This window comes from Ipomoea nil, unplaced genomic scaffold, assembly GCF_001879475.1.
Source record: "Ipomoea nil cultivar Tokyo-kokei standard unplaced genomic scaffold, Asagao_1.1 scaffold2868, whole genome shotgun sequence".
Lineage (NCBI taxonomy): Eukaryota > Viridiplantae > Streptophyta > Magnoliopsida > Solanales > Convolvulaceae > Ipomoea > Ipomoea nil.
Genome location: NW_017619296.1, coordinates 802949 through 875037, shown reverse-complemented (window position 1 = coordinate 875037; position 72089 = coordinate 802949). Strand labels below are relative to the sequence as shown.

At 38.7% G+C, this 72089-nt stretch overlaps 1 protein-coding gene, 1 long non-coding RNA gene and 1 pseudogene across 2 annotated transcripts; 2 read left to right on the top strand and 1 right to left on the bottom strand.

The window, feature by feature from the left end:
• The first annotated feature begins 15929 nt into the window (after positions 1-15929).
• On the top strand, positions 15930-51040 carry LOC109160660 (annotated as a pseudogene).
• A 1296-nt stretch (positions 51041-52336) lies between these two features.
• On the bottom strand, positions 52337-54662 carry LOC109160662. The gene is made up of 5 exons (XR_002050794.1): positions 54405-54662; positions 53662-53852; positions 53259-53353; positions 52997-53074; positions 52337-52586 (listed from the first exon to the last, which is right to left on the bottom strand). It is a non-coding gene; the product is annotated as an uncharacterized LOC109160662 (long non-coding RNA).
• Positions 54663-59907: 5245 nt separating this feature from the next.
• Positions 59908-62278, top strand: LOC109160659. Its single transcript, XM_019308941.1, has 3 exons — positions 59908-60026; positions 61800-62066; positions 62159-62278. Exons 1-3 carry the CDS (start codon positions 59925-59927, stop codon positions 62276-62278), a joined length of 489 nt encoding a protein of 162 aa, XP_019164486.1. The 5' UTR covers positions 59908-59924.
• The last annotated feature ends 9811 nt before the right edge of the window (positions 62279-72089 follow it).

Sequence of the window (72089 nt, the reverse complement as noted above, 5' to 3'; positions counted from 1 at the left end):
CCCCCCACCCACCGGCTACCCGCTGGAATTTCCCCCACCTTGGGTTCCCGGCTTCCCCGTTTGATGTTCCCCTGTTCCCCGTGGTGTCCCAACGGACTCCGTTTATCGTGCCTATGTCTAGTTTGATGTTTCGGGTACCGTTCTTAGGTTTATGAGTCTATTATATTGCATGCTAGTTGAATTGGTATCCCGTTGACCTAGGTGGAAGAAGTATGAACCCCTTAGGACTTTTCTTAGTATGTGATGGATCACGCATAGGTTTTGTTATGCGCTTTCTCCCCCTTCCCAATGTGTAATATGGGTTGCGTGTGCTTGCTATGTGTTATGTGTATGTGTTACCCCAATTCGGTTGCGATCGGATTGGTTATCCTGAGCTGCGGTTCAGAAGCTGGCTGCGGTCAGATTGATACTCTTGGGCTGCGGTCCACCGTTTGGTTGCGATCAAACGTTTCTATACGAGCTGCGGTTCGTCCTCTTTCCTGGCTGCGGTCAGATGACATTCTCTTGGGCTGCGGTCCACCGTTTGGTTGCGATCAAACACTATGATGAGCTGCGGTTCATCGGTCGGTTGCGATCGACCTCTCCGTGTTGCGATACGGGGCAGGGTGCTGCGAGGCCGTGTCAGAGCTATATGCGCTGACCCTCATGTATGGGCATGCGATTGGTCCTGTGGCGCCAACAAAGTGTGTTATGTGTTGTGACATGGACGAGTTGTGATTACGAGTGTCTTGGGGGATGTGACCATGGGATTTATATTGGGGATTGTTCATGTTGGGTTATGATTATTGTTTATGCTTTGCCTTATCTGCCTTATCTGTTGTGAACTGTATATGCTCGTTATAACTGTCGCTTGTGTCGGGCCTTATCTGTCGAGTCATTCCCGGTTTTAAAGCTAGAGTTCGTAAGATATATCTTCATGCTCAAAGTGGTTTTCGTATATCTATATATATCTCTATATGTATTGTATTTCAACGCGTTGGAGTGGGTTACCAGCATCTCTCGCTGAACAGATATATTTGACTTTCAGGCACAGAAGAATAAGTCACTGGAGCGCGCTAGAACTTGGAACGTAGAAGTAGATAGTTTCCCTTTTCGGCCTGCGTGCCATGCTTATGCCTTTACATTATTGAGGATATTAGTTAGTTAGCCTGTGCACCTGAGTTCTCTAGCTCAGGTGTGGCATAGCACCCCGTACGCTTGTATTTATTTTTGGGATTTAATGGGTTTTCACCTTTATTTTATAAGCTTTAAATGTCTTGAAAATCTAGGGTGTTACAGTTGGTATCAGAGCTTAAGTTTGACCCTAGGATAAGACCGGACTTTAGGACATTAGGCTTGAACTCTAGGTACTTAGGAACATACGTCTTAGGAATCTTAGGACGCACGGTGAGATTGAGAAACCTACACATCACCTCCCCTCACTTCAAGGTGAAAACACAAAATAATATCAACCTTTAACCACTAGGATGGCACCCAAGAAGAAACAGACAGGAACACCGAGACGCCCTACTCAGGAATTCCTGACTCAGAATCTACAACGCCTGGCCCAAATCGCCCAGGCACTAAGTACTGTCATTCCCCAACCTCTACCAACGAACGAGAACTTGGAAATCCACCACCAAGTCTCGGCACACCAACCACCCACCTTCTCGGGAGACGAAGACCCCACGACCCTCGAAGAATGGATTGAGACCTTCGACAGGGTATTCAGGGCAACCCAATGCCCCGAACACCACCAAGTCGGGATAGCCTCCTTCTACTTCAGACACGAGGCCGACATCTGGTGGGCCCGTGAGGGACCTACGTACGAACAAGACCCCGGATTCAACTGGGAAGGCCTAAAAACACGGTTACGAGAACAGTTCTACCCCAACCACCTGAAAGCCGCCACATGCGAGGAATTCCTCCATCTAAGACAAGGGGCAGCCCCAGTCTCAGAATACTACCAACGATTCTGCCAACTGGCTCGCCTCACCCCCGAACTAGTATCCACCGAGGGGATCAAAGTCAGGAAATTCTTAGCAGGCCTTCACCCCGAACACCAGAGGGCCTTGGCCGCTCAAGAACCAAAGACCCTCGGAGAAGCCTACGCCAAGGCATGTCAACTACAACAGGTAACGAACCCGCCCCAAGGGACGCAACTGGGGTATAAAGGAAGCCCGAAAAAAGTCATCCAATTCCCACCAAAGAGCCTAAGAACCCCAAAACCACGTCACTTGACCAGGCCATCACGCCGACTGCCCGAGGAAGGATCCTTACCCTAAGCAAGGCCAGGATCGGAGATAGCAACATAGTCTCCGGAACCTTCCTAGTGCACGCCACCCCAGCCACCATACTATTTGACTCAGGGGCTACCAACTCGTTTATAGCAACCGAGTTCGCCGCCCAGCTCGGCCTTAACGCCAGCACCAAGGTCCGACTCCAAGTCAAGGTGGCCTCGGGCGAGATCATAAAATGTGATCGCATGTACGAGCATGTAATGATCACCATTCAAGGAGTGGAATTTCCCAGCAACCTAATCCAGTTCCAACTGGATGGGATGCAAGTAATCTTGGGCATGGACTGGCTAGGGAAATTCCAAGCGCAAATCCTGTGCGGAGAGCAGAAAGTGGTCTTACGAGGACCAAACGATAAGAGGGTGTCGTACCGCGGTACCCGCCAGGATCTGGGGACCAATCTTGTAAACATGATGAAAATTAAGAAGTATCTCGGCCAAGGAAACGAGGCCTTCTTATGCTCAGTCGAAGACCTCAACGCCAAAATACTCGAACCACGAGCCATCCCAGTGGTAAACGAGTTCACCGACGTCTTCCCAGACGAAATTCCCGGGGCACCCCCGGCCAGAGAGGTCGAGTTCACCATAGACGTCATACCGGGCGCCGCCCCGATCTCTAAACCACCCTACAGACTAGCACCAAAGGAAATGAAGGAACTGAAAACACAACTCCAAGAACTGCTAGATAAGGGTTACATCCGACCTAGCACCTCCCCATGGGGAGCACCGGTACTATTCGTTAAGAAAAAGGATGGAAGCATGCGCCTGTGCATCGACTACAGGGAACTCAACCAAGTTACAATAAAGAATAGGTACCCCCTTCCCCGAATAGATGACTTATTCGACCAACTTAAAGGGGCAGGGGTATTCTCAAAGATCGACCTAAGATCCGGGTATCATCAAATCCAAGTGGCCAAACCGGACATCCAGAAAACGGCCTTCTGGACACGTTACGGCCACTACGAGTTTACCTAATGCCCTTCGGCCTCACTAACGCGCCCGCCATATTCATGGACCTCATGAATCGAGTATTCCGACCTCACTTGGATGACTTCGTCATTGTGTTCATTGACGACATCCTAGTCTACTCCCGAAATAAAGAAGAACATGAGAAGCACCTTCGCATATCACTGCAAACCCTCAGAGAAAACCAACTTTACGCTAAATTCTCCAAGTGCGAATTCTGGCAAGACAGCGTAGCCTTCTTGGGCCACGTGATAACCAAAGAGGGGATCAGGGTGGACCCCGCTAAGATTCGTGCCGTTAGAGAATGGACCACGCCGAGCTCACTCTCGGAAGTCCGAAGCTTCCTGGGCCTGGCTGGTTACTACAGGAGGTTTGTACCCGACTTCACCAAGATAGCCCAACCCCTCATTAAGCTCATGAAAAAGGAAACCCCCTTCCGATGGGACAACGACTGCATCTCAGCCTTCCAAGAATTAAAGGACAAGCTAACCACGGCACCCGTGCTAGCCATCCCCTCCGGAACGGAAGGATTCGAGGTCTACAGCGACGCATCCAAGAAAGGGTTGGGATGCGTGCTGATGCAAAAGGGCAAGGTAATAGCATACGCATCCAGGCAACTCAAAACCCACGAAGAGAAGTACCCCACCCATGACCTCGAACTAGCCGCTATCGTATTCGCACTAAAAATCTGGAGGCACTACCTGTATGGGGTACAATGCAAAATCTACACCGACCATAAGAGCTTAAAGTACATCTTCACCCAAAAGGACCTAAACATGAGACAACGAAGGTGGCTAGAACTCATAAAAGACTACGACCTAGACATCCAATACCACGAGGGAAAAGCCAACGTCGTTGCGGACGCCCTAAGCCGAAAGACGAACCATTCCCTCAACACCACGTGGGTCCTACCGGACCAACTGTACAGGGACTTCCAAAAACTACACTTAGAAATAATAGAGCAAGGACAAAGCCGCCCCAATGCCTATGTAACACCCCGTGTTACGGCCTTCAATCCCGGATTAATTATTAAATTAATCCCGTTAATAATAATTAAATATGATTTAATTCGGTTAGGTTTCCTTTAATTAATTAATAAAGGTCCACCATGAACCGTGGACCCTTGCCTAAAGTAGAGTCCTAAGCCTATTAGGAATAAAGAAAGTAAACCCTTTACCATTCAGATTCTAATTAGGAATCCTAGACCTAGTTATCTATTAGGAATAAAGGAAGTAGGCCTTTTACTATTCAGACTACGATTAGGATTCCCTTTAATTAATTAATATGGTCCACTATGGACCATGGACCCTTATCCCTAAACCCAATCCTTAGTTCCAAAAGGAATAGAATTAGCAAGCCTATAATATTAGTTCCTAACCAGGACTCCTAAATATATAAATAGGGGACTTAAGAGGCACCTAGAACCCCCCACCACAATAAACGTTCCACCACCCCAAAGTGCTCCAAGAATCCCCTTAGAAGAAATCAAGAAAGCAAGAAAGCTTAAAGAAAGACCCTTCATAGCCAAGGAATTAATTAAGGCTAAGAGGTAACCCATGTCTCAACAAAACCTATTTTCATAGCTATGATTCCCCCTTAGGGTTTCCCCCATATTATTGTGATTGGCGAGATATGATGATAATTATTGATGTTTGATGTGATGATCCCATGAGGGATCTTGATAATCTTGATATTGGGAGATTCTTGATGATTATGGAATTCTTGATGATTATATAGAGTTCTTGATGATTATGTGTTGTTCTTGATAATTGTGTGATGCTCTTGATGTTTATGTGTTATTATTAACGAATCTTGTAATTAGAAGACGAACCGTATACTTGTTGATATAAAAGTGATTAGAACCCTAGGTTGTATCGTATGATCTTATCCTTGGATTATCGGGTGAGGAAATCGCATGTTTGGGTGTTGATTATATTAGAAAAGCATGATAGGTTATGTGTCATCGTTTCTCGTATTTGATCCGTTAATTGTCTACGTGTTAATTATTAGTTGCGTTGTAAAGTGTCTAAGCATGGTTTCGGGTTCCACAAAGGTTCCCGGGATGTTATTGTGTGAAAAGAGTCAGTGGGGGGTAGGTGGGGGGGTAGGGGACCCGCCACCTACCCACGGCCGAGAAAACACCGCCCGGCAGCGGGTAGCCGGCGACCCGCTGCCCGGAACAGTACACTCCGGCGGGCAGCCGGCGGGTGGCCCCCACCCACCGGCTACCCGCTGGAAATTCATAGGTTTTGTTATACGTTTTCTCCCCCTTCCTAATGTGTAATGTGGGTTGCATGTGCTTGCTATGTGTTATGTGTGTGTTACCCCAATTCGGTTGCGATCGGATTGGTTATCCTGAGCTGCGGTTCAGAAGCTGGCTGCGGTCAGATTGATACTCTTGGGCTGCGGTCCACCGTTTGGTTGCGATCAAACGTTTCTATACGAGCTGCGGTTCGTCCTTTTTCCTGGCTGCGGTCAGATGACATTCTCTTGGGCTGCGGTCCACTGTTTGGTTGCGATCAAACACTATGATGAGCTGCGGTTCATCGGTCGATTGCGATCGACCCCTCCGTGTTGCGATACGGGGCAGGGTGCTGCGGGGCCGTGTCAGAGCTATATGCGCTGACCCTCATGTATGGGCATGCGATTGGTCCTGTGGCGCCAACAAAGTGTGTTATGTGTTGTTACATGGACGAGTTGTGATTACGAGTGTCTTGGGGAATATGACTATGGGATTTATATTGGGGATTGTTCATGTTGGGTTATGATCATTGTTTATGCTTTGCCTTATCTGCCTTATCAGTTGTGAACTGCATATGCTCGTTATAACTGTTGCTTGTGTCTGGCCTTACCTGTCGAGTCATTCCCGGTTTTAAAGCTAGAGTTCGTAGGATATATCTTCATGCTCAAAATGGTTTTCGTATATCTATATATATATATATATATATATATATATATATATATATATATATATCTATATGTATTGTATTTCAACGCGTTGGAGTGGGTTACCAGCATCTCTCGCTGAACAGATATATTTGGCTTTCAGGCACAGAGGACTAGAGCACTGGAGCGCGCTAGAACTGGAGCGTAGAAGTAGAGTAGTTTCCCTTTCGGCCTGCGTGCTATATTATGCATTGTGTTTCAATGGATATTAGTTAGACAGCCTGTGCACCTGGGTTCTCTAGCCCAGGTGTGGTATAGCACCCCGTACACTTATGATATACTTTGGGATGTAATGAGGTATTACCTTTATTATATAAGCTTAAAATGTCTTGAAAATCTGGGGTGTTACAGTTGGTATCAGAGCCTAAGTTTGACCCTAGGAAAAGACTCTTAAGACCGGACTTTAGGACGTTAGGCTTGAACTCTAGGTACCTAGGAACATAGGACTCAGGAATCTTAGGACGCGCGGTGAGATTGTGAAACCTACACATAACTTCTCTACACGTTACCCTTCCCCACTCATCACTTCACAAGAAGTGCATCAGACTCTAACTTAACATTCTTATAAACACTGACCAGAAAGACGATAGCATGGCGCCAAACAGAAGGCAATCCAGAACTCCAGAGCCCGCCACCGACGACCCCTTGACCCAAACCCTGCAGCAACTAACACAAGTCGCACAGGCACTAAGTGACGCGGCCCTTCGCAACAATAGGCCCCCACCGCCTCCATCAAACGCAAACTCAGACGTCGCCCGACAAGTCTCAAATCACCGACCACCCACGTTTTCGGGAGAAGAGGATCCCGCGGTCCTAGAAGAATGGATCCGGACGCTTGATAAGATTTTTGGAGTAGTGGAATGCCCAGAGGAACGCCGCGTAGAGATAGCCTCGTTCTACTTCGGGCACGAGGCCGATCTCTGGTGGATCCACGAGGGACCCACCTATCAAAAAGAACCGGGGTTCAATTGGGAGAACCTCAAGACACGACTACGAGAGAGGTTCTATCCAACCCACGTAAAAGCATCCATGTACGAAGAGTTCCTTCATCTAAAACAAGGAACGGCCACCGTCATAGAATACCATAGACGATTCCTCGAACTGGCGCGCTTCGCACCAGAGCTAGTCCCCACCGAGGTAACCAAGATAGAGAGGTTCGTGTCAGGCCTCAACTTCGAAGCTCGGAAAGCGCTAGTGGTAAGCAGACCCCGGACCCTCAACGAGGCTTATTCCAGTGCCGCGAACCTCTATCGTATCCAACTACTCCAACGCGGGGTTCAGGAACAAATACGAAGAAGAAACACCGGAAGTGGGGCACCGCCAGTGAAAAGAACGAGGAACAACACCGGCACGAGGCCGAACAACCCGACCAACCCAAGGCCACCCCTGGGAAACAATGAAGCTAATCCAAGAAGCTTCCCTTGCCCGAGGTGTAACAAAAGCCACAGAGGCAAGGATTGCGCGGGTAACCCCTGGCGATGCTTCAACTGCGGAGAGGAGGGGCACAAGGCCTTCCAGTGCACTCGACCCCAAAGACCACGCCCCGCCACCGTGGGTCAACACGGGGGCACCAGTCACCAAGGGGGTTACGGCGCTCCCGGAAAAGTATTCGTTATGAGTCACACGCAACCCAAACTCGGAAACGAAGAAGACCTAGAAGGGGAAAACCCAATCCCGGAAGACGAGGACCAAACGGATCCCACCGAGGAAAACCCAGAAAACGAATTCTGTCTAGGATAAACCATCACACCCCTTGTAACCACCCCTTGTATCGTATGGACCACCTATTTAGCTTAAATACTTCATGTCTATTTAGCTTAGCTACTTCGAAAGTATTATGAATAAGGATCTTTGGTCAAACTTCAATTTCCACTACGAAGATAAAGCACAAGTTATATCATCAACCCAACCCTTCCCCCACTAAAGGACAAAATAAGGAAAAAGACAAAGGAGGACCACACCACTTGTAACCACCCCTTGTATCGTATGGACCACCTATTTAGCTTAGCTACTTCATGTCTATTTAGCTTAGCTACATCGAAAGTATTATGAATAAGGATCTTTGGTCAAACTTCAATTTCCACTACGAAGATAAAGCACAAGTTATATCATCAACCCAACCCTTCCCCCACTAAAGGACAAAATAAGGAAAAAGACAAAAGAGGACCACACCACCAAAAAATGCCAAATATCACCATTAAGAATTGAACTCTAGACCTCACATTTACAAGTCCAAGTCCCAACCACTAAGCCATGAGTGTTTCTTGAAACCTTAAGGGGATAACCCCTTATTAAATCTCTCCAAGTCCCTAAAACCCACAAAACCCCCAAATCAAAAACCCTTCTTCTTCTTCCTCCCCTTCTTCTTCCCCACTCTTTCCCTTCCCCACCTCACACACCTCGCCGCCCCACCCCAGCAGAACCGACGACCACGCACCACCGTCGCCGGCCGAACGCCACTGCTAAGCGCCACACCGCCGCGCCGCCATCCCAGCCGACCTCGCCCACCGCCCGGAGAGCACCCAGCGGCGACCCGCTGCCTCCCTACCCGAGCGACGCCACCCGCCATCCACCCAAGCTTCGCCCGCTGCCACCAACGCCCACGCGACCGTAGGCCTCCACCGCCCCGCCGGAAAATTGCCGAGCTCCGCCCCACCATCGCCACCTTGTAGCGGCTTGAACCACCGCCGGAAAAGAGGCCGCCGGAAACTTCGCCGGAGACCCGCCGGAAAGCTGCCCGGAATTTCTACTGGAATTCCTCACCGCTAAAAGAAAAATTCAAGATGCCGAAAAAGCCCCTCAGAATCCGCACCCCGGAGTAGAGCAACGCCGATTACACCGTAATCGGAGGTAAAGCACTTGAACCCGACCAATTCTCTCCAGAATTGGTTGACATGCTCAAACACCAAGGGCTTTTAGATACTTACCTTGCCATTAAAGGGGACACATACCCCGAATTGGTGAAAGAATTCTACCAACACCTTGTGGCCACCAAACGGGGTGACAAAGTAGAAATTACCACCAAGGTCCGTGCCAAGGAAATTGTGCTTTCCGAAGGCCGGTTGGCCAAGCTCTTGAAATTGACCACCACGGGTGTGTCTGACTATGACCGAAAGGGGTGGATTGATACCCAAACTACGGGATACAAGGACTATCTTGGGTACTTACTGGGGAAAGAGGACGGGTTCACCTCGGCCACTCGACCAAATCGAAAGTGGCTATCGGCGGAGCAAAAGATATTGGTTATGATTGTAACCGATAGCCTCTTGCCCACCAATAACAAGAGCAAGGATGTGGGGAGCTTGGAGTGCACCTTTGCGTATCTCCTAAAACATAAAATCAAGTTCAACCTGCCGGCACTCATGCTAAAGCACATAGAGTTCTGCAAGACAAACAACCGGCTTAGCCTACCCTACGGGATGATCCTAAGTTGGATCATGGAGAAAAAGGGGGTAGACCTAAGCCACACCGAGGTCAAAACCGCCAACGGCATGGTTTTCAATGCCCAAAACCTCCGCCGCAACGACATCTACTACACCGAGAGAGGACACTATCTCACCCTCGAAGAAATTTGCCAAAAACCCGAGGAGGAACGTAGGGAATTGGTTGATCGATTGGACATCTCCAACAAAAAGCTCAAGCGAGCCATGCAAGATTGCGGAGGTACGGAGGGAAATGAGGGACAAGAGGAGGAAGACGGGCCTAACCCGTCAGTGCACCCACAGCCAGGAGGGAACCCGAGGGGACAAAACGAGGGTTCGGTCAACGAACGCATACTCGCTCAGCTCGACCGGCAGAATCAAATCATGGAAGAGGGGTTCTCATCCTTGATTCGCACCACACGCGCGCTCGATCAAAGGGTAGCAGCGATCGAGGCCACCTTGGGCACTCGCGGTGCATCCAGTTCCAGCGCAGGAAACCGAGGTACAACCGAAAAATTCTCTATCACAACACCATCAAAAGTTCAGCCTACCCCAAGCCAAGACAAACGTAAGGCCGCAACCCTAATCAGGAGGCCGAGCTACGAGGTGTCTAGGGGTGAAAGGATGGACTATAACACCGGGCTTCGGGGACGAAGCCCCTTGTAAGGGGGGGAGAGTGTAACAGCCCGTGTTACGGCCCCTAAAACCATTTAATTAATTAATCAATAGCCCAAGAGAAAGAATAAATCATAATGATTAATTAGGGAAAAAGGCCCACCATAGTCTGTGGGCCCTCATATATAAACCCAACCCCTAAACCCAATCCTTAGTTCCAAAAGGAATAGAATTAGCGAGCCTATAATATTAGTTCCTAATTAGGACTCCTAAATATATAAATAGGGGACTTAGGAAGCACCTAGAACTTCCCACAAAAATAACGCCCCACCACCCCAAAAGAGCTCCAAGAATCCCCTTATGAGAAATCAAGAAAGCAAGGAAGCTTAAAGAAAGATCCTTCATATCCAAGGAATTAATTACGGCTAAGAGGTAACCCATGTCTCAACAAAACCTATTTTCATAGTTATAATTCCCCCTTAGGGTTTCCCCATATTATTGTATATTGACGAGTTATAATGATTATTATTGGTAATTGATGTGATGATCCCATGGGGGATCTTGATGATCTTGATATTGGGAGATTCTTGATAATTATGGTATTCTTGATAATTATATGGAGTTCTTGATGATTATGTGTTGTTCTTGATAATGGTGTGATGTTCTTGATGTTTATGTGTTATTCTTACCGAATCTTGCAATTAGAAGACGAACCGTATTCTTGTTGATATAAAAGTGATTAGAACCCTAGGTTGTATCGTATGATCTTATTCTTGGATTATCGGGTGGGGAAATCGCATGTTTGGGTGTTGATTATATTTAGAAAAGCATGATAGGTTATGTGCCGTTCGTTTCTTGTATTTGATTCGTTAATTGTCTACGTGTTGTCGTTAATTGCGTTGTAAAGTGTCTAAGCATGGTTTCGGGTTCCACAACGGTTCCCGAGGCGTAAAGTGTGTGAAAAGAGTCAGTGGGGGGTAGGTGGGGGGTAGGGGACCCGCCACCTACCCACGGCCGTGAAACACCGCCCGGCAGCGGGTGGCCGGCGGGCGGCAGCTGCCCGCCGGCGACCCGCTGCCCGGAACAGTATTCTCCGGCGGGCAGCCGGCGGGTAGCCCCCACCCACCGGCTACCCGCTGGAAATTCATCCCACCCGGGATCCCGGCTTCCCCGTCTGATGTTCCCCGTTCCCCGTGGTGTCCCAACGGACTCCGTTTATCGTGCCTATGTCTAGTTTGATGTTTCGGGTACCGTTCGTAGGTTTATGAGTCTATTATATTGCATGCTAGTTGAATTGGTATCCCGTTGACCTAGGTGGAAGAAGTATGAACCCCTTAGGACTATTCTTAGTAAGTGATGGATCACGCATAGGTTTTGTTATACGTTTTCTCCCCCTTCCTAATGTGTAATGTGGGTTGCATGTGCTTGCTATGTGTTATGTGTGTGTTACCCCAATTCGGTTGCGATCGGATTGGTTATCCTGAGCTGCGGTTCAGAAGCTGGCTGCGGTCAGATTGATACTCTTGGGCTGCGGTCCACCGTTTGGTTGCGATCAAACGTTTCTATACGAGCTGCGGTTCGTCCTTTTTCCTGGCTGCGGTCAGATGACATTCTCTTGGGCTGCGGTCCACTGTTTGGTTGCGATCAAACACTATGATGAGCTGCGGTTCATCGGTCGGTTGCGATCGACCCCTCCGTGTTGCGATACGGGGCAGGGTGCTGCGGGGCCGTGTCAGAGCTATATGCGCTGACCCTCATGTATGGGCATGCGATTGGTCCTGTGGCGCCAACAAAGTGTGTTATGTGTTGTTACATGGACGAGTTTTGATTACGAGTGTCTTGGGGAATATGACTATGGGATTTATATTGGGGATTGTTCATGTTGGGTTATGATCATTGTTTATGCTTTGCCTTATCTGCCTTATCTGTTGTGAACTGCATATGCTCGTTATAACTGTTGCTTGTGTCTGGCCTTACCTGTCGAGTCATTCCCGGTTTTAAAGCTAGAGTTCGTAGGATATATCTTCATGCTCAAAATGGTTTTCGTATATATATATATATATATATATATATATATATATATATATATATATATATATATATATATATATATATATATATATTGTATTTCAACGCGTTGGAGTGGGTTACCAGCATCTCTCGCTGAACAGATATATTTGGCTTTCAGGCACAGAGGACTAGAGCACTGGAGCGCGCTAGAACTGGAGCGTAGAAGTAGAGTAGTTTCCCTTTCGGCCTGCGTGCCATATTATGCATTGTGTTTCAATGGATATTAGTTAAACAGCCTGTGCACCTGGGTTCTCTAGCCCAGGTGTGGCATAGCACCCCGTACACTTATGATATACGTTGGGATGTAATGAGGTATTACCTTTATTATATAAGCTTAAAATGTCTTGAAAATCTGGGGTGTTACATAAGTGGTCTACCCCAAGACTTTGGTGAGTCGGATGTCTCCTAGCACGGCCTCGTACTCTGCTTCTAGTGTGATTAGCATGACTCCGCCTCCACAATGTTGGCTACTCGCCGCCCGGTCGGCATGCAGCTCCTACCATTCTCCTGAATCTTCCTCCGGGGTTGGGATTCCGTCGACTTCTCCCATTGTATACTCGACCAAGAAATCAGCCAACGCCTGCCCCTTGATCGAAAGGCGGGGTTGGTACTCGATCCCATATTGGGTCAGCTCTACAGCCCATTTGATGAGTCGTCCTGAGGACGTGGGGTTCCTCAGCACGCTCCCCAGGCGTAGGTCCGTTAGGACTCGGACGGTATGTGCTTGAAAGTACGGCGCCAGCTTTCGTACCGTAACCACCAATGCATATACCCCTTTCTCTATAGGTGTGTAGCAAGTCTCGACGAACTTCAGGGATCGGCTCACACAATAAACGGAATGCTGGACCCGTTCTTCCTCTCGGACGAGCACCGAACTAACAGCCTTGGGAGATGCTGCCGGGTACAGGTACAAAGGTTCGCCAACCTGAGGAGTGGATAACACAGGAGGTGTAGAAAGATACATTTTCAACTCCTCGAAGGATTCTTGGCACTCGGTAGTCCACGCGAAGCCTTCTTTCTACTTCATGGAACCGGCTCAGAGCGGCCAGCCGTTCGGTCAGCCTTTGTAGGTCTTTGATGGTACTGGGGGATTGCATGTCCATGATAGCTTCGACCTTCTCGGGATTCGGCTCGATACCCCTATTTGTCACCATGTATCTCAAAAAATTTCCTCCTTGCACAGCGAAGGCGCACCGTTTGGGATTAAGCCGCAAGTTGTATTTAAGCATCACTTGAAAGCACTCGGCCAAGTTTCGAGCGTGACTTGATTCTTCCGGACTCTTGACCAGAATTTCATCAACGTACGCCGCCATGGATTTTCCCAACAGACCCTGGAACAGCCGAGCGACCATTCGGGTGTAGGTAGCGCCCGCGTTCTTGAGCCCGAAGAGCATAACCTGGTAGCAGTATACTCCGTCAGGGGTGATGAAGGTTGTCTTCTCCTCGTCGGCTATGTGCATGTATATCTGGTGATAGCCTCGGAAGGTGTCCATAAAACTGAACAGGGCCGACCCCGCGGTCTCGTCGACCAACTAGTAGATTATGGGTAGGGGAAAGGGATCCTTCGGACAGGCCTGATTGAGGTCGGTGTAATCCACGCACATCCTCCAGGCCGGCGGCTTTGGCACCAGCACCACATTGGCCAACCAATTTGGATACTTTACTTCTCGGATGTGGCCGGCATCCAAGAGCGTGCCGACTTCCTTTTTCACGAATTTTCTTCGGTCGTGAGCTAGGTACCGCTTTTTCTTGATCACGGGTCGGTGGCTGGGTTCCGCTGCGAGTCAGTGAGAGATGATGGAGCGATCCACCCCTGGCATGTCTTCCGGCCCCCAGACGAAGACTAAACGATTTTCTCGGAGCACGTGTATAACTTATGTTCGTAACTCCTCCCTGAGGCCGACTCTGATCTTCACCCGCCTTTCCGGTCGGACCGGATCGATTTTGATTTCTTCTAATTCCACGGCCGGTTCCGGACGGGGCGGCATTGTTTTCTTCGTGGTCCGCTCGGTGATTTCATGCACCCTTATTTCTCGCTTTCCCATTCCTCGGCAGGCCTGCAAATAACATTCGCGGGCGACTCTTTGGTCACAACGTACTATGCCCACTCCAATCGGCGTGCGAAACTTCATACACAAGTGCTCGATGGAGATCAACGCCCCCAAGTCCTCCAAGCCGGGTCGTCCAAGAATGGCGTTGTGGAAGTAGGATAAACAACCACGATAAACTTCATATCCAACTTTTGTACGTTAGGATAACTGCCGACCTCGAGTAGAAGGTAATGGACCCTTCGGCCTCTGTGGAGTCTCCCGTGAAGCCAGCCAGGGGCGTCTTTACTGGGGACAGCCGCTCCCGTGCTAGGCCCATCTTGGTGAAGGTCTCCAGGTATAAGATGTTGACACTACTCCCGGTGTTTACCAGGATTCGTCGAATGACCACCCCATTCACATCCACCGCAATTACCAGGGCGTCGCGGTGTGGTGTCTGGCCAGTCGGTAAATCCTTATCGGTGAAGGTTATAGGCTCCCGGCATGCTTTCTACGGGCTACCTTCATGCCCATAGACTGCCCCCACATACAATTGCCCGGCCCAGGTCTTGCGAGTGTTAGAGGAGTTTCCTCCTTCAAGTCCGCCCACTATCATGTTAATGACCGGTTTCTGTCTCCATTGAGCTTTGTCTTCCTCGGAAGCCGGCTGCTTGCCGCGACTCACCTCAGCCGACCCAGAGGAGTCGCCGTCTTCCTTGGCCTGAGACGTAGATCTTCGGCGCCACTGGTTAGGGGTCGATTTACCTTGCTGGATGATCCCCTCCATAATCTTCTTTAGGTAGTAGCAATCTTCTGTATTGTGGATGTAGGTCTTGTGATAGCGACAGTACTTCGCCGGCTTACCCGGGTCAGCAGTCGCCGTATGCTCGCTAGCGGAGGCGGAGGCGGCGGGGGCGGCGCTACCGCTTGTACCTCATGCACTGGGTGTTGGGGGTTCGGCCGTTGAGTACTGGCTCTGTCGTACACGTGTCGGTACTCCTGTCACCTGGGCGGATTCTGATGTCTTTCCTTTGCATCCGCTCTGGTTCGTTTTCCTCCGGAGGATCCTCCGACCTCACGTTGTCGCTTGTACTTCATTACTTGCTCGGTGTTGGCTCGGTTATTGGCCATGTGAATGGCCTCCGCGTATGTGGCTGGCCTGTTATCCCGCAAATCTCGATACAACTGACCGGATCGGAGTGACTCGATGAAAAATGTTATAGCGGTCTGATCCTCAACCTCATCAATGGACTGTATTTCCTTCTGCCACCGTGCTAGGTATGTTTTGAGGGACTCACCCTCGTCTTGGTGGATGTCGCCCAAGTGTGTAAGGTCTTTTTTAGGCTTTATGTTGGCAGCATAATGGCTCATAAAGCGGTCGGCCAACTCCTCAAAGCTGGGGATCGATCTTGGGGGTAAGGCCACAAGCCATCTCTTGGCCGACCCCTTCAGAGTCGGCAAGAAGGCGCGGCACATGACTGGGTCCTTGACCCCTAGAACTTGCACTGGTAGCTCAGGAGGTGCTCGCCTGACCCGTCGAAAGTGGCTTGCTCTGGAAACTTGAAGTCACAGGGTATCCTGTACGCCATAATTTCAGCTGAGAAGGGCATGGCGGTGAGTAGTGCCCAACCTGGGGACTTGGTTTTGCCTTCCACTTGCTCCTTCAAATTGCGCAACTCCTGAGCCAGGTGAGCCACTTCGCCAGTATTCCTTGAAAGATTTCCCGTGGATTCGGAACTCTCCCCGACTTGCGACTCAGCTTGCCGTTCCTCGTTGCGAGTGGGCCTCTCGGTCTGTCGTGCCCGAGTCCTGGTTCTTCTGGTATGAGTTCTTTCTCGGATGGCCTCACGATTCTATTCTCCTCCTCCAGTCGTTCTCTCGCCGATCGACGCGTTACATTTAGGCCTAGTCTTGAATGAACCAACCGTGACGGCGGATCCTCTGCTCTTCGATCCTCTCGCCCGCCTCTATACGACCTTTGGGGCAGTTGCTGGTCTTGCGGCTGTGGATTGGGCGGTCGGGAGACCGTCGATTCTCTCATTTCTCGAGTTTCCGCAGCTACGGCACGAGTAATGGCCTGGATCTGTTCGGGAGTGAGGGGTATCATCGATGCCGGTCGGTTTAGAGGCGCCGAGTTATCTCCCTGACTCTGAAAATTCCGTTGGTTCAACTGATCTCTTAGGTCTGCTTCCGGCACGCCGTTACGACCAGAGGCGTGACTTCGTCCCTCAAACATTTCGTAAGATTCCTTGCTTCTATCTGCTCGTCTCTCTTTTCTGTCTCCGATTCTCCTCTGGATGCACAAGAACGGCCGTAACCTTTCGTTACGTCCCCACAGACGGCGCCAGTGTTGGTTTTAGGGTTTTTGGGCCCAGGGAGGTCCAACACAACCGTGGTTGGTGGATTCACCTTTCAAAAATGGAAGGGAATAAGAATTCTTTTGTGAATGTGGGTCTCTATTCTCTTGGCATGGACTTGCCCTTTTTTACAGCTTTTGTGGAGCCTTTTATAGTAGGTCTCCTTTGGATTGGACTTTAAAACATACATTTAAGGTCATAATTGGCCCATTAATCACTACTTATCTCTAAAGGCCGTTGGGCTGCCGTTACTGGGCTTCCCAACGGCTCTTTGACGGGGTCTCTTAAACACCCTCTTAAATGCTCAAATGGTTTCTTGTCACTCGCGCCGATCTTGGGGTCGAGCCGACTCCTTGGCTCAGTCCATACCTCTCTTGGGTCTTCCTTCTTTTGGGTCTGGCCCCTTCCTCCCTTCGGGCCACTCTTTACTTTTGGGCTTCTTCTCTCTCTTCCAGGCTTTGGGCCCGGGGTCCACACCCCATCAATAATCAACTTAATTAATAGTTTGTAATTCTTAATGGCCAAAATAACAGTTAAATCCTTAATGTCTCAAAACAGGCCAAGACAATAATTATAGCCCTTAATCACTCAAATTAGGCTCATAAACCTCAATGGCCCATGTAAATTAGAACATGGATGGAAAATGGTCTAATAGTGAAGTAGACCCAAAACTTAATATTATTACCAACGATGAATACCAAAATATGGTAGTTAATAATAATTAAAACTATTACCAACGATGAATACCAAAATATGGTAGTTAGTAATAATTTTTTTTTTGGAAGGGGAATAAGAATAACTTCTACTATACTAATAAGAGCCCAAGAGAGTTAGGCCTATAGTGGGTAGAAAAAATGGCGGTCACAGATTTTAAACAAATGAATGGCTCAGATTAATTAAAAGATTGATAAGATTTAAATTTTACACTAAAATTTCTTAAAATACCCACACACCGTTACTAATTCCGTTAAAATTTTAAGAATTGCCATTAGTTCACCGTTAACTTACTCATTGATTTCAATAAAATAAAATTAAAAAAAAAAAAAAAAAAAGGTCTTAGGTTCGAACCTTATCCCAATCAAAGTTGGCATAATTAGTACTCTATTTTACTCTTATTAAATTACTAGTTTTTTACGCGCATTGCGCGATTGGGATAATGCCCAATATATATTTTTTAAATAAGTACTTTAAAGTATATTAAGACAAGATTATATTGGATTGTTCATACATAGATAATTGAATATTAAATTTGAATATTTAAATAGGTAATTCTAAGTTTACAAATGCAAGTTAATATAGTCAAGATTGATTATAATTGTCAATAAAATAATTGCATAGGTATACTTGAAACCAAATACGGGACATAAGGGAGAGCAAATAAAAATTTGGGCATAAAATATTAAATATATACTAATATTGAAGAGCTAACTGCTGATTGTCAAACAAGGACATTGCGAGATATTTTCTCACTTCAATTTGTTGTGTGATTTGAATACTCTTTTGTCAATAAATCCCCAAGTAGTTAATATGATTGGCTTAATTTTTTTAATTTTTTTTAAATTATTATTATTATTATTATTATTATTATTATTATTATTATTATTATTATTATTATTATTATTATTATTGTTGTTGTTGTTGTTGTTGTTGTTGTTGTTGTTGTTGTTATTATTATCTATACCCTTAGGTCATTTTACATGTTAATATAAACAGCTATTTTTTTCAAATATTTGTTTACCAACCGTTGATATAATTCGCTGGTCAAATTCGCTAATATAATCCGCTAACACTAACCGCTAACTGTTGATTGTCAAACAAGGACATTGCGAGGTAATTCTCATTTCAAATTGTTGTGTGATTTGAATATTCTCTTTGTCAACAAATCACTCAAGTAGTTAATATGATTGACTTTATTAATTATATTTTTTTAAATGTTTTCATGGTATTAATAAAATTCTTGGTAAATAAATATATAGCATTATTTTGTATTATAACTTTGATATTTAATTAAAAAATAGTGCACAAAAAAGATAATAGACAATGTAGTGAATATAATCAATTGATGAATTTGAATGTATAGAATTTTTTACATTGGAGAAATATAAAGACCATATAACTAATAAAATTATTTCTCTTAATTAATTTATTGATAATGTGAATAATTTTTTTTAATAAAGGCATTGTAGGGACAATGTAGCAAATATAATCAATTGATGAATTTGAATGTAAAGAATTTTTATATTGGAGAAAAATAAATACAATATAACTAATGGAATTATTTCTCTTATTTAATTTCTTGATAATAATAATTTGTTTTGAATAAAGACATTGTAGACACATAATTCTAAATTTAAGAAATGCATATGTATTATTTTTTGTTATAGCTACTAAATTATTATTTATTTATAATTTAATAAGAGTAAAATAGAGTACTAATTATGCCAACTTTGATTGGGATGAGGTTCGAACCTAAGACCTTTCTTATCGAAATCAATGAGTAAGTTAACGGTGAACTAACATAAATTAACGGAAAAGATAATATTTAACGGAAAAGTTAACGGAAAATCATATTCATTAAGGATAAATTAGGAAATTTTAAGAAAAAAATAAAATCTGATCGATCTGAGCCATTCATTTGATTAAAAAACATGACCGCCATTTTTTCTACCCATTATAGGCCTAACTCTCTTGGGCTCTTATTAGTATATATATATAGTAGATATAGTAGATATAAATAATAATTTAGTAGCTACAACAAAAAATTATAGATATGCATTTCTTTAATTTAGAATTATGTGTCCACAATGCCTTTATTCAAAAAAAAATTATTCATTATGAATAAATTAAAAAAGAGAAATAATTGTATTAGTTATATTGTCTTTATTTTTCTACAATATAAAAATTCTTTACATTCAAATTTATTAATTGATTATATTCGCTACATTGTCCTTACAATGTCTTAATTCAATGAAAAAAAATTATTCATTATCAATAAATTAATTAAGAGAAATATTTTCATTAGTTATATTGTCTTTATCTTTCTCAAATGTAAAAATTTTTACATTCAAATTCATCAATTGATTATATTCACTACATTGTCTATTATCTTTTTTTGTGCACTATTTTTCTAATTAAATATCAAAGTTATAATACAAAATAATGCTATATATTTATTTACCAAGTATTTTATTAATACCATGAAAAAATTAAAAAAATATATAATTAATAAAGCCAACCATATTAACTACTTGAGAGATTTTGTGACAAAGAGAGTATTCAAATCACACAACAAATTGAAGTGAGAACTACCTTGCAATGTCCTTGTTTGACAATCCGTAGTTAGTGGATTATATTAGCAGATTTGACCAACGAATTTATTTAATTATTAACATTGGGTAGAAAAAATGACCGCCAAATTATTAAATCAAATGAATGGTTCAAATTGTTCAGGTTTTAATTTTTTTTAAAGTTTTTCTAATTTATCCTTAATTATATGATTATCCATTTAATTTTTCTGTTAAATACCGTTAATTCGCCGTTAGTCTATTAATATAGAATTATAATTACACCATTAATCTAATTCTAATATTAAAGTCTTAATAGAACTTAACCACAAATCATAATGTCGAAATCTCCTCAAACAATATTAGTATATATTTAATATTTTATGCCCTAATTTTTATTTGTTCTCCCTTATGTCCCGTATTTGGTTTCAACCATACCTATACAATTATTTTATTGACAATTATAATCAATCTTGACTATACTATCTTGCATTTATAAACTTAGAATTACCTATTTAACCCGCACGGGCTTAGCTCAATGGTTTAGTGGGCAGTATTTGGGAGAAGAGACCAAGGTTTGAACCTCGGCGGCGGCAGTGCGGGAATTATGTCCAAAGTGGGCAGATTCCTTGTTCGCACCGGCATTTGTTTCTATCTGCTGAACCACTGAGTCACCGTGATTTACAACTTCCCACAATGCTCTGTCGGGTCGGAGTGTGGGGGGCCCTTGGGGTTGGGGACTCAACCTTTGGGGTAAGAATTACCTATTTAAATACGCAAATTCTTAATATACTTTAAAATACTTATTTAAAAAAAAAACATTGGGAATTATCCCAATCGTGCAATGCGCGTAAAAAACTAGTTATTAAAATAAGTGCTCAATACAAAAAGGAATCACTGATAACCAGCACAACTTAATAAACATGTTATAATCTTAAAAGGAGCTACAATTATTATTTAAATATCAATCAAAATGATGGGATCCATACTTTAATGACCCAAGATAGGTCCCAAATAGCTTGTTCAAAATAGGTTCTAAAGTCCCAGAAACACATAAAACTAAAATGTGCTCAAAATTAACGGAAAACCAAAACAAGCTACTTTAACAGGCCATAATACCTAAAATTGACCTAAGGATCTAAAAATGAATGATATTCTAATAATGAATTTATGAGTTAATAATATGCTAAATCCAACCTTAATATATATGCTTTTCTAAATGTATAATTATAATAAAATATTTTATGAATATACAAAGCATGCTTGGATTTTTGCATATTAATATATTATTATTAACTCATAAATTCTTAATAAATTGCAACAATTGAGGCAATTTAATGTGCACCTTAACATTAAATTAAAATTCAAATAGCAAATTAAAACTTAATATTTGCTCCAAATAGAATGATAATTTAATAATTATTTAAGGAGGAATTAATTGAACAATTAACTAGAAGAAGTTTACATATGATGATGAAAACTGAAGCAGACCCAAACAAACTATATAGGCCCAAGATTTATTTTTTTTTTAGTATTGGACCAGGTCTGCCCCAATGGGCCTGACCCGGCCCAACCCTCATAACCCATCATCATCTTCTTCACGTTAATCAGCCCTAGCTGCCTTCTTGAACAAAGACCGGACTAACAACAACAAATATGGTCGCCGGCGTGCCTGAAAGAGAGGAAGGCAGCAGCGACATCACCGGGAAATCCCAGTTCCGCCTCCACCGCCTAGTCTCGTCACAGCGCCACCGCCTCCGCCGTTCGTCTGCCGCGATGCAACCAGCCAGGCAACAATTTGCAGAGCTCGACGTTCCTTCGCGTCGTGCATTCGTCACCGTCGGACTACTATCATCAGCCAAAACCAACGCCATCGCTCGATGCCAACTGCCCTCAACCCGCCGTCGTCCCTAAGAGCAGTACGGAGATGGAGTAGCAGCGGCCGGTAGCCGGCGTCGCCTGACGTAGAAGAACAAGCAAAGGACGTCACCGGGAAAACCCAGCCCCGCCTCCACCTTTCCTCCCGATGCAACGCTAGCTTCGTCGCAATGCCAATTCTCCTTCCGCTGTGGACACCGAGCTTAATGACGTAACAACTGTGGCTGCAAGAGGAAAAACAACGCTCAACATCTCGCCGGCGACTGGTTCTCGAAAATAAAATACAGTTGCTCACCAAAACATTGTGCGATGGGCAGTAGGTAAAACTTTAAGGCTGAAATTCAATCATCAGCTCACAAATCATCTAAAATTAATTCTTGCCACCCTAAATCAATTACAAATGATCCATCCAAATTCCAAAATATACATGATCAATTTGCTCAATTATATCAAACAATATTTGCTCTTTATATGCATATTTTGAATAATTAAAGAATTGCAATTAAAAACTAGATAGATGAACATATACAAAAGCTCAATGTATATGGAAAAACTTAATGTTGATTTTAGGCAATACAATCAACCAGGCGGAGATTATAAAGGCTCTGAAACTAAATGTTAGATCTAAATAGTCTAAATATAATAAACTACAGTATACGACAAACCTGACCTCGTATGAGAGCGAAAACGTAGCCGTGTTGATCTCCAGCCATGGTTGATATTCCTGTTGTGTTGCCTATCTAAATAGTCTAACTATAATAAACTATAGTGTACGAGACACCTGACCTCATATGAGAACGGAAGCGTAGCCGTGTTGATCTCCAGCCATGGTTGATATTCCTGTTGTGTTGCCTCAACGGTAGACCGTTAGCCATTATTTGCCTCATACCTGAATCAGAACCATAGATGGTGTATTGATGTCTACTGAGCAGTATGAGTACTGTAACTGAATATGCTAATATCAGTCATCCTGTATTGTGACACCCCGTAATCCAAAATCGATTAAGGGATTAATTAAGTAATTAATCCTAATTCAATTGGTATCTTAATTCCTAAACATCCTGAAAATTCAATAGTCGGGGACTAGTAATTGACTAGTCAACCCCAAAGTCAAGGTTGTACCTTAAGCTTTGTGGGGAGTTCCCTTATTCCCTTACACCTCTTTATGTTAGTAAGGGTATTCATGACTTTTCACCCACTGTTAGTAATGCAAGCTAATCTAGTAGACACTCCTCATTTTCTCTCCTTACACTTTCCAAACTTTAGCTCTACCTTCTATCTAAAAAGGTAGATAGCTTTTCTTCCAAGCCAAGTTGAAGCTTTGTCAAATCTTCAAGAGTTGTCTCCAAGATTATACCTTTCATACATTTGGGCAACTAGGAGGGTAAGATCTATGTTCATCTTGTGTTTTTAGTGTTTTCTAAGGTGTCTTTTCTTAAAGATAGAATCTTTATGATCTTTTGGTGTGTTCTTGAAGTGGGTTTGGAAGATGAGCCTTATTAGGAGCTTGGTGAAGTGTTAATTGAAGGTTTTTGTCTACAAGAGGTAACCCATGCTCTACAAAATCTATTTTGCTTGCCTATGTGATGATTTCTTGGTTTCTACATGTGATTTTGCTATGAAATGTGAGTGTTTATGCATTGTCTTGTGAAAATGCATATCTAGAGCTTGTGTTTAGGGTTCTTGTATGCCATTGCTTGGCTATTCCTTTGATTCAAGTCATTTTGTTTTATTTGGTGAGATTTGGCATGTTTTGGACTTGAATGTGAGCTTGGTGTTGAAAATCCCCGAAGGGATTATTTGGTGTACAGGTACGTACCCGCGGGCGGAACAGCGGGTAGGCGTCCACCCGCGGGGTACAAGTTGATCGTGGGTGTTGTACCCGCGGGGAACAATATGTGGTTGTTGGGGGATTTGTTCCCTGTGATTCTTTTGACTCGCTATTTGGTGTTTTGACTTCCCGATGTTCTTTTGTGGAACTATTTGAGCGTCTTCTTGATGTTTCGTATGTCTAGAACTATATGGTAGGAATCCATGTAGGATTTGGTGTATCTAATCGTGCTAAGTGTTCAACATTGTGTTTCGATGAACCATGATGAGTCTTGTGTGTTCTACGGAACTACGTTTGTTTTACCCGTTTGATAAGCATGCTAGTTCGGTGTTTAAATTCTAGCGTGTGTGTTGTTTGTACCTTCCTATCGTTGATGATGACTTGTGTTATTCATCGTTGTTGTTGTTGGACTGTGATCCACTCCTTGATTGAGTATGGTTTCATATCTTCGTTGTGATCCGTTGATTGATTCCTGTTGTGGTGTGATGTGTGTGTGGCTGTACCTGGATTGCACGATTAATGGTATGGGACACTAGTCACCAAGGTACGGCAGTGGTCCTCGTGGTGGCCATGACGTGATTATGGAGTTTATGACCTTTGTGTAAGGTTCACGTATTTCTTGGGTGGCATGTGTTGCCGTGTGTGTGATCGGTCCCCTCGTGTACTATGAAATCGGTGGTTCTGTTGGAGATCTGTCAGAGAGGGGACGACGGTCTTCGGAGGGAAAAGGTTGGACTTGGAGTACAGGGGTCCTGGAGGTAAAGGTTGGAACTAAACATAAGGTTGGGGGTAGCCATAAGGTTGGAACCGGGCATAAGTAAGGCATATCAATTCGTGATGGGTAATGTCACGAAGGCTTGTGTAGCCGTTGTTGTGAGTTCTCTTCTTGTGACGTGTGTTTTCACAAAGGCATGTGTTGCCTAGGCATGTGTTGCCATTGGTCGTGTCCTTATTCTCTTGTGTTATGCATGTCGGGTGTTAATCTATTGTGTGATGATAGATTATACCTTGAGCCGTTCTTGTGAGTCATTGTTGTTCTTCGTAGTCTTGGGATGTGTTCCCTAATCTTGTTGTGAGTGCTTTGAGTCTTGTGTTGACCTTTGCTCTTGATTTTGAACTTTTATATATATATATATATATATATATATATATATATATATATATATATATATATATATATATATATATATATATATATATATGTATGTATGTATGTATTCCGTTTCGCAAATGACTTTACAAACGTATATCTTATCTATGTATGATATTTCACATGTATTGGTGGGTTACCTGCATTATTCGCTGACCGGGCGTCGTCCCATCTCTTGTGTGTTTCTTTCAGGTGATGTTTAGACGAGAGCGCGGTTTAGTGCCAGCTAGTGTAGCTCCTTTCTTGTGTTTTGTGGCCTGTGAGCCAAGTATAGCTACTTAGTACTTTGAACATGTACGGTTTTAAATGTTGAACTATGCAGATGTTAGCCTATGCGTTCACCTTTGGGTGAGCGTGACATAGCACCCCTTTTACTTCCGGTTTATATATTCCTCTTTCAATCTTTCGCTGTGTCTGATGTTTTGTTTAGATATCTGCATATTTAAGGCTTTAAATAGCTTGGAAAATCAGGGGGTGTTACATGTATCCCATCAATCCAGGATTATATTAGGCACAGAGTTTGGTGGACTAACAACTTCTAGTTATTCAGTCAAACCAGACCACTTAATAAGCCTAGTCCACTTACACAACTTAATTAAGGCCCTAATATATAACATATAATATATAATATATATTATTAGGGAAAATCTTACATACAGTAGATATTGTTATAATGATATATATAGTAAAAATTAAATTAAGTTACAAATTTCTTTTGAAGTTTTCATGCATTGATAATATTATATGTAAACTTGTTAAATTGGAGCCAGTAAGATGACAACATTGTCAGTTCTTTGGATAATGGTCATACCGTTTTAGAATCCATGTGTAATTGTATTTTTGATCAATAACTTTGTAGTTAGGTTGCGCAGGTCTCACAATGATGTAAGAACAATTTTGTCCGATAAAAAAATAATAGTATAATATTTGTAAAATAATGTACAATTGTACCATTATAAAAATATATACAAAAAATATTAATATTATAATGACCTAAATCACTCCAATAATGGAAAAACATAACTGAAATATTAATTTTTGTTCCAAATAATCAAAAGAAGGTTTAATTAAACGAAAAAAAAAAAAAAAAAAAAAAAAAAAAAAAAACTTAACCTAAATTTATTTTTAAAGAAAAATGCCAAAAAAAAAAAAATCAAATGAATTTTAAAGTTCCTGATTTATAATCTTTTATGCTCAACTTTGAATGCTATGTATTTCGTCGGCCTAATTATTTGACCAAAGTTTATGTTAAATTTTATATTATATTATATTATATTATATTATATTATATTATATATATATTATATATATATATATATATATATATATATATATATATATATATATATATATATATATATATATTAATACATTTTATCATATTCGTAGTATATGTTTAACAATTATTCCAACTCTAATTGGAATGGGGTTAAAACCTAAGACCTTTTATAGAAATTAATGAGTAAGTAAGAATAATAAATAGTTAACGCGATATTCCGTTTCTAAAGTTTATACTAACGAAATTTTGGGTTATTTAAGGGAAGAAAATAATATAATAGAGGGTAAAAAAGGAAAATCATTAAAAAATACTAAAATCAAAATAATATGAACCAATCTTTTTAAGAAACAGTAATTATAGTGACATTTTTTTTGTTCCAGTTAAGGGCCTAACATTATTGGCTCTTATTAGATTTGTAGATATCTAGTGCTAACTTACATCCATTTTTCAATGTGGGAGTGTGTGACAGTGGCACAAAAAAAAAATACTTAAAGTCCTTCCAACTTATTTTTTCCAAACATAAGTGGGTATACTTTAAGAATCAATTTATAATTCACTTAATTATTATCTATTTTGAGTGTATAATATATCAAATTAAACCCCTGACTTTAGAGAATCCAAATCAAATTTGACCTGTTCGAAATCTGAAGTGAACCCCACTAAAAATTATAACACAAAATGATCATTTTACATGTCAATTTTAGTTAATTTTTCCAACATTAATTTCTTGAGATACCAATTAGGGATGTCAATTGGACCAGTCTGTTCAGTTTTGGACTAGCCTTATCGGGCTGTCGTGTTTATCGGCTTATGCTAATCACTTTTTTGTAGAGTTCAAAATTCTTGGATTAACCCTAAAACCTCGAGCTATCGGGCTTAACTAAAACTTTTAGATTTTGAAATTAACATTATAAACTTTCAATTTTAATAAGTTAGTGCATTTATAGTAAATAATTAATATACGTACATTATAATATATTATTTATAGCAATTAATTTCCAAATTCTAATTAAAAATAATTAATATACTTACATTATAATATATTATTTATAGTCAGTTTTTAATTTTTCATTATTTATTTTCATAAGAAGATTTTATTTTGTAATATATTTATGAAATTTTTATTTAAAAATTTAATACAAAATATAAAAAATGAGTTTACATATAAACTTTATGTATATTTTATTCAACATCACTTCTGTAACAAAGAATAACCTTAATTGGCTCGGGCTATCAGGCTAGCTCACTAAATTTTGGTCTAGCACATTCGGACCACTTGACTTATCGAGTTAAAATATTTTTATCATAATCTTAAATTTTTTTGAATTAGTCAGGTCAACCCATAGATTTAAGGTTAAAATTGACATCCCTAGTTACAATTTGTTAAAGAATTTCTATTTCATGTTCAAAATGCGTAGCAAAAATAAATAATATAATTAGGGTATGTTTGGCATGACCCATATCCTCATCATGAACAATGATTCTCTTCCACACCCCATTCTATCCATTCACATCACTCTACCCTAGTAGGCTAGGACTAAGTCTATATCTACAATAAAAGCCCTAGCTAATTCTATACATCCTCCCTTTACGCAATTGAACTCATAATAATATGAAGCATCTATAACACAAGAGAAAGCTCAATACAAATTCCATAGAAAATCTAGTTATTCACTATTTTACTCACAAATTAAAAGCACAATGAAATTCCATATTTGAAACCACAAATGAAATTGAAGGAATTGAAATTTAGGTAATGAAAATTTAGGTTTGGTCCAATGTAGATTGAAGATACAAGCTTGAATTGAAGTAGTAATTGAATTGCAATCTTGAGTTGAAATATAATCTGACCCTATTCTAAGTGAAGAGAAGCTAGAGAGAAGTTATAGAGTAAAAATATCCAAATTCCACTTAAAAGTAACCTCTAATTTACTTTTATAGCAACTGGAGTTGCGTATTTTTGCAAAATACTAGGCCCGATCATGATCGACATCACATCATGGCGCCGGTCGTGATGATGACCATACTATGCACAATAATTCTTGTTTCTAAGCTATTTTGCACCATGTAGATATTCGAATTAGACTTTGTGATCTTCATAAAAATTGTAAATCTTTGATTTATCTTTTCAATGCCTTTGAAGTCACTTGATTTAGACATTCCAAGGTCGAGATATAATTAAAATGTCAAGACATTGCCTAGCAGAGCAGAGTTTGTACTGTCATGGCCGTGACCGTTTGTGTGACGTTTGGTCATTAATTACTCTAAAATGAACTCTTATTTATTTCTTTATTGCTCCTTTGGATCCTTGGGTTATGCCATGACACTTGCAACTTGCTCTTTTTCACTTTATTAACCTCTCATGACTCTCCGAATACGACTTTGTGCCAATAGGACTCAAAATACATCTAATTGAGCTTGAATTTACAAGATTTTACAATTAGTACCTTCCAATCATCTAAATGACACAAATGAATCAAATAAGGTACCACAAAATCATACGAATTTGATGTTACATATGCACATATAAATATAGTAAGAATCAATACTGATCAATATCATAGTTATTTGTGTTACTAGTAACGTATCGTTACCATTTTAGGGATGGGATGACATTCGATTTATGGAGGTGGTTTTATTAGAACCAAACAAAAGTGTTGTTGCACTAGCAGATGCATACTTCTTCACACCTCACCAAGGACCACAAATCATGAATAAGCTTCCTCCACGGCAACCTAAGCTCACCCTTTACAATAAGAGAAGAATGAGACAAGTATATGGATTGTTGAGCTAGCCAAAGTGCATGAGCTGGAGAAACATGACAAGGGAAAAGTGATTTCATCCGAAGTCATTCCAAATGTTCAACCACCCATAGTATGTTTTCTGTCCTTGTACGAGTGGAGTACAGATTATTGTATATGATAATGTTTAGATTTCAATTGTTTGTTCTTTATTGTGGGATGCTCAAGAGTTTGTTGATTGTGAAGCTTTGTTGAAAAGTTATCCTCCTTTTATAGAGGCAATGATGAGAAGGGGCATTGATGAGAAGGGGAATGATGAGAAAAGGCAGCCCAGTGGGTCTGTTCTTTTTTTTTTTTAATTTTAATATTTTTAATTTAAAAAAAAAAACAATTAATAATCTTTGACCATATTTAATGTTGGTGGTGTAAATAACAAATTTGTATTTACACCACCTATAAAGCTATTTGACCTACTAAATAGGTGGTGCAAATAGCAAAATAGATGGTGTAAATAGAATTTCTCTTTAATTATTTGGGCAATCACAGTCAAATTGTTTAGACAATTAATTTGGTAATCATAAAGTTACAAGTTCAGCTCTCAATAATAATTGTCTACTGACTTTCTTATAGGGATGACAATTCTACCCTGCACCCTATGGGTTCCTCGGCCCTACGAGTTTTAAAATACGCGCACAATTTGGATAATAGGTGCGGGGATGAGGAGAATTTTGTATTATATATATATATATATATATATATATATATATATATATATATATATATATATATATATATATATATATATATATATATATATATATATAGGGATGCACTCAGGTGCGAATAAGTGCCCAGGAAGGAAATGCGAACGAATCAGCGCGCGACACGTGTCCAGATCTAATAACTTTAAAAAAAAAAGGTGGCATTTTCGTAAATAATCGAACATCGAAGTGCAAGTAAAATCACTTACAAGTGCACCTACTTTCACCTATAAGTGCATATAATTTTGCCTTGTTAGCATTCACTTTCCGCAAACATTCATGCACCTGGGTGTGCTTATAACTATATGTGCAACTATTTATAACTATAGGTGCAACTACTTATAACTATAGGTGTACCTACTTTCACCTATAAGTGCATGTAATTTTGCCTTGTTAACATTCATTGATCTGAGTTCAGCGGGTAGTAATACCCCTAAAAACCACTCGCAAACATTCGTACACCTATATGCAACTACTTATAACTATGTGTGCAACTACTTAGAACTATTGGTGCAACTACTTAGAACTATAGATGCAACTAAGTATTGATGCTCAGTGTAAATTTTTACTTGCACCTATAATACATTTTACATGCACTTGTAATACATTTTACTTGCACTTCGATGTTCAATTATTTACGAAAATGCCACCGCGTTTTTTAAAAAAATCAGTGTTTCTCATCCATTAGATCTGGACACGTGGACGAACAGAATCCATTCCTATTTCGCGCCTGGGCAATGCATTCGCACCTGAGTGCGATTCTATATATATATATATATATATATATATATATATATATATATATATATATATATATATATATATCTTGTGTTATTAGTATTCATTTATTATATAAGTTTATTTATCTTTTATAACTAAAAATGAATAATGAATTAAACTTCTTTATGAGCTAGTGCCTCAGGGATTTAATTGAATTATCATCTCATTATCTTTGTTTTTTTTTTTTATGAAAATTGGCAAGGAACAACACAAATAATATAATGAGCAAACACTTGATTTAATTTATACCACCACCACAATTTTTGTTCCAATTAAGGACTAACATCATTGGCTCTTATTAAATGTTAGATTTATGATCAAACTTATTAAAAGAATCCATGCGATATTTAGAATTGTCGAATACAATTTTATTAGATTTAGTTAAGTGTAATATTAATAATTAGAGTTGCGGGTTGGGTATTACCCGCACTCGCAAAATTCCCTCGGAGGCGGAGATGGGCTAGAAATTTCATTACCCGCACGCGTGCGGGTGCGAGGGCGGGGGATATGTCCTCCTCACCCGCCCTACCCGATTGACATTCCTACTTTCTTCGTTTGAGCTGATCAGTTATGGACAACTTAAGTTAGTTTATCTCAATGGGTCTGGGCTTCAATTGGCTTAGACCGGGCTTAACCCAAACCTAATTAAACCGACTTATAGAGGGCTGATTCAGATCTTATAATAAAATAGCTCGGAGCCCAACTCGAAACTTGCCCAAGCCCAGGTCCCTAACTTGCCCAGGCATAGCACAACCAGAAATTATATCGTGGATCGCGGTGCACGTGCACCGCGGTAAAAAACGGCGTCATTTCTTTAAGTAAAGAAACGGCACGCTGTTACAGTTAACGGAGCGTGCATGTTTGGTGTATTAATTATCAACTGAAACTACAGTGTATCTAAACTGACACTGCCTCACGTATTATTTTTATATTATCAAGTGAAACTGCAATTGAAATGAAATGAAACTGTATTTGTGTTGAAATGAAACTGCAATGTATACAAAATGAAACTAAATAACAATTTCACATATTTGAGTGTATATTACCCAGTGAAACTGTAGTTATATCAAAATGATATTGTAGTTGTGTTGAAATGAAACTGCAGTGTATATAAAATGAAACTGAATAACATTTCACATATTTGAGTGTATGTTGTGCAATGAAGCTGTAGTTATATCGAAATGATCATGCAGTTTTGTTTTAATTAAACTATAATGTATATAAAATAAAATTAAATAACATTTTCACATATTTGAGTGTATAAATATTGAATGAAACTGTAGTTATATTGAAATGAAAGTATGAAACTGTAGTTGTGTTACTGAAATTGCAGTGTATACAAAATGAAACTGAATAACAAAGTTACTTTTTGCAGAATGGCACGGAACAGCACGAAACGGGTACCGGTTCTTTTCATTAAACAAAACGACGTCGTTTTGAAGCTCCGTGCACGATATAATTTGCCTCGCACAACCCCGAGTCTAGGCCTAGGCAAAATCTAGCATAAACTATATAAATAATAATACACATTATAATTTATAATATCTAGAAGTTATTATCAAAGAATATTACAAGTCTTATAAATATTTTTAATAATACAAATTCAAATGTTATTAAAATCTTATAAAGATTTAATTTTGTAGAAAATCATATTAATTTTTTATTTTGAGATTAATTGTTAAAATATTATTTTAAAAGAAAATATTAACATTGAAAAAGTGTGTCAGTAAGTGTGTGTGTGTATATATATATATATATATATATATATATATATATATATTAACATTATTATATCAAAAGGTTGAAGTAGTTTAAGAACATTCATTGTTAAACATAGGTCAATGGTTTAAATTTCATTCAAAAAAATAATTTATAAATATTTTATACAAAAATAAATAAATAAATAAATTATGGGCCTATCCCGAGATCGGCCCACAAGAGGCCCGGGTCCAGGCCTAGGACCAGACCGAAATCGGGCCGGCACGGGATCAGGTCAGGTTATCCTAGGTCGGTTTTGATCAATGCTAACCTAGGTTCAAGTCTGGGATTTGGCCAGCTCTATCCGAGGATACAGTCATCAGAGGCTATGAACATTATTATTTATATTTTCCATAAAAGTGTGTGTGCATGTGTGTATATATATATAATTCAGTTCCCGTACGGTTGGATGTGTCCCGTGCATTTGTGTGGTTAAATCTGAGCCATTAATCTTGCCTAAATCAACATCCAGGATTAACAATGATTAAAAAGAAATGCGCTGGCAATTTGGTCTTTTTGCATCTAGGTCACATTTAAGGTGCGTGGTTTTTCTTCTTAAGGTGCGTGATTTTCCTTCTTAAGTGCGTGGTTTTTGTGCTTAAGGTGCGTGATTTTTGTACTGTGTGGCTTTAAGGTGCGTGGTTTTTGTATTGTGTGGCTTAAGGCGCGTCAGTTGTTGAAAATTTAAGTGCGTCGATTTAAAGCTTTAGGTGCGTGGTTTTCCTTGTTAAGGTGCGTGGTTTGTGTGCTTAAGGTGCATCAGTTGTTGAAACTTGTGCATCCGCCTAAAGCTTTAGGTACGTAGTTTTCCTTCTTAAGGTGCGTGATTTGTATGTTTAAGGTGCGTCAGTTGTTGAAACTTAAGGTGTGTCATTTTAAAACTTTAGGTGCATGATTTGTGTTCTTAAGATGCTTTGTTTGTATGCTTAAGGTGCGTCGTTTGTGTATTTCAGGTGCGTATGAGTTGTGTTCTTAACGTGTGTCATTTTGATGTTTAAGGTGCGTCTATTTTGTGTTAACCACACAACCACACGAGAAGTTATCTTTGCACCTCATCCACTCCCTATATATATATATATATATATATATATATATATATATATATATATATATATATATATATATATATATATATATATATATATATATATATATATATATATAGAACCTGTGACTTTTCTTGAGGAAAGATCATAGGATAGAACTTTGGTGATGGTCTATTTACTCCAATAGTCTAATAGAGTCAATAGTACTCTCAGTCACTCTCTCTCTCTCTCTCTCTCTCTCTCTCTCTATATATATATATATATATATATATATATATATATATATATATATATATATATATATATATAGTAAAAGACATTTTTGGTTCTAAACTTATAGTAGCACAGACAATTTTAGTCCTCTATAAAAAATTTGGACAATTTGTGGACACACTTATTGTGACAAGGACAATTTTAGTCCTCCGTCTACATTTCCGTTAGATGACCACTTGAGATGAGGGTATTTGATTCATTTCATGATATCTGCTCCTTTTTATTCCATCTCTACGTTTTTGTTCTTCATTGCAGAAAGGAGGGTATTGCTACACACCCACTTTGCAGAAGCTGATAAGCATAAATCCACTTGGTCCCCCGGCAGCCTTATACGTCAGCTATCTCCCTCTCTTTTTCTCCCACGACTGTCTCTCTCTCTCTAAGGTTTTAGAAGAACCGCCAAACGCCCTTTTCCCCTAAAACCCAGACCCGCTACTACACCAATGCCTTCCATGGCCACTCTCCAGCGTCTGCGCCACTCTTCTCTTCCTTACTCTGCCGCGGGAAATCCTTTCTTAGGCGCTGGCCCCAAAGTAGTAGCCAAAACCATCACTTCCCTGCGAGGTAGTTTCCATTTTTTCCAGTGTTCTCTCGAGAGCAGGGCCCCCGTAAGGGCTTGGGTCGTTCTCAAGCAGGAGAATGCGCGAAGGGCCCATGCCGCGTGGTTCGCTACGGTTGCGGTGGGGGATTTGGAGAGCGTTGTACATGCGCCAGTGTGACAATCGAAAATTTTATTTTATAAATTCAGTTTTAAGAAATTTCAAAATAGCCATTTTTCACTCTATAAAATTTTTTGCGATGAAATCGGTGTTTGAATAAATTATTTTGAACCACTTTTAAATAAATTCAACACCGGGACTTATTTTAAATCTAAAATCCTAAATTCTCGGGCACATTGCGTACCTAGTTTTTGATCCGAAAGTCAATCTGAGTGAAATCGGGAAAAATCTGAGAAACCTAAACTAAGTGGTTGTCCAGAAAGTGTTTTTGGAAAAATGTATTTTTGACCCCAAACTATTTAAAATCTCATTCCTAGACTATGGTCCATGTTGTAAGATAGACCACAAGCTTGCTTGATATTTTGTAGAACTCAACCAAATTACTATTTTGCCATCAACCAAACATTGGTGATCTACCTAGGGTTTTGCACCCATATAAATAAAACCATCTCATCTTGTTTCTCCTGATCCTCTTCATTTGCGTTTCCATTTTCTGAGCTCTGTAGAAGAAAGAAAGCAAAGGCAGTAAGATTTCATATCATCCTTTCATCTCTTTTTCCTTAAGATTTCCATCCTAGCTTTCAATCTCTGAGATCTTTTCTTAGGCTATGTGTTGTTTGTTTTGGTTTGAGGTGTTTAAGAGGTGAAGGAAGTGGTGTTTGAGTAGAGTGGGGGCTGAGATCCACACAAGAAAAAGAAAAAGAAGAGGAAACAACAAAGGTATAACCCCATTGATTCCCAATCTCTTTTTTACTCTGTGAAGTCACTGTTATGCAGATAGAAATGTGTAGAAATGCTAGTATATTGTGTGTTTGATCTATTAGATGACTTGTTGACGTTGTATGATGATTTGGAAGTGGAAAATTGTCTGAAAATGCTATACAGGTGAAGAAGCCTCTGGTGTACAACTCAGTCACGGGCCTAGCCAACGGCCCACGAGGGGAGCCGCTGGCTAGAGCCGTGATGGGACGGCCCTAGACAAGGGCCGTGGCCCTAGGCCGCCGCCGGGCGGTCCCAGGCGGCGGGGCTCCTCTAGCCCCGCCGCAAGCTCCATTTGGTTTTGTCTGTGTAGTGGCCGGGCCCTTGTGGCTCAGCTACGTGTCATTTCGGACCGAGAGTCGCGGACCCTTGTGGCTCGGTACCTTGGGGTCGTCATGACGCACGTTTGGACTTTGATTTCGTTGAATTTGGTTTAGAAATGAGCATTTTATGATAAAATTTGTGAAGCAAATATGTCACAGTAATGTTCCAGTGTTTTGAAAATGAGAAGTATCAGACTTGGTTTTGCCTATGTGAGCAGCTTGATACTATTTGATTATTAAATTGAGAACCATGATCATTAATTGAATAAGTCTTGTTAGAAAAACATGCCTAAGGTGTATGTTGTGATTCATAGAGATTATTTGTCAAATTCCAAGTATTGAAGTGTACAGAGCATGTTAGTCTTGAATGTTATTATCCAGAGAATGAGTTTAAATTGAGCAATTTGAGTTCCAAATGCATGAGAATTATTTGCTAGTATTTGTCAAATTATGAATTTCAAACATGATTATGTGTCCTTTAAGAGTTCACAGTAATATATAGAATTGAAGTATGTTGTCCAGTAAATTGTATTCCAAGCATATCATGTTTTAAAAGGGATAAGTGGCCAACGTGAGCCTAAGTATTATTTTCCAAAACTCATAAGCATGTGGAAAGTGATTATCTTGTTGCATTGAGAATTTGTTGAGAAGTAACGTGCATAAGTTGGTATAAGTAGATGAGTTGCAAGAGATATATATGTTATCTATATAAGTGAGGTTTTGGATGACCCGTTGGGACTATGTCCTTTCGGAGTAAAAGAGAAAGTAACAGACATTGCGATCCGACAGATTTATCATGTAACGCGGTGTATTCCCACGTTACGAGGTTGGAGATTGCCCGCCAGGCTTGGAATCCTGGTTAGGGGGTGTGCACACTAAAAGTACGATACTTGATTCCACAGAGAAAGCAAGCAAGAAAGAAAAATAAAGAACCAAGAGAGTGGTTCTGTAGGCGAGTTGAGTGTGTGGCCGGCTAGATTGTCGAGCCGGTTAGGTCCATTCACGATTCGTGAAGACCTACCTCCCCACGAGTTAGAGGTTCTGTAGCTACGGATGTGGCGGATGCACGAGATTGCACCGTACGCTAGGGCTTCGCTGCTGCGGAGTCCTGCCTCAAGAGAAACAAGCAGTATGAGAAAGTTTGAGCAAGAAAGAAATCGAGTCAAGAGACTCAAGAGAAAGAAAGTGAGTCATTACGACTCTAAGAAAGAAAGAGCAAGCGAGTCCTTGTGGCTCTAAGAAACCTCCACAGAAAAGTATTCTATTTACAAACGAGTGTATATGTATATCTATCTATACTTATCCTATAGCATCTTATTGCATTTGAGTATGGTTGCACTAGATTGCATATTGAGAATGATTGCACGAGATTGCATAATGAGAATGTTTGCACTAGATTGCATATTGAGAATGATTACCCGAGATTGTATATTGAGTATGATTGCCTTAGTTTGCATATTGACGTATGATAATTCCTAATTGCATGATGAGAACTTGATAGCATGAGATTGTTTGTTAAGTTTATGTGTTAGCATGAGATTGTTTTTGAGTTGTTATACAGGGTGGAGTTTTGCTATGTTAAGTATGCGATGGTATAGCATGTTGTTAGGTTTGATATCGTTGAAGTATGCCTATTTGATAATATAGGTTGTGAGCATATAGAAAGTTTTGTAGTTTATAATAAGGTTTTGTCTAAGTGATTGAGATTGCTTAATTTGGGAATGTGAATCAAATGTTTTTTCCAAAGTATATACTGTAGTATTTTACAGGGTTGAGTGGAGTTATACTTAGCTTCGTGCTAACGGGTGTTCTCTATTTGTCTATTTGTAAAACCCCTTTCAGGTGGGTCCAGCTCTTGAGAGTGCTCGAGTTAGACTAGTGTAGTTAGTTGCTATTAGTCTAAACTCTTTTGATCTATTATTGATGTTTTTGAGATTTTGATGTAGACACCTGTTGTTTTGTTGGTGATAGACACCGGGGTATTTTTTTCCCCAAGTTACTTTAATGTAGTAAGTTTCGGATAGTTAGTACCTTTTTAGCCTGTGCAGTCACCGAGTACGGTGATTGTGGCCGTGACATCCCTTTGTTTTGATGCTTAGTAAATTAATATGATTGATTAGTTGCGTTATTTAAGTTAAGTGTGTAATTATAAGGTTTTAGAAATTTGGGGTGTTACAGCCGGAATGTGAGGCTGAGGGGTTGAATAGCTTGTAGCAAGAGGACGAGAGTCACGTGACTGGTGATGAGAGCAGCAAGGATTTGAAAGAGCGGCAGGCAATGAGGTCTCAGCGGAGGCAGAGGAGTGGGAGCTCCGGCGCCGGGACATTACAACTTGGGAGTCCAGATTTTGCTGACAATACCCGGTGTCGGTCTGAGGAATTTCAAGAAGTTGGTAGAGAAGGGCTTTGAGGGTGTTGCCCGGCTATACATGGATAATGTATAGTGATATGTGCTCTTTAAATTCACAATAAAGTAACTGCATACATGTGCTTTAAATGTATAGTGAAGCATTTTCACTCTTTCTTTATTAAGACGCAAAGTGGGTGTGTAGCAATACCCTCCTCTGTACAATGAAGAACAAAACAGAAGTGATGGAATAAAGAGGAGGAGATATAATGAAATGACGCAAATACCCTCATCTCAAACGGCCATCTAATGGAAATGTAGACGGGGGACTAAAATTATCCTCGTCACAATAAGTGTGTCCATAAATTGTCTAAATTTTTTATGGAGGACTAAAATTGTCCGTGCCACTATAAGTCTAGGACAAAAAATGTCTTATATATATATATATATAGGGTCCGGATCAGGTGAGGACCTAATCTTAGGTGAGGACGTGAGGACTAATCTAGACCATTAAATCAGAATGATGTATGATTGAGATTAAAAGAAACAAATCACACGGATTAAGAAAACAAATCCCTTTAAAATATTAAAATATATAAATTTAGGGTAAATCAGTCTTATTAAAATATGTGCATTCCCATACAAAATGTTGTGCATTCCTATACTGAGTGTTGTGCATCAATAACTTCATTGTTGTGCATTCAAACCCCGCCAAAAAATCATACAGTGAACATCCAATGTTCTACGATGCATTGAACTATGTGCTATAATGCACAACTCCCTAGCCTATAGTGCACAACTTACAACACTAGGTTGCAAAATCAGCACACACGAATGCACAATCGTACTACCCAGGCATTTATACATATACACGACAATCCAAATATAGACAATATTATACTCAAAAGAACAAGCGAAAAAAAATAAAAAATACTGATTAGTTTGCATGGGCGAACACTCAATCAATGATGAAGAAATCGCGGCTCCAAATTGCAACGGTGATGATCCAAGAAAATAGGAAACCAATTTGGCCAAGGATTATACATGCATTCACACTTTAAAAAAAATAGAAAAAGACACTATTATCCCACTTTAACAACAAAGATCAATCCATGTCATCTCAAGAACTCAAATTTGGACCATCCAAATAAAAAAACAAACGCACAAGATTAGTCATCACGTCCTCACCTAAGATTAGGTCCTCACCTGATCTGGATTATATATATATATATATATATATATATATATATATATATATATATATATATATATATATATATATATATATATATATATATATATATATATATATATATGGGCGCGAAATAGGAATGGATTCTGTCCGTCCACGTGTCCAGATCTAATGGATGAGAAACCCTGATTCTTTTAAAAAAGCGCGGTGGCATTTTCGTAAATAATTGAACATCGAAGTGCAAGTAAAATGTATTACAAGTGCATGTAAAATGAATTATAGGTGCAAGTAAAAATTTATACTGAGCATCAATACCAAGTGCACCAATAGTTATAAGTAGTTGCACATATAGTTTTAAGTAGTTGCACATATAGTTATAAGTAGTTGCTACCCGCTGAACTCAGATCAATGAATGTTAACAAGGCAAAATTACATGCACTTTAGGTGAAAATAGGTGCACCTATAGTTATAAGTAGTTGCACCTATAGTTATAAATAGTTGCACCTATAGTTATAAGTAGGTGCACCTAGGTGCATGAATATTTGCGGGAAGTAAATGTTAACAAGACAAAATTACATGCACTTATAGGTGAAAGTAGGTGCACACGTAAGTGATTTTACTTGCACTTCGATGTTCAATTATTTACGAAAATGCTACCGCGTTTTTTAAGCTATTAGATCTGGACACGTGTCACGTGCTGATTCGTTTGCATATTCTTTCCTGGGCACTTATTCGCACCTGAGTGCATCCCTATATATATATATATATATATATATATATATATATATATATATATATATATATATATATATATATATATATATATATATATATATATATATATATATATATATATATAGGGAAGGGTTCAAGTGCAGGTATAGCTTCCCGTGCGGTTGTGCGGTTAGATCTGAGTCGTTCATCAAATCTAAATCAACGGCTCAAATCAATGAAAATTAAAAAAAAAAAAAAAAAACGCGTGTTTGGAAGAAAGCCACGCACCTTAACTGTTAGATCTTAAGCACAAACTCACGCATATTAAGTACAAAACCCACACACATTAAGTACAAACTCACGCACATTAAGTACAAAATCCACGCACATTGTTGGACAAGAAGACGCACTTTTGGTATACGCTTTTGGTTTTGGTAGACGCTTTTGGTTTTGGTAGACGCTTTTGTTCATTTAGACGTGCTGCATGCTTCTTCATCCAACACACATTAAGCACAATCTCACGCACATTAAGCACAAAACCCACCACTTTAAATATTAACTCACAGACTTTAAGTTTCAACAACTCTGACATTAAGCACAAACTCACGCACATTAAGTATAAAACTCACGCACATTAAGCACAACCTCACGCACATTAAGCACAAAACTCACGCACTTTAAGTATTAACTCACAGACTTTAAGTTTTAACAACTACTCACGTTAAGCACAACCCCACGCACATTAAGCACAAACCTCACGTACCTTACGCACAAAACTCACGCATCTTATATACAAAACTCACGCACATTAATCATAGATCCGCTCACCTTAATTTTGACCTAGATGCAAAAATTACAAAATTGCCACCGCATCTTTTTTTAAAATTTTAGTAATCCTGGACGTTGATTTAAACGAGATGAATGACCCAAATTAAACCGCACAACCGCACCTGGGCACCCTAACCGCACCAGAACCTAATTCTATATATATATATATATATATATATATATATATATATATATATATTTATTTATTTATTTATTTATTTATTGTTATTGTTTTTTTTTTTTGATTCAAACTATCAAAAAAAAAAAATCCATACAGGTGTGGTGGTTATTATGGTGAGGCAGATTCTCCTCGTCGGAGGCTTGGTAAACCACTAGTGTTTTGCAAAACAAAGAGCAACTGCCCAAAGGAAAATGGATATGCTAGGGCAGTAGAAGGAGTATATGTGCTTGTAGATTTGCAGAAAATGGAGATTATTGAGTTTGAAGACCGAAAACTTGTTCCCTTATCGCTGGTTGATCCATTGAGGAATTACACCGTCGGTGAAACACGAGGAGGGGTTGATCGTAGTGACGTTAAACCCCTACACATTATGTTAGATATGATATGTGGCTCAAATTGTGTGGCTCAAAATCATGAAGACCACTCACCATGAAACTAGCATCTATGTTTCACATCTTCACCTAATTTCTTGGGTCTTCTTACAATCACCACATTTGTCTCTAGTTTGAAATGTATAAATAGGCTAGAATTCCTTTGTAATCAGGCATCAATTTTAATTCATTCAATTCTTTATCTTCTCTCACGTAGAGTATATATTTAATATATATATTTTCTTTGTATTCTCTATTTAGAGATTAATATATATATTTTATAATCTCCCAAATTAGCAATTGCCTTATTCTGTCATTTATATTATTTTCCCTATTATTTAACTTCTATAATTCTCAATTTTCGATTCTTCGCTTCCGCATTATTCCGCTATATTCCTAACAAGTGGTATCAGAGCGGTTTATTTGAGAATTATTTTCAAAGATGTCGACTGTCACTAAGTTCGATATCGAGAAGTTCGACGGGAAAATTAGCTTTTCTATCTGGAAGGTTCAGATGGAAGCCGTTCTAACCCAGAACGGTTTGAAGAAAGCGCTAGCTGGGAAGAAGAAGAAACCGGCTACAATGACAGATGTAGATTGGGAAGATTTGGATGACAAGGCACGTTCAACCATTCTTTTGTGCCTGTCTAAAGAGGTTCTACGTGAGGTGTTAAGTGAGACGACTGCGTCAGATTTATGGTCCAAGCTGGATACGCTTTACATGGCCAAAACTCTGGCGAACACGCTACGCCTGAAGGAGCGTCTGTACACAATCCGTATGACGGAAGGTACTTCTATTAAATCTCACTTGGATGAATTCAATTCTATTTTATTGGACTTGGAAAATATTGATGTTATAATTGAAGATGAGGATCGCGCTGTTTTATTGCTTGTCTCTCTCCCTAGATCATACACGCATTTCAAAGAAATTATGCTGTATGGTAATAGTAGTGATACCCTTACTTTCGACAGTGTTAAGTCAAACCTATTGTCCAAAGAAAAGTTTGACTTTGAAATTAAGTCTGAGGACAAAGGTGAAGGCTTGACTGTAAGGGGTCGTTCACTTGAATCAGGGAGTAGCAATAAAAATTCTAGATCCAAGTCCAAAGGACATAAGTCCAACAAATCCTGTAAGTACTGCAAGAAGCATGGTCATGATGTGACTGAATGCTTCAAGCTGAAAAACAAGCAAGAGAGAGAAAAGAAGTCCGCTGAAGCTAGTGTTGTTGAAAGTGATTCAGATGGTGATGTGTTGTTATCTGTTAGCTCCGGTGAGAAACGGAGTGAAACCGAGTGGATTTTGGACTCTGGTTGTACATTCCACATGTGTCCCCACAAAGATTGGTTCATCTCTCTGGAACCGGTTGATGGTGGAGTTGTCTTGCTGGGTAATGATACCCAATGCAAGGTTAGTGGAATTGGAAGTGTTCAGATTAAAACTCATGATAACGTTGTCAGGACTCTTACCAATGTTCGGTATATTCCTGATTTGAAACGCAATCTGATATCGTTGGGCACCTTGGAATCTCTGGGGTACAAGTACATAGCTGAAGGTGGAGTTTTGAAGGTCATAAAAGGCTCTGTTGTTCTCATGAAAGCTTCTCGTTCTGGAAGCGTGTACGTCTTGCATGGCAGTACTGTGACGGGTTCAGTAGCGGTATCCTCATCGATGTCCGATGCAGATCTCACTCAATTATGGCATATGCGTCTGGGGCATATGAGTGAGAAAGGCATGCATCTCCTGAGCAAAAAAGGCTTCCTTGGTGGTTCAGGTACGGGTAAATTACAATTTTGTGAGCAATGTATTTTTGGGAAACAAAAGAGGGTTAGTTTCTCTACTGCTACACACCGTACCAAAGATGTATTGGAATATATATATTCCGATTTATGGGGACCGACTAAATTCCAGTCTATGGGAGGCTGTAGATATTTTATGTCTATTATTGATGACTTTTCTCGTAAAGTCTGGGTCTATTTCCTGAAACATAAAAATCAAGCATTTTCTATTTTCAAGAAATGGAAAATACTTATTGAGACTCAGACAGGTAAAAAAGTCAAGAAGCTCAGGACAGACAATGGCTTGGAGTTCTGTGAGTCAGATTTCAATGACTTTTGTGCGGCAAATGGAATTGCCAGGCACAAGACCTTGCCTGGTAAACCCCAGCAGAATGGTGTTGCCGAACGTTTGAACAGGACTCTATTGGAAAGAGCTCGTTGTATGCTCTCTAATGCTGGGTTATGGAAACGGCGTGATTTTTGGGCTGAGGCCGTTTTTACTGCTTGCTATTTGGTAAATAGATCTCCACATTCATCCCTTGATTTCAAAATTCCAGAGGAAGTTTGGTCAGGTAATCCTGTTGACTACTCTATCTTAAGAGTTTTTGGATGTCCTGCTTATGCTCATTCCAGTACGGGTAAATTGAACCCGAGAGCTGTCAAATGCATTTTCCTTGGTTATGCCTCTGAGTCAAAAGGGTATCGTCTATGGTCTCCTGATTCTCGGAAAATCATTCTGAGTCGAGATATCACTTTTGATGAAAATGCACTACGTTCTTCTGGAAAAGTTCCCAGTACAGATGAGACGCAAAGTACTGGTAAGAAGGTGGAGTTTGAGTTCAGGCCTATTGATAGTGTTACTACTGCTGATGGTAATACTAAAGATGATGCATCTACTAGCACCGCACCTCTCGTCGAGCCACAACGAGAGTATTCCATTGCTATGGATCGTCCTAGGAGGACAATTAAAAAACCTGCTAGGTATGCTAGTGATGATGAAACCAACTTGGTTGCTTATGCTCTTTCAGTCGCACAGGAGGTTGATGATGATCCATCCTGCTATTATGAGGCTCTTTCTGTTGCTAAGTTCAAGTAGTGCTTGAGTTTAGTCGGCTGTTCCAATTGTTAATTCTCACAATGAATTTGATCCAAGGTGGAGATTGTTAGATATAATATGTGGCTCAAATTGTGTGGCTCAAAATCATGAAGACCACTCACCATGAAACTAGCATCCATGTTTCACATCTTCACCTAATTTCTTGGGTCTTCTTACAATCACCACATTTGTCTCTAGTTTGAAATGTATAAATAGGCTAGAATTCCTTTGTAATCAGGCATCAATTTTAATTCATTCAATTCTTTATCTTCTCTCACGTAGAGTATATATTTAATATATATATTTTCTTTGTATTCTCTATTTAGAGATTAATATATATATTTTATAATCTCCCAAATTAGCAATTGCCTTATTCTGTCATTTATATTATTTTCCCTATTATTTAACTTCTATAATTCTCAATTTTCGATTCTTCGCTTCCGCATTATTCCGCTATATTCCTAACACATTATTCAGCCAGAGGGTCCTAGCTTTCACATTAATGGCAACTATGTAGAATATAATGGCAGAAGGTATTATATATAATAATTCTGTTGTTCTTCTTTTTTTTTTTTTTTACATATTATTTGCCCACAAAGGCAAAATTTCTTCGCTCTAGGGCCACACACTTGGCCTGACAGAAAAATGGAAGCAATTTATATCCTACACCACGGCGCGCGTTGCACTATGCGCCCAGATGCAAAACGACGTCGTTTTAATTTTTTTTTTTTTTTTGAAATTTCCCGCCCCAGTGAATGGCAGTAGTTTTTTCTTTAAAAAAAAAACCCGCTGTTCAAGAATGTACATAATGTTATACTAGAATACACATAATTGTATACATGAATGTACATAATTATATAACAAAATATACATACTCTTTTTAAAAGATAATACACATAATCTAACATAATACATAATAAACATAAACTTTTAACATAATACACATCAACTATTAACATAATACACACAAATTTTCTGATTCGGATGTACATAATTGTATAAAAAGAATGTACATAATTGTGTAAAAAATGTACATAACTGTATGAACCAATACACATAACTGTATGAACAAATACACATAACTGTGTGAACAAATACACATAATCCCAGCAACTTCCTACCGCGCCTCCCAAAACGACGTCGTTTTGGGAAGCGCGCGGCGCACAGTGTTATGTGCGCCGTGGTGTAGGGTATAACGATTGAAAAATGGAGGGGTAAATCAGTGTGCAGTGACTTCCATTAGGTGAGAAGATCAGGTGCCCACTGCACAAAGAGTCCACTATATTGGGTGTAAGTCGAACACTATGGCTGTCATAACTCAATTTTGTATTCTTACTCACAATCTAGTGATCTACCACTCCGGATCTAACTGAACTTCTTAGCATTTTATACATTATTGTTGATACAAAATGTTGATTGTTTACAGTGGCACTTTAGGATTGGTTTTACGCCAAGAGAAGGTTTAGTCATACATATTGTTGCATATGTTGATGGTAGCCAAGGCCGAAGACCCATAGCCCACAGGTTAAGCTTTGTGCAACTGGTTGTTCCTTATGGAGATCCAAATGATTCACATTAAAGGAAGAGTGCATTTGACGCCGGAGAATATGGGCTTGGAAAAAATGCCAATTCACTTAAAAGGGTCAGTAAATTAATCAAGAGTAAAAGACATTTTTAGTCCTAAATTTATAGTGGCTTGGACAATTTTAGTCCTTTATAAAAAAATTTGCCATTTTATGGACATAGTTATTGTGGCGAGGACATTTTTGGTCCTCCGTCTATATTTCTGTTAGATAACCGTCTGAAAGAGGGGTAATTACATCAATTTAGGCTATCTCCTTCTATCTATTATATCTATGTGTGTGTTTTTTTCTTCTCGGTCATAATTCGAAGGAGTCGGAGAGTCCAAGTTGCAGTTGTACGAAGAAATTGCTGGAGAATCGAAGCCGCCAAACAGGTTACTAATTAAATAGATAGAAGGAGAATCGAAGCCGCCAAACACACATAGATATAATAGATAGAAGGAGATAGCTTAAATTGACGTAATTGCCCCTCTCTCATACGGTTATCTAACATAAATATAGACAGAGGACCAAAAATGTCCTCGCCACAATAACTCTGTCCATAAAATGGCAAATTTTTTAATAAAGGACTAAAACTGTCCAAGCCACTATAAGTCTAGGACCAAAAATGTCTTTTACTCATTAATCAATTATTTTACCATGCACTAGGGTCCACCTTACATTTTGACCCTAATTGCCTGATACAAAATGACATTAAGATTATGTCACATAGTATGTTAAGGGTGCATATCTTGATGTCATTTTAGACCAGGTTTCGCAATGCAAACTGAACCCTGGTTCATGGATCAATTAAGGGTGTGTTTGGTTCGCACATAGGAATCGGAATCGGAATGGGTATCAAATACTTGGTAATGGTAATGGATTTTGGTGAAAATATTTAACATGTTTGGTAGTAGGGTGGAATGGGAATGGTTACTAATAGTAGTGCTTGAGAATGAATAAGGGAATGAAACCCTTATTGTATTTGGGTATGGATTTTTCAATTGATGGGGTATTCGAAACTCATAGTAGTGTTCTAAAAACCTATCAACCAAACAACAACAATCACTTTCATACCCATTCCTATGGGAAAAACCAACCAACCAAACACACCCTAAGAGTAATAGCTAATTAAGAAAGAAATTTTCCATTGTAGCTAGGGATGTGATTGTTTGGGATATATTAAGTACTTTGATGCACATTTTACAAAGTTCACTGGCGGGGTTGAAACAATTGAGAATTGTGTGTGTTTGCACGAAGAGGACGATGGAATACTTTGGAAACACCAAGATTGGAGAACAGGCTCATCTGAAGTTCGTCGCTCGAGGACTCACAGCTTCTTTTATCTGCACTTTGGCTAAGTATGAATATGCATTCTACTGGCATTTATACCAGGCATGCATGCATCTTCAGTGTTCTTTAAAAAATCAATGCACTTGAATTGCTCTCCAATATCTAACCATTTCATCTCACAATCTAAGTGTTTATATATGTGCCTTTACTAACAGGATGGGAAAATTGAGGCAGAACAGGAATTCTAAGTATGGGAGCTCTGCAGCATGGGGAATCAAGAAAATATGGCACCATCATTGCTCCGGGGTTATATGTTCCGGTTCATCAACACTTCTTTGTTGCTCGTTTGAATATGGCTGTGGATTCGAAGCCCGGTGAAGCACACAATCAGGTCCCGGAGAACACACTTGAAGTTGAGTAAGATGCAAATTATACCATAGACAAGGGTCTACCTTATATTGTGGATCTTAGTCCAAAAATAACTTTCATATTTTGTACTTGCAGTTGACACATTTTGTACCTGCGATTAATCGTTTCTGCATTTGTAAACAAATTGAAGAAACTTGATAACGTAATTACAAACACATTATGTGATAATAACAAAAACATAAATTGTTAATTGCTTATACAAAATATATTAACAGCGGACACATAACATGTTAACTAACATCTTGTGTGTGCAGTTAATATATTGTATACCTGCAATTAACAGTTTATGTATATGTAGTTATTATTTTATGTGTCTGTAATTACCCTATGATGTGCCTTCAATTTGTTTACAGGTATAGAAACGATTAATTACAATTATAGAGTGTGTCAACTGCAAGTACAAAATCTAAAGGTTATTTTTGGACCATGATCCACAATGCAGTATGAATCTTGGTTCATGGTATAACAATGGTGAGTAAGGTGTAGATTAACTTTTGTTTTCTGACTAGGTGCTATCATTTTTTTACCGGTGGTTGAAATAAATGTGAGGGCTGAAGAACCTGGGAATAAAAATGTTCACAACAATGCATTCTATCCTGAAGAAACTTTGCTTAGGTCTGAATTGCAGGCAAAGCGCAACTGTGATCCCTCCTCAGCTCGCCATTGGATTGTAAGAGCCTTTATTTGTTAAGACAGAGTATAAATTATTTGGGGTAAGAGTATAAATTATTCGTTCTAGTTTGTTAAGATCAAGTTCTTATCACAATACGTCCACTTTATTTCTTTATACAACACATTTTCGAGAGGCAGGGTGTTGGACTTGGCAATTCAGGCGCCCCTCCCAACAATCTCTTAGCCGCCAGGTGCTGGACTGGCCCTTTAGACCTCCGCCCAACAATCCCTTAGCCACCTGGTGTCGGATTTGACCCTTCACCAACCTCTGCCCAACAGTTGTATATATGATCTTATATTAGCTAGGTACCTACAAGAAATATATTGTAGGTGAGGAACACAAGAACATTGAACAGAACTAGACAGCCAACAAGATACGGCAAATTACGTCGTGCATCCGTGTGCATCATGCATGGTGCACACGGATGCAAAAACGGCGTCGTTTTACTTTAAAACAAATATTTTTGATTGCCGTTAGTTACGTAAACATATGTTCATAATTTTATAATTTCACATTATGAATGTATAGTTATGAAGTTATGGATGTGTAGTTATGCAATTCTGGATGTATAGTTATGAAGTTATGGATGTATAGTTATGCATGCAATTCTGAATGTATAGTTATGAAGTTATGGATGTGTAGTTATGCAATTCTGAATGTATAGTTATGAAGTTATGGATGTGTAGTTATGCAATTCTGAATGTATAGTTATAAAGTTATGGATGTGTAGTTATGCATGCAATTCTGAATGTATAGTTATGAAGTTATGGATGTGTAGTTATGCAATTCTGAATGTATAGTTATGAAATCATGGATGTGTAGTTATGCAATTCTGAATGTATAATTATGAAGTTAATGGATGTGTAGTTATGCAATTCTGAATGTATAGTTATGAAGTTAATGGATGTGTAGTTATGCAATTCTGAATGTATAGTTATGAAGTTATGGATGTGTAGTTATGCAATTCTGAATGTATAGTTATGAAGTTATGGATGTATAGTTCAAATTATGCACAACATAACGCCGTTAACGGCAATCGAAACTGAATTTTTTTTTAAGGTGGATTGGACGTCAAAACGACGTCGTTTTTGCAACCACGGTTGCACATCATAACTACTCACAAGATACAAGTTGGTGCCTGGTCCAAACTGTTTGCCAACGGCTAGTCCAGAAGCTAAGTTTCTGAGAAGAACTGCTTCTTGAAACACAATATGTGGGTAACTCAATATGCACTGGGAGAAAATTTTTCAGGGGGAGAGTTTCCAAATCAAAATTCTCATGTCGGTGATGGATTGGCTTCATGGGTCAAAAAGGACCGCATCCTAGAAGAAACAGACATCGTTCTGTGGTAGATTTCTAGGCGAGGAACATGTGTGATGGATTGGCTTCATGGGTCAAAAAGGACCGTTAACATACATACATACATACATACATACATACATATATACATATATATATATATATATATATATACACACACACACACACACACACACACAATATATATATATATATATATATGTGTGTGTGTGTGTGTGTGTGTGTAAAAGTTCAGGTGTGAACTTCTAGTAATGTGTGCACGTGTGCACTCATATTGACCGTGTGATTGTGCTGATCTATGGGTGTAAAATAGAGTGCACACGCACCGGGTGCACCCCGCCACATCCACCATTTGTTAGTGGCGCATTGTGGGTGGATGAATTTGTAATTTTCAGGGCAGGATTTTGGCTGGGGTTAGGGGTCGGGGTTTGTGTGTTTGTTTCCACCCGTTGGCGTTACCGTCCGCTTCGCTCCGTGAAGGCGTCGTTCTCGCTCAGAGGGAGGTGCGATACGCGAATGGCTAGGTCTGGTGGCAGCCGCCGTTCTAGGAGGGGTAGGTCCCGCCCTTCGTTTTTGCTGACGACTCCGTCGTCGGCTTCGTTGCACAAGGTCACGGAGACGTCCCGAGCGTTCAGACGCCGGGCCGGGCGTTAGTCTCCGGCTGCGACGGATCGTGTCAGTTTCGAACTGGCCATCCCCGGGATAGCGTCTAGGGTATCTGCACGGCGACGGATCGCGCACTGGTTGGGCATGCGAGGTTTGTGCATCTTCCTATGGTTTCTATGTTTTTTCACTTGCAATTTTCAAAATTGGGTGTTTAAGGTTTACTGGTTTAGGGGGCCTTGGTCGGTTGGTCGGTTGGCCGGGCAGTGGCCGTGGGGTAGGGGTTGATGTGCGTTGATTCTCCCAATGATGCAGTGGTCTTCGGGGGTCTTGGGGGTCGGAGTTGGGATGATGGAATGGTGGTCATTCCCGGCCAGTTGGCTACAGAATTTTCCAACTAATTGGTTTGGTAAGACTTGATTTTCTTGACACTTGATATGATGTCTGATATAGGGAGTGAAATTGGAGGCTGTTTAAGGCCGTAAGCATGGCTGTGTGTGGGGGGTTAACTTCAATAAACTTGTTCACATGGTCCCTGTTATGTGTTATCTCACATTTATTTTCTATCTTGTTACTTTAGGTGTGTTTCCACAGTTTTAGTTTCACATCTAGTTCCACAGTTTTATTTTCGCATTTGGGTTCATAGTTTTAGTTCACATAGAGTCTGGAGTACACTGGTTCTTGTTGGTAAACAAGGAACACTCTGGGGTCGCATTGCCCCGAGTTCAATTTCAGATGATGTTGGCAAGAATCATACTCGTCTCTACTCACTCGGTATATCTACTAATTCCAGTTAGATTATGACATAAGTAGAATGAAGAATTTGAGTTCGTATGGGCTGGGGTCATAGTTTTCACCCAGTACTGTAGCGTTTTTGGGGGGTTTTGGGGAGAATTATGTGTGTTGTTTATAGTGTTTATTGAACTAATTAGTTCTTGTCGGGAATTATATGCTTCGCTTATATTTTGTAATGCACTAATCTAATGTGGAATGTCGTTGTGGTGCTCCAGGTCAGGATGATCGCCATCCGGTTGTTTTTAGTGACGACGAGAGTGATACAGATCATGGTTTTCAAACACCACTAGAGGATTCTGAAGATCTCGAGGATGCAGAACCACTGCATGGTGCGGCGGCGCGTGAAAGCCACTTGTTCACCCCGCCACATCCACCATTTGTTAGTGGCGCATTGTGGTCGAAAATCGATGATTTACGGTCGAAAATACCTGTTCCGACAATTTTGGGTATCCGGAAAACTTTCGTTGCTATTTTCGAGCAACTCATGATGTGGTCGGAAATAGCGTCCAATATTACAAAGTGGTCGAAAAATATGGTCGGGGAGAAAGTTGTGAGTTGCGTAATTTCTGAACACCGGTGGTTGGAAAAAGGCCACCAATAATTTTATAAAAAATTGGGATTTTTAGACCACTTTTGGTTGTCGAAAAGATACCCAGTAACCAAAAAAAAAAAAAAGAAAAAAAAAAAAAACAAGAATCATTTAATATCGATCCACAGGCAGCTTCATCAGCTGCATTTGATATCCACAGGCTGCGATCATCAGGATTGTCAGCCCAATCCGAATCAGAATATGCATGAATGTCTAGAGAAGGAGAAGACGTAATCTTAAGACCAAGATGTAGTGTCCCATTTACATACCGTAACACCCTCTTGAGAGCCACCCAATCTGCAGTAGAAGGAGAGTGCATGTGTTGACGCAAACGATTGACTGCATAGGAAAGATCATGCCGAGTTACCGTAAGATATTGCAGAGCACCTGCAAAGCTGCGGTACTGAGTGGGATCAGCGTATGGTACCACGGCATCAGTCTCGGCCTTCGTGATTGAAACCTGAATAACGCCGAAAACAGTTGGCTCCCGTGTGACCAAAACGCTCACAAATTTGACACGGATCATCATAGCGCCAAAAACAATTGGCTCCCGTGTGACCAAAACGGTCACAAATTTGACACGGATCATCATAACGCCAAACACAATTGGCTCCCGTGTGGCCGAAACCGTTACAAATTTGACACGGATCATCAACGTCACGTCGTTGACCGGACCGCTTCTGATACGATGTATCTTGGTTTGATGCCATCGGCTACTGCTACGAAGTGAGGAACATGGATGTTGGAAAAGAAAACCCTGGCTAACTGATACCAGATGAGAATATAATTGTGTTGTATTCAATAATAATATCTGAGAGTACAGGGAGCGAATATATAGAGATGCTAGATAGAATCCTCACTGCTGGAAATCTCGCGTTTTCCGTCCAACATTCGTTGGACGGAAAACGCGATATATTGGTCGGAAATAAGGTTTCCGTCCAACATAGCGACCAAATTGAACGTTCGGAAAAACGCTTGTCGAAAATTCCGTCCAATTTTAATTTTTGATCGGAAATAGCGTCCAATATTTAAAAATGGACGAAAATTCCGGACAATAACCCACCATTCTTAAAACGTGAAAATTTCCATCAAACTACATGCGTTGGTCAGAAATTCCAACCAACAATTGGACGGAAATATCGAGAACCGAATGTTGTGACTTTCCTTCCAACCGTTGGTAGGAAAATTCTAAATCATACAAAATGTTTTTATTATTTTTATATTAACATAATTTTATTTCTACCTGTTTTTTTTATAAATTATATCATCACCAAATTAATAAACACACTAAATTTCAAATTAAAAATATATTTAAACATCAAAATTATTTACAACAAAAATTATAGTCATGTCTATAGTTCTTCCAACAATGGACTATTACCATACACCAAAAAAAATCATGAAAATATATACTACTTAATCAATACTAAGTAAGTATGCTTGATGCACCCCAAATAAGCCTCAAAATGCTCGCTGCACCCAAATAAGCCTCTAGATGGGCTGCCTTTCTCTTTACAAACTGCAGGAATTATAATACGAAGCATGTTGCCCAAGTTCCCTGCTCATATGAAAGCAAGAATTTATAAGTTATCATGCACACTCTAAGCATACCCGGCAGGGAGTATTCATCAAATAAACTTATTAACAAAGCTACAGGCTATACCTAGAATTCATGCTAGCTTTATTTTTGTTTTTATTGGGTATTGCTCAAGGCCTATAATGGTCTCCAACCCACACTGCTTGGGTATTACTATATATTTGCTATATATCAAATATTAGGAAAAAAAATACTTCGTAATAAACACTTCAGCATTCTGATTTTTACTAAACTTCGAAGTTTTAGAAATATAATACAACTTTTAATTTCCTTCAACTAGGGGATAAAATAGAAATTTCACTCAAAAATCTCTAGACCAATGCTTGAGTATGTAAAAGCCTGTGAGTAAATGGAGATTGAGCAAAACTTACCAATTTCAATTCGCACTTGCATGAGTAGAAAGGGGAAGACACACAGAACCTTAGTGTCAGCCCATATCCCCCTGCAATCTGCATATAACCCAAAAAAAAAAAAAAAAAAAACATACACCAAAATAAAAATGTAAGGTAAATAAATGCACAATAGCATTTAGTATACTAGTAAAAACGAAGCAAAATAGAATCTCTTAGATACCATAATCATATAAAGAAATGATCATTTTATTCAAGACAATAGAAATATGTATGGCAGAACCTCATAAAATTCCCCACATATTGCAAGGACTAACACACCCACTTTTGGTTGTCAACAATGACATATGTGAATGGTGAATTTCCTCCTTTGGACGCCTGAATTGAAAAGGAATGCATTGCCACTATTAATAACTTGAAGTTCCCAAAACAGTTTATCTCAAAGAAACCAAATTTTTAATACAAAGGACAAACAATATGATCTCCAGCTTTATTCATATCTATACATAGTTGGATAAGCAATAATGTTTACATTCTTCTTAAATCCTCAACATATTATTAATCAAACTTCCATTTCAGCAACCACATTAAATTAAAGTGCATAAGCATAAACAGTCGTATCTTAATTTTAGTTATAGAATTTCACGATATGAAGTTCACCAATTAACCAACGGGGGAGCACTTACAGACAGAATCGGCAGGAGAAAGAGAAAGCCCTTTCTTCTTCTCCTCTTCTCCCAATAGACCTTACTTTCTTGATGCTATAGATGAATGTAAGTTCTCCCAATAGACCTTACTTTCTACACTTCTCCACCACTGTTTCTGAGTTAATCGCATGTGTTGAGTGTATTAAGCAAAATATAGTGAATCTCAGTGCCTGTCCCGACAAGAACAACAATCTTATCCTCATAATTGCAGTTTATAACAATGTAGAAACAATGCAGAATTTACAGAAACATAAATAGAAAAAATATAGAATTTGCAGGAAGAAGAAGCAGTTGACTTGGTTTTGCTAAAATACATATGAATGTTTTGAATTGGAGAAGCAGGAAGTTATAAATTAGTGCATAAATCTGTACTGTTTTGACTCCATTATTAACCTCTGTTCATGTTGATTTTATTGTTATTTTCCAAATTCTTCAAACTACTTTCCCCCACCCATTAATTAGTCCACTCCTCAAATCTCTCTCCTACTCCCTTCTTTTTCACTCCAATCACCCATTCCTGCGTTTTAGTCTGCAGTAACAAAAGAAAGAAAATCCCCAAAACAAAAACCACCAACTTCTACCAGCAACAACCAACCAAATACCACCACCCATTCCCTTTCCTACATTTGACACTTATCTGCTTCGAGATGGAGAGGAGAATGTCGGCCCGGTCCCAATTTCTGCAAACAAACTCAACAAAATAAAAACCCTAAAAATCTTACTGCCGGAGTTGAGATGACGACGTTCTGCCCTTCTGGCTTACAACGATACGGCAGTTGAGGTGGCGACTGGCACGAGGCGACAGTGGTTCTGCACTTCGATCGCAAATGGTGGCCGTAGATGACGGTGAGTTATGGTGGTTCTCAGGAAGAGATTTCGTTGGAGAGGGTTTGTAGCAAAATTTAGTCTAAAAGAGATTTAGGGTTGCAAATAGAGGTTGTCTGCCAATCTTCTATTTTTCCCATCCAAAGTTCTATATTTCCCGCTTCACTATTTAGTGCCCCACTATTCTAGTATTCCGCTATTTTTTAGCTCAAGTTTTTTAATTTTCGTCCAACAGCAATGTTGGACGGAAATTAAAATAGCTACCATTTTCAATTTCTACCGATGTTTATCGACCAACACTAAAGATTGGACAAAATTTCCTTTCAACACTGGACGTTGGACGAACTTTCCGTCCAACATTCGCGCGTTGGACGGAAATTCTGACCAACTTTCCGTCAATCCATCTTTTACCATAGAAAGTTGAGATTTTTATTAAAATAGCGACCAAATTATAGTTGGACGGAAATGTTGGACGGAAAACGCGAAATTTCCAGCAGTGCCTAGTCTAACACGAATAATATAGGTACATTATTCTAACACATAATATACATTATTTTAACACATAATGTACATTATTCTAACTCAAAATGTATATTATTCTAATTCATAAAATCCAATAACGTGGTTTTGGATTGTGATTGTGTGCACATTGCCTTTAAATTTGGTACCTTGATTTGACCGTAACTCCAACTATTTATTTCTACCTGCTAATATATCTCTCTATTGTATTTTGGATTCTATAAATCCTACTTCAGTTGGTAGCCATTTGTGGAGGATACAAACACTAAAAAAATATAGAGAGCGAGAAACTTAAGGTATCGTCCTCTGTCGCTCATTCCGAAGAATTAAGGTATCGGATTTAAATTATGAGTGAGATATTTTATTGATAACAATTGATTTTGAGTTCTTATATTAAATATTACTTTAAAATAAATAAATAATTGGGGTTGTTGTTACTTGTTACTATCTTCATAGTGTTATGGCTTGTGATTGCAATTGTTGGTTTATTATTGTTCTATTAGGTTTATTTTTTTTTAAACAAATATGTAGGTATTATGAAGCATATGTATATCTCAAGTAGATTCAGAACTTATTTAAAGCCTACAATTAGGGTAAGCGTTTCAAGATTCGGTTCAGTTTTTTCGATTTTTGTATTTCAGTAAAAAAAATGATACAATTCAGTTTAACATTATAGTTCGGTTCAGTTTAAGAAATTCAATTTTTAACATTTCTTACTTTTCCAAACACACAACCAAACAATACATATTAACATAGTCCAAGTCCAAAGTCTTAAACATTATATAACAAAAAATAACAATCCAAAATTAAAACACACTACTAAATACTAATTACTAAATATCAGTTGACTTTTTTGCCCAACCGACTCTTCGGATTGGCTCACTTGAAATGTTTTGTTGACCAGATGAAGAATCATCCATCTGTATAGTTAATATTTGGAGAACAAGTGTCAAATACTATATGATTAATTATTGGACACAATCCGTCATTGCTTGGCAAAATATATTTCCAGTGCACTGGAATTCCAGTACTGGAAAATATTTTCCAGTGCACTGGAATTATTTCTAGTGTACTTGAAATATATTTCCAGTGCTTCCAAGTATTGGAAAAATATTTCCAAGTACTGAAAATCAAAATTAGAATGATGTTAAAGCACATTAATTTCATACAAACATGAAACTAAGAAAAATATTGAATACTGTTAGATATATTAAATATAATATATTTAATATAATATATATTAAATATAATATATCTATAATATATATTAAATATAATATATCTATATATTATATTTATATATTGAAGAGAAGAGAGAGAGGAATGAATAAATGTTTATTCACTTGATTGATAATAAAAGCTTGAACAAATACTATTTATACTAGATAAGATAACTCAAATGCTAAAATTAAGGAATTAATGCTCCATGTAAAGCTAACATCATGGCCATGTACTGCACCTATAATTACTCCCATTATTTTTAACCAACTAACTCATCTTACTTGGTTTAATATAATAATAATATTATTATTATAATATTGCCTCCTTTAAACCAAGTTGGATATATTGGTCATCCCAATATCTCCTTCTTCAATTTAAGAAATGTCTCCGTCTTCAAGTTGGATATACGGACTTGTATTTCGTTCTGTAAACCCACTTTACTCCAATTGGCTTCTTCCCAAGAGGTACATCTGTTAACTCCCAGGTACCATTCTTCTCAATGGCACGTATCTCCTCATCCATCACCTTAAGCCAATGAGTTTCTGTAGCAGCCTCCTCAAAAGATAAAGGATCACAATCTGCAAAAAGAGCAAATTGAATAATCTCTTCATCCGACAAGTCATTATCATGACCCAAAACATAATCTTGCAAGCGAGCTGGTAAGTGGCGCTCGCGCTGAGATCGTCGAACTGACGACTCTGGCTGTGAAGGAGACTGGACATTATCTGGAATCGGTTGCTCTTCAACAATATTTTCAACAGCAGGAATAACAACTGAACTTTCATCTTTAGCTAACCAATCCCAAGCACCATATTCATCAAAAGTGACATCACGACTTATAACAACCTTTTTAGTTTCAGGATTGTATAGTTTATAAGCCTTTGAAGCGTCATTATAACCAATGAATATGCATTTCTCACCTTTATCATCCAACTTCTTTCTCAATGGATCTGGCACATGTGCATATGCCAAACATCCAAAAACCTTGAGATATTTGATAGAGGGTTTTCTCCCACTCCAAGCTTCTTCGGGTGTCTTATCCCGGACACTCTTAGTTGGACACCTATTCAACACATAGACAGCACAAGCAACAACTTCTGCCCAAAAAGGTTTAGGCAGATCCTTGGATTTCAACATGCACCTTACCATATCCATGATAGACCTATTCTTCCTCTCAGCCACTCCATTTTGTTGTGGAGTGTATCTAGCTGTCATCTGATGTTGAATACCCTTCTTCTTCAGAAAATCATCACAGGCAATATATTCTGTACCTCTATCAGTTCTCAAGATTTTAATTTCATAACCACTCTGCTTTTCAACAAAAGCCTTAAATTGTTTGAAAACATCACATGCTTCAGACTTTTGCTTCAGAAAGTAAACCCATGTTTTTCTACTGAAATCATCAATGAAAGTAATAAAGTACTTACAACCTCCATGTGAAGGAACCTCCAACGAACACAGGTCTGAGTGAACAATCTCCAACTGTTTTGTAGCTCTCCTTGACTTGCCCACGGGGAAGGGATCTCTATGCTTCTTCCCCATTACACAAATCTCACATATACGATCAGGGACATTCACAACAGGTAAATCAGAAACAAGTTCCTTTCTCGCAAGATAGTTTAACCCAGAGAAATGGAAATGCCCAAACCGCATATGCCATAACCAATTATCATCACAAACTTCAGAATTAAAGCAATCAAGGAGAGTATGCTTAATTTTCAAAGGAAATAGTCGATTTTGGGACATATTTACCTTTGCAATCAAAACTCCTTTAGCATTTTCAATGGTACAACACCTTTGAGCAATATGTATCTTATATCCTTTTTCTGACAGCTGACCCAAACTCAACAAATTTTGGTGTAGTTCAGGAACATAGAACACATCGGATATAAAATTGTGAGTACCATCCTTCAACTGAATAGAGATTTTACCTTTTCCCAAAATTGGCACCTTTGACTTATTGCCAAACGTTACTTCAGACCGGACTGATTCATCTAGTTCGGAAAACAATTCTTTCTTCCCACACATATGGTTACTACACCCAGTATCCAAGAACCATATGCTCTTATCAGCAGAAAAACTATCACTGGCCAAAAGTAAGGTTTCAGAATTCTCACCAGACTTTTCAGCAGTATTTTCAGCAATGTTTGCTTGATTTCCACGATTGTTGTCCTCATTATACCAACAATCTGCAATCTTGTGCCCATACTTGCCACAATTGTAGCAATGAAATGGAAATTTACCTTGTTTGGTATTACCTCCACCTCTTCCTTGGTTGGAGTTACCACGTCCTCCTCCTTGGTTGAAGTTACCACGACCTCTTCCACCAGAACCTCCTCTTCCTCTTCCACGACCTCTACCAGATCCTCCACCTCTTTGATTAGTGCCAGTCACATTAAGGGTGACTTGACTCTTCAAAGCTTCTTCTACTAGTGGTTCCGATTTTGACGCAATTCTGTCAATATGACTTTCTACCATACCTTTCAACTCTGCAATTGATAAGAGCTCGGTTTTGTGTGACTCTGTTATTGAAGCCACCACATGGTCATACTTCATCGGCATAGTTCGAAGAACTTTTTCAACCACTGCACCATCTTCAATTGTATCTCCGTATAACCTCATCTTATTCACCATATCAATAAGACGAGTGAAATACATATCTACTGTTTCTGTAGAGGTCATCTCACAATTATCGTACAACCTTCTCAACGACTGCAACTTAGACTTCTGTGCCCGATCGACTCCTTTGTGTGACACCTTTAAGATGTCCCAAGCTTGTTTTGCTGCTTGAGCACGAGCTAATTGCCCAAAAATGGAATAATGAACACCTTGGTGAATCTGACCCAAGGCCAATTTATCTCGCCGTATAGCGGCTGCATCAGCTCCTTCGGGTAGACCGGGATCAACAAAGCTCCAAAGATTTTGAGCTTGCAAATGTGTAGACATCATAATTTGCCAATAATTGTAATCGAGTTTTCCGTCCAATTTGGGACCCGTCCATACAATATTAAAATTTGCAGCCATATTTCACTACGGGAAATATCTCGGGGTTGAAAGGTTGACTGGCTCTGATACCAAATGTTAGATATATTAAATATAATATATTTAATATAATATATATTAAATATAATATAATATATCTATAATATATATTAAATATAATATATCTATATATTATATTTATATATTGAAGAGAAGAGAGAGAGGAATGAATAAATGTTTATTCACTTGATTGATAATAAAAGCTTGAATACAAATACTATTTATACTAGATAAGATAACTCAAATGCTAAAATTAAGGAATTAATGCTCCATGTAAAGCTAACATCATGGCCATGTACTGCACCTATAATTACTCCCATTATTTTTAACCAACTAACTCATCTTACTTGGTTTAATATAATAATAATAATATTATTATTATAACAAATACTGTATGAATAACTAAAGCTAGAAACAATTGTGAGGCAAAGAACTTTTGCGGTAAACAACAAAAGTGCAAAGTAGAGAATAACTCATAAATAAATCAAATAAAAATTTAAGACAAATAACAGTGAAAATATGAGATGAATGGCGGAGCAAGAAGCAATAGACTTGAATTTATTTCTTTATTATTATTATTATTATTATTATTATTATTATATCCAGATGTGCTTATATATCCAGAAATCCAAATCATGTTGAGGCTTCAGAGTTGTCATCCTTTGGACCCTTTATCTGCCACTGAGATCTCTGTCGCTGTCACAACCGTTAAAGCAGCCGTCAGTAGTACCCATGAGGTGTGTTTAATTTATACATCTTAGCTTTTTCCTGATTCATATTTATTTTATTAAATTATTCTCTTTCTCTTTTAATCAAATTTATGTAAACTACTCTGCATGATAGATCTATAGTTTCACATGCAATGATAGATGCTTACTGTTTAAGCACAATATAATGGTCTTTTAGACAAACTGTGATTATAAATTATTAATATTGTAAACGTTGTTAGCTGTTAATTAAAAGCTAGCTAGTCAAAAGTTGATGAAATAGTTCATAATTGTTCAGATATTGTCTGCTCCTATCTGTCCCATCTATCCTAAAAATAAGAGGCGTATTTTGACATAGTTTTTAAGGAATTCACACACTTATTTTCAAAATATTCTGCCTCCCATAACTGGCAAACAGGTACGGACGGAGAACTTTTTTTCTAGTGGGGCAAATATTAAAACAAGGAAAAATTGTAAAAAATGTCCCTTTATAATATGTCAATTATCATTGTCATCCTTGAATTATGAGTGGTGTAAATGTTGTCCCTCAATTATCAAAATGGTGCACATAAAGTCCCTCCCGTAACGGACCTGTGGTTCCCCACCGCTGTCCCTAGTTGGTACTTCGAATCGAGGAAGGAAAAAACAATTAAATTTCGAATCGAGGGAGAAAAAAACAATTAAATTACATATTTACTCCGACTTAACGGTGTCCTCTTCCAAACATACATATATATATATATATATATATATATATATATATATATATATATATATATATATATATATATATATATATATATATATATATATATATATGGGGTGGTAAGGTAGGGTAGGGTGGGAGAGGGGGGGCAACTATCCCCACTATAGAACAATAGTCCTCTTCCACACCCTATTTTCTCCGTCTGCTGGAGCACAAAAAGTCAATACCCCCACACCACTGGAGTTCAAACCTGAGACCTCTCATTTAAGGAGGCACAGCTATGTAACTCGACCACAAGGCCTTTGGCAATTAGAGAGAAGTTAGAGAGTGAAAATATCCAAATTCCTCATAAAACTAACTTCCAATTTACTTTTATAGTAGATGGAGTTGCGAATTTTTGCAAAATACTAGACTCGATCACGACTGACTTCACATCATGACGCCAATCGTGATGGCCATACTCTACATAATAGTTCTTATTTCTAAGCTATTTTTCACCTTGTACACATTTGAATTAAACTTTATGATCTTCATAAAAGTTTTAGATCTTTGAATTATCTTTTCAATGCTATTGAAGTCACTTGATTTGAACATTCCAAGACTGATATATGATTAAAATACCGAGATGTTATCTGACAGAGCAGAGTTTGTCACGTTGGCGGTCACGGTTGTGACCGTTAGTGTGACGCTTTGTCCATATTTTAAAATGCACTTTTTATTAATTTATTTTGCTCCTTTGGGTCCTTGGGTTATGTCATTGTACTTTCAACATGCTCTTTTTCACTTTATTAACTTCTAACGACTCTCGAAATACGACTTTGGCCAAAATGCACGACTTCGAAATACATCTAATTGAGTTTCAATTTACTTGATTTTGCAATCAATTCCCCCAATCATCTAAATGACACGAAGAAATCAAATAAAGTAGCACAAACAATACAAATTTGATGTCAAATATACACATAAATATAACCAACTTGGTTAACGTGAGTGGTTGTGCACTCTCATCCTATAAGAGATGTCGAGAGCTTACTCAGAACACCTCGTGATCTAATCAAGTTATTTGTGTCACTAGTAACGTATCCTTACCATTTTAGGGAAGCGATGACATTCAATTTATGGAGGTGGTTTTATTAGAACCAAATAAAAGTGTTGTTGCACTAGCAGATGCATACTTCTTCTCACCTCACCAAGGACCAGAAATCATGAATAAGCTTCCTCCACGGCGAGCTAAGCTCATCCTTTACAATAAGAGAAGAAATGAGACAAGTATATGGATTGTTGAGCTAGCCAAAGTGCAGGATGGACATGACAAGGGAAAAGTGATTTCATCCGAAGTCATTCCAGATGTTCAACCATACGTGGTATGTTTTTTGTGCTTGTATATGAGTACAATGGAGTACAGATTATTGTATATGATCATGTTTTGATTTCAATTGCTTGTTCTTTATTGTAGGATATTCAAGAGTTGGTTGATTGTGAAGCTTTGATGAAAAGTTATCCACCTTTTATAGAGGCAATGATGAGAAGGGGCATTGATGATATGGATCTTGTGAGTAGCTCTGTTACAATGTAGGATCTGTTCATATACTTTCTCAACCTACTGAAACAATGCCTCCATTGAGGCTCAAACTCACAACCTTTCAAGTGAAAGTCTGATGGACAATTTTATATATGTCCTCGCAAGTGCACGAGTCAGTGTAATGATAGTGTGCAAAGGCAAGGGTCGATCCCACAGGGAATTGTACGATGCAATTTAATAAATTGAAAATGATTAAATTAACAATTTAAAGTTCTAAAAACGAATAATATCAATAATTAAGATTAGGATAAACTTAAATGCAAAGTAATTGAATCGAAATGTAATTTGACAATTTAAAGTGTCCAAAGCTAATTAGAAATCAAAAAGCCAAAGAATAAAGATCAATCAAACTCAGGAAAATAAACAATAAAATTAAAGCAGAGAAAGTAGAATAACAAATAGATTAAACTAAACCGCAGTCAACATGGATTAAACTAAATGAAAACGCGGGCAAAAATAAAAGCAGGAAAATAATTGAATTAACTTTGAAACGAAATAGTGAGTGAATAAAGACTAGGAATCAAAATTGACAATCAAAATAGAAGAGCCTAAGAAATTTAGCAAGGCATAAATAAATTAACAGCAATTGTTTCATGCAATACCAACAATAGATACCTAAAGGAAAGAAATTAACAACAATAAAGATGAATTAGCCGGATTTTATTTTTCTTATGGAGACTAAGGTGGCGCGAATACATGCTGAGCGGCTTCGCGTCAAGCTTGGTTATGAAGGTCTGTTCTATGTTGATAATGTGAGGTTAAATGGTGGTCTAGCTTTGTTGTGGAAAAAGAATAATACGGCAAGACTGTTGGGTTATTCAAGGACCCATATTGATGTGGAGGTCAGTATTTGTGGTTTTCCAAATTGGAGAATGACTTGTTTCTATGGTTATCCACAGCGAACAAGGCGGACGGAATCGTGGGATCTACTGAAATGGTTGGCATCGCAATCCGGATTGCCATGGGTTGTGATTGGCGACTTTAATGATCTGCTATATCAATATGAGAAGAAAGGGGGGAATCCGCATCCAAATAGCCTCCTACGCGGATTTGGGGAGACTATTGAACATTGTGGACTGTCTCAATTATCGATGAATGGATACCAGTTTACATGGGAAACTGGTAAGGGCACACTTGACTGGATTGAGGAGAAGCTGGATAAGGTACTGGCTACGGATTGGTGGAGGGACATAGTTAATGGAGCCTCGGTGACCAATTTGTTAACAAGAAAATCGGATCACTCGGCGATCTTTATGGGTATCCGACAGTACGGGGTCAGGAGAGGTGGGAGGAGGAGATTTCGCTTTGAAATGGCATGGCTATATGATGAGGGGTGCAGGGCGGTAGTAGCAGAATCATGGGAGGAAGGAAGGGGTGGTGGTACACAGAGTTGCATTGAACATTGTGGGAGACGCCTTGCTCGGTGGGGAGGAGATCGGAATCATAAGTTTGGGGAGAAGATACAGCAACTTCGAAAGGGGCAGGAGCGGTTGCGGGGGTGTATTGATCCAAATTCCCTAGCTGAATATAATCGGATGGAGGTGGCTTTGTCGCGATTGGAAGTCCAGGAGGATGTTTATTGGAGGCAGAGGGCTAAGTACCACTGGCTCAAGGATGCTGATGCAAACACCAAATTTTATCACAGGTATGCCTCTCATCGAAAAAGAAAGAATACTTTACATACGCTTATGAATGGTAGTGGGGAATGGGTCGAGGGTGATGATATGACAGGTGTGGTGCTGGATTATTTCAAGCAGATCTTTGCGACAAGTAATCCTATGAATGGAGATCTCATATTTGATAATATAGCACCACGAATTAGCCAGGCACAAAACGAATGGCTAGTTCGGCCATTTGAGGTGGACGAGGTTAAGACTACCCTATTCTCGATGTTTCCTGATAAAGCACCGGGGCTGGATGGAATGAATCCGGGGTTTTATCAGAATTTTTGGGATATTGTAGGTGGAAATGTGTCAAGCTTTATTGTCAAGTGCTTGAATACGTGCTCGATCCCTCTGGGTCTCAATGACACTGATGTGGTGTTAATCCCGAAAAAGGACTCCCCTCAAGTGGTTTCTGATCTTAGACCGATTGCGCTCAGTAATGTGATTTATAGAGTTATGGCCAAGATGATGACACAGAGAATGAAACCCCTGATGGATGGTATTATATCCGAGTCGCAAAGTGCCTTCATATCCGGTAGGTTAATTACGGATAATATTCTCGTGGCTTCTGAGATAGGGCATTATTTGAACAGGAAGCAGTGTGGAGTGGTAGGATGGAGTGCGTTAAAATTAGATATGGCCAAAGCATATGATCGGATGGAATGGCCGTTTTTAAAGGGTATGCTTATGGCACTGGGCTTCCATGAGAAGTGGATTGATCTTATAATGATGTGTGTAACTACGGTTTCATATAGCTTTTTGGTGAATGGGACGCGTAGTAACGCAATTGTGCCAACCAGAGGACTACGGCAAGGTGATCCACTATCTCCTTTCCTGTTTATTATTTGTGCGGAAGGTCTCTCAGTATTATTACAGAAAGCGCAGGATAGAGGAAGTATACATGGATGCAGGGTAGCGCGAGGTGCACCCCCTGTATCACATCTTTTCTTTGCGGATGATAGCTTGTTGTTTTTTAAAGCAACTGTACAAGAGGCTATGGAGATAAAGAATTGTCTGTCACTATATGAGGAACTGTCTGGGCAAACTGTCAATTTCCAGAAATCTAGTATTTGTTTTAGCAGGAATACACATGGTGAGGAACGAGATAATGTGGCGCAGGTATTGGAGGTATCACAGGCTCCTAACTTTGGAAAGTATCTTGGCTTGCCATCGTTTATTGGGAGAAATAAGAAAGCGGCATTTGCTTACATTGAAGATAAGATCCGGCAGAGAATATGATCTTGGAATAAAAAATTGTTGTCACAGGCAGGAAAAGAGATCTTATTGAAAAGTGTGGCACAGGCTATGCCTACGTTTTCAATGAGTGTGTTTTTGCTACCAGTGTCTGTCTGTTCTGCCATTGAGCGGCTTATGAATCGGTATTGGTGGGGATCTGGGACTGATCAGAAAATACATTGGAAGGCTTGGGACAAATTATGTCTCCCTAAGAAGTATGGTGGACTGGGGTTTAGGGACCTCAGAGCTTTTAATGTGGCACTCTTAGGTAAACAGGCGTGGAGATTGCTTACGAATACAGAATCGTTGGTCTCGAGAATTTATAAAGCCAGGTACTATCCTAGATATTTCTTTCATGGAAGCAGATCTTGGAAATAATCCCAGTCATTGTTGGCGGAGTATTATGGCGGCAAAGAGTCTAATCTGTAATGGTGTGAGAAGGAGGATTGGGAATGGTAGTTCTACCTCTATGTGGAAGCACCCATGGCTACAGGATGGTGAGGATCCTATGATCCAAACAGAAATGCCTCCCCAACTGGCTGATGCTAAAGTGGCCAATTTGATTGATCAGGGAACTGGAACGTGGGACATTCACTTGCTTACTGATATTTTTGAGCCTGATGATGTGACCCGGATTGTTAAAATACCGGTCTCCCAGGAATATGAAGATCTGTGGTATTGGCATGGGGACCCTAATGGTTGCTACTCCGTTAAGAATGGGTACAGGCATATTGTGGGAAACTATGGCAACAATATGAATATGGGATTCAATAAATGGCTCACCTTATGGAAGCAAAAAATACCACCCAAGTGGAGGACTTTTTTATGGAAAGCCATAAGTGATATCCTCCCCACTACCATCAACTTGCGTATTAAAAGGGTGAATATTAGTCCGGTGTGTGCTGTGTGTGGTGTGGAAAATGAAGATGTTATGCATGCATTGGTTTTGTGTGACTATGCAAAAACCATTTGGGCACAATCTAACCTCCCATTACCGAGCACTGTGACAAATGTTTTTTATGAATGGTTTGATGAATTGTTAAATGTTCTAGACTCTGATGGAATTCTCTACGCAGCTGCGATATTATATTATCTATGGAGAACCCGGAACGAAGCGGTATGGAATGCTCGTGTAACTCACCCGAGGAGGATGCTGGTTGCGGTCCGTGTAGCTGTCGCTGCATGGCGCCAAGTCCACGCTGCTGCTGCTCCACCTACTGTTGTTGCGCCCCAAGAAGCAGCCCCTACTGCCATACGGCAGCAACAGCTCCAGCTGAGTCCTCATCACCAACACGCCAAGTGCTACGTGGATGCAGCCTACCACGGTGGTTCCGACAAAGCAACGGCAGGTGCGGTGCTTATAGGAGGAGACGGACACTTTATCTCAGCATTTGCCGCGCCATTACCACATTGCTACTCCCCTATAATGGCAGAGGCTTATGCCGCCAAGGAGGCCTTATCTTGGTTACGTGATCGTGGAGTACAATCGGTTGAGCTATTAACGGATTGTCAGACGTTACAGAAATATTTAACACCACCATATCAATTAGCAAGATCGTATACTGGCTATGCGCTTGATGGATGCAGGAACCATATTGCTACATTTACATATTGTCATGTTCATTTTATTCCTAGATCGCAGAATTATTTAGCACATAGTTTAGCAGCTTCGGCTTTTCATTATGACATAGCTATGTATTGGGATGATATCCCACCAGACGCTATTTTAGCTTATCTATGAATACAACCCAGTGGTTGACCTTCAAAAAAAGCAATGCATGTAAAATGTAAATAGCAGTAATTAACTCATAAAGCACCATCCTTTAATAATTACCACAAATAAACTATAAATTAATAACAATAATTATGCCTAAAGAAAAGGAATTGTGGTTGTGAAGTGTGTGCTGCTGCCGAACAAATTGTTTCAGCCACCGCCGAGAAGCTCCGCCCAACAAGGAGAAAGCCAGAATTGAAATTGTCGTCTGAAGGAATTGAAGCTGCCGCCGATTGAAATTCTAAAATACCGCCACCGGAATTGGTCCGGGGCAAAACCTGATCATGAGAACGATGATCCATCCCTCCATTTATACTCCTCAACACCAACCTTTCTTCCTAGATTTCAATATGAAATTGAGCAATCACCGGAGATTCTTCCACTCTTCGCTATTCAACAGGATCATCCATCGCCGCTCGCTTCAATCGGACCGCAGACCGAGTTTATTAAACAATGTCGTCCAGATGTCTGATTCACGATCCTCTTCTTTCGCCCATCGCTGCTGGTTTCTCTCTTTGCCTTAAAGAAATTTATTTCATAGGCTAATAATAATAATAATAATAATAATAATAATAATAATAATAATAATAATAAACTTATTAGACACCATATATAACTAATCTACATTTATTAAACTCCTACTCAACATGTACTACTAAAATTATTAATATTATCATTAAATTAGGATGAAGGAATTATCGGACTAACAAAATTCAAATAATAAAATAAATTTAATAAAAACAACCTAAAATTGAATAATATTTACAATGTTACTTAATCAAAATAATAAATAGAAATATATATAAATTAATTAATTATTACAAATTAACTATAAACAGATTATTAAAAATAACACTAAAAATAATGTTTATCAAATCTCCCCACACTTATTTATTTGCTTGTCCTCAAGCAAAGACATTATTAAAAGAAAATGAAATTAAAATAAAATCAAGTATTAGACCGAACTTTACCCAAATAAGCTTTCAAATTTATTTATCTCAATGCAAGATTAGTGTCAACTCAAAGAGTGTATAAAATAATTAACTAGAAATTAAAAAATTTAGCAACTAAAATAAATATAAAACTTGTGCCCGTGTGCTAATACCCCTTATATGAGCTATACAAAAACTCAATAAAATAAATACAAAATTTTCACAAAAGATAACCTAAACCAAATTCGAAAACATTCTATCACAGTGCAGGTGCAAAACACGAAGGAAACAAGGATCGAGGCATTTATTAAAATTAAAATGCAAATATGCTCGTCTCTTTCAAAGTTCACTCATCATTTTTCTATTTTGACTTTTTTCAAAGAGAACTTCCCCAAAAACCTCGCCATTTTACGCCAGACTTATTTGGGTTTTCAATTTTGTGTATACTCATAAACCATACCACAACACTTATTGATTTATTTATTATACATGTGTATAGGTGGCTGATTTAGCGGAGTATAATCTCTTATTTATTACAAACAAAATAAATAAATAAATAAAACACTCATTTTTATTTTTAAATATTTTTTTAAAATCTTTTCTTTTCACCTCACTTATGCCATAAATATGATCCTTGAACCGACACACTACACCACAATTTATTACACTCAAGAATTGTTAAAGAATTTGAAAAAGGTAATATAAAGTGAAACCAACATATAAATTATTAAAGAAAATGCATGAAAATGGTCTTTGTTATTTTCAAATTCTATTATGATTTTTTTTTTTTGTTTTTGTTTTTTTTTTTTTTTTTTTTTTTGATTTTTTTCTTTGGCAAAGTTATTCAAAATAAAAGAAATTAACAACTAGCCGCATGCAATATACACACTAAGAGATGACAAAAACCTGCATTATTTTTATCACTGAGTATTTAAAAGACTCATAAGGGTAAAACTCAAGCTAATGCTAGAATTGTAAAATAAAAATATTTAAGAAAATGAACATAAGAAAATTAAAAAGTTTAAAATTTTTTAATTTTTTGTGATTTGTGGGTAAAACCCCTTCCCCACACTTATTTTCAACATTGTCCCCAATGTTGTGAGAGGAAAGAAAAGAAGATAAAGAAATTCCTCCTTTATTAGATTTTTTATTTGTGTAATTCTCATTTAGCCCTCCGATTTTAGAATAACAATAAGAATCAGATTTATCAACGCCATTCAGATTTTCTTTTTGAATTTCATCAAACTCCAACTTACCATCGTCAGAAAAAATCAACCCCTTAACTGCAAAAACGTGGTTAGATCTTTCAAGCAAATTCATAGATTTAAAATTTGGAAACTCAACATTTTTATCAAGCATATTTTTGGTCAATTTGTCTGCTTGAACATCAAGAGGGATTGTGGACAATTCTTTTTGTAACACTGCTGTTACCATTTCAGGCACACAACTTCGGAGCCTATTTGGATAAGGAACTTGGGGTACATAAGGCTTGGGTGGTACATAAGGCTCCTCTTCATCAAAATCTTCATTTGGTACAAGTTTGGTGTTTTCAAAGCTTTTATCAACTAGGATTGAGGGCACATAAAGCTTGGGAGGCACATACGGATTATCATATTTATGCAATTGAGGCTCATCATTTTTAACAATAATATCATCAACATCATTATGCAAATTTTCAATTATTTGAGTTTGTTTAGAAGTGGTATTATCTATTAACTCGTTTTCAATCATTTCACCACTTCTCATAGCTTTATCTTCCTCAGGTTGACTAGGTAACTTACCTGGTATATGACCTTGCAAAGCTTTAGCAATTTTGCACACTTGTACCTCTAGTTTTCTCAAAGAAGCTTCAAGTTGTTGGAATCGCTGCTCATCTGCTTCGTGCTGCCTATTGCAAACCTGTATATAATTCTTCAGGGTATCTTCCAAAGATTCTTCTTTAGGTTGGCAACGAATATTACAAACCTGCATTAACTTTTGTAAAGTATCATCCAAAGATGGTTTTTCAAGTTGGGGTGGGTCAATTAGTTGAAAGTCATTTTGATTATTATTATTATCGCAATAAAAATTAGGATGATTTGATTGAAAATCATTTTGATTATTAACACAATAAAAATTAGAGTGGTTTGGTTGAAAATCATTTTGATTATCATCCCAAGATGGTGGAGGAAGTGTATGTATGGTTGTAGTTGTTTCTTGCGGTTAAAAAATTGGGTTTTCAAAAAGTAATATTTCTTGCGGTTCAAAAATTGGATTTTCAAAAAGTAATATTTTTTTCTTTTTCCTATCAATATGATCGTCTAAAGGCAACATCTTAGGATAGAAAGAACGACGACCCTCCATAAAATAAATAAACAAAATAACAAAGATAAATAAATAAAGAAATAAATAAAATCAAACAAGTAAACAAATAAATAATTAATAGAATAATCAATAAAGAGTAAAAGGGAAATGGAGAAAATTAAACAATTATTAAGTACTTCACTCTTTTTTTTTTAAGGTAATATTAAAAAAAGGAGAAAAAACAAACTTGAGTAGGATCAACTAAAATGCAAATTATTTTGAATTCAGGAAGCAGAAGAATTGAATTGGAAGAAAAATAGCACACAATAATAACGAAAAAAATTAAGACTGGAAAAAAATAAATAAAGAAAATAGGGAAAGCAAAAGCAAATACTAAGCAGTTCTTAAATGGACTAATGACTTAAATAAATAGCAAGATTAAAAAAAAATTAATAATAATAATAATGAACGGCTAGGGAAAAAATCAAGCAATTAATGAAAGATGAAGAAAAAGAAAAGAACAGAAAATTAAATTGCAAAATAAACAAATCCCGGGCAACGGCGCCAAAAATTGTTGGACAGTTTAACAACTTCAAATTAAAAGAACTAATTAAACAATTTAAAGGTTCAAAGCTAATTAAGAATCAGATGCAAAATAACTGAAATTTGGGAAGCTAAACGAGTAATTCAATAAGAACCAAAATAACAAATAACAATCAGAATGAAAAAGCTTAAAAACATGAATAAAATTGACCAGATTTCAACACAATTAATCTTAGTATAAAATCAAAAGATAAAACTTAATTCGTTGGCAACATTAAAATCAAACTATTGCAAAATACTCATGGTTAAGTCATTATGTCCCTAGAATAACAAAATTAGCTACTAATCATCCAGAGATTAATAGGAAATATTTCCTTAAACAATATTATTAAAACTTGGCAGTGAAAGCTAGTGATTAGCGTCTCAGCGCAATTCAAAAATGCAGTAAGGCAATCCTCAACAAAGTCCACTAAGCAAATGTAAATAAGTTATAAAAAGCTAATCAGAATGAACCAAAAATTGCTACGGACAATTAAACAAAGTTTGAGTTGAAATGGGGCAGATTGCAACTTAATTTAATGACAAAAGAAAAGGAACCAGAATAGTGCTGCCGCCGACCAGAAAGACTACCAACGTCGCCGCCGGAATTAAATTGTGTCGAATTGCTGAATCGCAGATTAACACCGCCGAACACCAAAACCGGTTGCCGCCTCCGGAATTAGTCCGGAGTGAATTGTTAAAAATTAATAATAATAATAATGAACGGCTAGGGAAAAAATCAAGCAATTAATAAAAGATGAAGAAAAAGAAAAGAACAGAAAATTAAATTACAAAATAAACAAATCCCCGGCAATGGCGCCAAAAATTGATGGACAATTTTATATATGTCCTCGCAAGTGCACGAGTCAGTGTAATGATAGTGTGCAAAGGCAAGGGTCGATCCCACAGGGAATTGTACGATGCAATTTAATAAATTGAAAATGATTAAATTAACAATTTAAAGTTCTAAAAACGAATAATATCAATAATTAAGATTAGGATAAACTTAAATGCAAAGTAATTGAATCGAAATGTAATTTGACAATTTAAAGTGTCCAAAGCTAATTAGAAATCAAAAAGCCAAAGAATAAAGATCAATCAAACTCAGGAAAATAAACAATAAAATTAAAGCAGAGAAAGTAGAATAACAAATAGATTAAACTAAACCGCAGTCAACATGGATTAAACTAAATGAAAACGCGGGCGAAAATAAAAGCAGGAAAATAATTGAATTAACTTTGAAACGAAATAGTGAGTGAATAAAGACTAGGAATCAAAATTGACAATCAAAATATAAGAACCTAAGAAATTTAGCAAGGCATAAATAAATTAAC

What these genes read in the sequence shown, in the direction of transcription:
- LOC109160659 (XM_019308941.1), top strand. Translation starts at nt 59,925, where the DNA reads ATGTTGAGGCTTCAGAGTTGTCATCCTTTGGACCCTTTATCTGCCACT. An exon ending in CCGTCAGTAGTACCCATGAG is followed by an intron (nt 60,027 to 61,799) that starts GTGTGTTTAATT and finishes TTACCATTTTAG; the next exon opens with GGAAGCGATGACATTCAATT. An exon ending in CAGATGTTCAACCATACGTG is followed by an intron (nt 62,067 to 62,158) that starts GTATGTTTTTTG and finishes TCTTTATTGTAG; the next exon opens with GATATTCAAGAGTTGGTTGA.